This window comes from Pseudorca crassidens, chromosome 6 (genome assembly GCF_039906515.1).
Source record: "Pseudorca crassidens isolate mPseCra1 chromosome 6, mPseCra1.hap1, whole genome shotgun sequence".
NCBI lineage: Eukaryota > Metazoa > Chordata > Mammalia > Artiodactyla > Delphinidae > Pseudorca > Pseudorca crassidens.
Window position 1 is genome coordinate 105,954,578 of NC_090301.1, and position 72,089 is coordinate 106,026,666.

Sequence of the window (72,089 nt, forward strand, 5' to 3'; positions counted from 1 at the left end):
TTGGGGTGGCTGTGTCTTTTTGATTTTAATTTCCCTAAGCTATAGGACCATAAGTGGAAGTGCCCTAGGCTCTGTTGCTTTGTTTTTTAGATGTTTCAGGAAACACCATACACTTCTCCCGAGTGTCTGTTGGCAATTTACATCCCACCCATCAGCATAACAAGGCTCCCAGTTCTCCATGGCCTGTCCTGCCTTTCTGGATTTTACACTTTTTTCAGATGGCCCTTTTGACCGAGGGGAAGTGAGATTTCATTGTACTGCAGATTTCCTTTGCAAGTTTGCTTGGTTGGCCAAAAAGGGCGTATGCGTTTTTTCCTGAATATATTCAGGAAAAAACGCATACGCCCTTTTTGGCCAAGTGCATCATTGAGGACGTTCTGCCTCTTTTCCTATGCTTTCAATGCAATTCCAGTCTACCTCCTGAAATCGGTTTCCTGCAATTCTGCCCCGCTTTCAAGTCCTCTTGGCAGCCTTACTTCAGTATATTTTTGGACGATAGCTGTCATTTATAACTCTGCAGGTTTGTGAATTACAGTGCCCCTGAGCTCCTTTCTTCAACTCGCTTTCTTGTGAGCTGTCCGCAACACTGCAGGATGACTTCAGGCCCTAATCTGGTTCCGGCACGGCACGCTGAGCCTTTGGTTATTTCCTCTTCCTGGTGGGAAATGAGAGTTAAATTTGCCCGTCCAGACACCTCCAGCTAGTCTCTCATTGGTTCTCCCTATTCCTGTTCATCTTCCACAGAAATTGCAAACTGGGCGAAACAGGAGGTTAAAGGGACTGACTCTCCAAGTTGGGAGAGTGTTAGTAAAGCGTCTGGAATGTTGCACCCGAGTACCAGGGTACGAAAACTGAGACATATTTGAACACGTCTCCCGTTCACACGGTTGATCATACTCTGGGTTCCACATGCATGTTTTAGCTGAAGGAAGAATACCTTAAACCTGGGTAGTTGAAACCCGTGGAATGGGTACCATGCAATATGACTTCAAAGGGTCTTCATTTGCTCACCGAACCTCTCCAATCCTATCACTGCTGCGTTTATGCCCCTGTACACATGCTTGATTCTCTTTTGGAGACATAGCAATCCATAGGTTTTAAGATACTTACTAGTCAGGTACATTCTTAGGCGTTTAATATGGGGTGTTGAGTCCATTTCATTGAGCAAGGAGTAGCTCTTGTCTATTCCATATTTGGCTTAAGGAACTTTATCTGTGCTCATTTCAATCTCTGGTTTTATGCAGCACCCCAACTCACCTTTACCCTTAAGCAAGCATAAGTTGGTTTTCTAAATTTGAGACCCTGTTCTGTTCTGTAATTCAGTTCCTGTGTAGCCAAGTTTACATTCCGTGTATTACTGATATCTTATGATGTTTCTTTTTCTGTGTGACTTATTTCACTTAGAATCATCATACCTGAATCCACTCATTGTGCTGCTAAGGGCCTGATGACATAGATTTCATTGCTGAGTGATATTGCTTTGTAAGTAAATACCACAACTTCTTTATCCATTTTTCACTTTCTGCGATGTTGAACTTGTACTGTAAACGAGGTTCTTGTAAACAGAGCCGTACCATATTTTGGGGTGGCTGTGTCTTTTTGATTTTAATTTCCCTAAGCTTTAGGACCATAAGTGGAAGTGCCCTAGGCTCTGTTGCTTTGTTTTTTAGATGTTTCAGGAAACACCATACACTTCTCCCGAGTGTCTGTTGGCAATTTACATCCCGCCCATCAGCATAACAAGGCTCCCAGTTCTCCATGGCCTGTCCTGCCTTTCTGGATTTTACACTTTTTTCAGATGGTCCTTTTGACTGGGGGGAAGTGAGACTTCATTGTAGTGCAGATTTCCTTTGCAAGCTTGCTTGGTTGGCCAAAAAGGGCGTATGCGTTTTTTCCTGAATATATTCAGGAAAAAACGCATACGCCCTTTTTGGCAAGGGGCATTATTGTGGACGCTCTGCCTCTTTTCCTATGCTTTCAATGCAATTCCACTCTACCTCCTGAAATCGGTTTCCTGCAATTCTGCCCCGCTTTCAAGTCCTCTTGGCTGCCTTACTTCAGTATATTTTTGGACGATAGCTGTCATTTATAACTCTGCAGGTTTGTGAATTACAGTGACCCTGAGCTCCTTTCTTCAACTCGCTTTCTTGTGAGCTGGCCGCAACACCGCAGGATGGCTTCAGGCCCTAATCTGGTTCCGGCATGGCACGCTGAGCCTTTGGTTAATTCCTCTTCCTGGTGGGAAATGAGAGTTAAATTTGCCCGTCCAGACACCTCCAGCTAGTCTCTCATTGGTTCTCGCTATTCCTGTTCATCTTCCGCAGAAATTGCAAACTGGGCCAAACAGGAGGTTAAAGGCCCTGACTCTCCAAGTGGGGAGAGTGTTAGTAAAGCGTCTGGAATGTTGCACCCGAGTATCAGGGGAGGAAAACTGAGACATATTTGAACACGTCTCCCGTTCACACGGTTGATCATACTCTGGGTTCCACATGCATGTTTTAGCTGAAGGAAGAATACCTTAAACCTGGGTAGTTGAAACCCGTGGAATGGGTACCATGCAATATGACTTCAAAGGGTCTTCATTTGCTCACCGAACCTCTCCAATCCTATCACTGCTGCGTTTATGCCCCTGTACACATGCTTGATTCTCTTTCGGAGACATAGCAATCCATAGGTTTTAAGATACTTACTAGTCAGGTACATTCTTAGGCGTTTAATATGGGGTGTTGAGTCCATTTCGTTGAGCAAGGAGTAGCTCTTGTCTATTCCATATTTGGCTTAAGGAACTTTATCTGTGCTCATTTCAATCTCTGGTTTTATGCAGCACCCCAACTCACCTTTCCCCTTAAGCAAGCATAAGTTGGTTTTCTAAATTTGAGACCCTGTTCTGTTCTGTAATTCAGTTCCTGTGTAGCCAAGTTTACATTCCGTGTATTACTGATATCTTATGATGTTTCTTTTTCTGTGTGACTTATTTCAGTTAGAATCATCATACCTGAATCCACTCATTGTGCTGCTAAGGGCCTGATGACATAGATTTCATTGCTGAGTGATATTGCTTTGTAAGTAAATACCACAACTTCTTTATCCATTTTTCACTTTCTGCGATGTTGAATTTGTACTGTAAACGAGGTTCTTGTAAACAGTGCCGTTCCATACTTTGGGGTGGCTGTGTCTTTTTGATTTTCATTTCCCTAAGCTATAGGACCATAAGTGGAAGTGCCCTAGGCTCTGTTGCTTTGTTTTTTAGATGTTTCAGGAAACACCATACACTTCTCCCCAGTGTCTGTTGGCAATTTACATCCCGCCCATCAGCATAACAATGCTCCCAGTTCTCCATGGCCTGTCCTGCCTTTCTGGATTTTACACTTTTTTCAGATGGCCCTTTTGACCGGGGGGAATTGAGACTTCATTGTAGTGCAGATTTCCTTTGCAAGCTTGCTTGGTTGGCCAAAAAGGGCGTATGCGTTTTTTCCTGAATATATTCAGGAAAAAACGCATACGCCCTTTTTGGCCAAGTGCATCATTGTGGACGTTCTGCCTCTTTTCCTATGCTTTCAATGCAATTCCAGTCTACCTCCTGAAATCGGTTTCCTGCAATTCTGCCCCGCTTTCAAGTCCTCTTGGCAGCCTTACTTCAGTATATTTTTGGACGATAGCTGTCATTTATAACTCTGCATGTTTGTGAATTACAGTGCCCCTGAGCTCCTTTCTTCAACTCGCTTTCTTGTGAGCTGTCCGCAACACTGCAGGATGACTTCAGGCCCTAATCTGGTTCCGGCACGGCACGCTGAGCCTTTGGTTATTTCCTCTTCCTGGTGGGAAATGAGAGTTAAATTTGCCCGTCCAGACACCTCCAGCTAGTCTCTCATTGGTTCTCGCAATTCCTGTTCATCTTCCGCAGAAATTGCAAACTGGGCCAAACAGGAGGTTAAAGGCCCTGACTCTCCAAGTGGGGAGAGTGTTAGTAAAGCGTCTGGAATGTTACACCCGAGTATCAGGGGAGGAAAACTGAGACATATTTGAACACGTCTCCCGTTCACACGGTTGATCATACTCTGGGTTCCACATGCATGTTTTAGCTGAAGGAAGAATACCTTAAACCTGGGTAGTTGAAACCCGTGGAATGGGTACCATGCAATATGACTTCAAAGGGTCTTCATTTGCTCACCGAACCTCTCCAATCCTATCACTGCTGCCTTTATGCCCCTGTACACACGCTTGATTCTATTTTGGAGACATAGCAATCCATAGGTTTAAAGATACTTACTAGTCAGGTACATTCTTAGGCGTTTAATATGAGGTGTTGAGTCCATTTCGTTGAGCAAGGAGTAGCTCTTGTCTATTCCATATTTGGCTTAAGGAACTTTATCTGTGCTCATTTCAATCTCTGGTTTTATGCAGCACCCCAACTCACCTTTCCCCTTAAGCAAGCATAAGTTGGTTTTCTAAATTTGAGACCCTGTTCTGTTTTGGAATTCAGTTCCTGTGTAGCCAAGTTTACATTCTGTGTATTAGTGATATCTTATGATGTTTCTTTTTCTGTGTGACTTATTTCAGTTAGAATCATCGTACCTGAATCCACTCTTTGTGCTGCTAAGGGCCTGTTGACATAGATTTCATTGCTGAGTGATATTGCTTTGTAAGTAAATACCACAAGTTCTTTATCCATTTTTCACTTTCTGTGATACTGAACTTGTACGGTAAACGAGGTTCTTGTAAACAGAGGCGTCCCAAACTTTGGGGTCGCTGTGTCTTTTTGATTTTAATTTCCCTAAGCTATAGGACCATAAGTGGAAGTGCCCTAGGCTCTGTTCCTTTGTTTTTTAGATGTTTCAGGAAACACCATACACTTCTCCCGAGTGTCTGTTGGCAATTTACATCCTGCCCATCAGCATAACAAGGCTCCCAGTTCTCCATGGCCTGTCCTGCCTTTCTGGATTTTACACTTTTTTCAGATGGCCCTTTTGACCGGGGGGAAGTGAGACTTCATTGTAGTGCAGATTTCCTTTGCAAGTTTGCTTGGTTGGCCAAAAAGGGCGTATGCGTTTTTTCCTGAATATATTCAGGAAAAAACGCATACGCCCTTTTTGGCCAAGTGCATCATTGAGGACGTTCTGCCTCTTTTCCTATGCTTTCAATGCAATTCCAGTCTACCTCCTGAAATCGGTTTCCTGCAATTCTGCCCCGCTTTCAAGTCCTCTTGGCAGCCTTACTTCAGTATATTTTTGGACGATAGCTGTCATTTATAACTCTGCAGGTTTGTGAATTACAGTGCCCCTGAGCTCCTTTCTTCAACTCGCTTTCTTGTGAGCTGGCCGCAACACCGCAGGATGGCTTCAGGCCCTAATCTGGTTCCGGCACGGCACGCTGAGCCTTTGGTTAATTCCTCTTCCTGGTGGGAAATGAGAGTTAAATTTGCCCGTCCAGACACCTCCAGCTAGTCTCTCATTGGTTCTCCCTATTCCTGTTCATCTTCCACAGAAATTGCAAACTGGGCCAAACAGGAGGTTAAAGGGACTGACTCTCCAAGTCGGGAGAGTGTTAGTAAAGCGTCTGGAATGTTGCACCCGAGTACCAGGGTACGAAAACTGAGACATATTTGAACACGTCTCCCGATCACATGGTTGATCATACTCTAGGTTCCACATGCATGTTTTAGCTGAAGGAAGAATACCTTAAACCTGGGTAGTTGAAACCCGTGGAATGGGTACCATGCAATATGACTTCAAAGGGTCTTCATTTGCTCACCGAACCTCTCCAATCCTATCACTGCTGCGTTTATGCCCCTGTACACATGCTTGATTCTCTTTCGGAGACATAGCAATCCATAGGTTTTAAGATACTTACTAGTCAGGTACATTCTTAGGCGTTTAATATGCGGTGTTGAGTCCATTTCGTTGAGCAAGGAGTAGCTCTTGTCTATTCCATATTTGGCTTAAGGAACTTTATCTGTGCTCATTTCAATCTCTGGTTTTATGCAGCACCCCAACTCACCTTTCCCCTTAAGCAAGCATAAGTTGGTTTTCTAAATTTGACACCCAGTTCTGTTCTGTAATTCAGTTCCTGTGTAGCCAAGTTTACATTCCGTGTATTACTGATATCTTATGATGTTTCTTTTTCTGTGTGACTTATTTCAGTTAGAATCATCGTACCTGAATCCACTCTTTGTGCTGCTAAGGGCCTGTTGACATAGATTTCATTGCTGAGTGATATTGCTTTGTAAGTAAATACCACAACTTCTTTATCCATTTTTCACTTTTTGCGATGTTGAACTTGTACTGTAAACGAGGTTCTTGTAAACAGAGCCGTTCCATACTTTGGGGTGGCTGTGTCTTTTTGATTTTAATTTCCCTAAGCTATAGGACCATAAGTGGAAGTGCCCTAGGCTCTGTTGCTTTGTTTTTTAGATGTTTCAGGAAACACCATACACTTCTCCCGAGTGTCTGTTGGCAATTTACATCCCGCCCATCAGCATAACAAGGCTCCCAGTTCTCCATGGCCTGTCCTGCCTTTCTGGATTTTATTCTTTTTTCAGATGGCCCTTTTGACCTGGGGGAAGTGAGACTTCATTGTAGTGCAGATTTCCTTTGCAAGTTTGCTTGGTTGGCCAAAAAGGGCGTATGCGTTTTTTCCTGAATATATTCAGGAAAAAACGCATACGCCCTTTTTGGCCAAGTGCATCATTGTGGACGTTATGCCTCTTTTCCTATGCTTTCAATGCAATTCCAGTCTACCTCCTGAAATCGGTTTCCTGCAATTCTGCCCCGCTTTCAAGTCCTCTTGGCAGCCTTACTTCAGTATATTTTTGGACGATAACTGTCATTTATAACTCTGCAGGTTTGTGAATTACAGTGCCCCTGAGCTCCTTTCTTCAACTCGCTTTCTTGTGAGCTGGCCGCAACACCGCAGGATGGCTTCAGGCCCTAATCTGGTTCCGGCACGGCACGCTGAGCCTTTGCTTATTTCCTCTTCCTGGTGGGAAATGAGAGTTAAATTTGCCCGTCCAGACACCTCCAGCTAGTCTCTCATTGGTTCTCCCTATTCCTGTTCATCTTCCACAGAAATTGCAAACTGGGCCAAACAGGAGGTTAAAGGGACTGACTCTCCAAGTTGGGAGAGTGTTAGTAAAGCGTCTGAAATGTTGCACCCGAGTACCAGGGTACGAAAACTGAGACATATTTGAACACGTCTCCCGTTCACACGGTTGATCATACTCTAGGTTCCACATGCATGTTTTAGCTGAAGGAAGAATACCTTAAACCTGGGTAGTTGAAACCCGTGGAATGGGTACCATGCAATATGACTTCAAAGGGTCTTCATTTGCTCACCGAACCTCTCCAATCCTATCACTGCTGCGTTTATGCCCCTGTACACATGCTTGATTCTCTTTTGGAGACATAGCAATCCATAGGTTTTAAGATACTTACTAGTCAGGTACATTCTTAGGCGTTTAATATGGGGTGTTGAGTCCATTTCATTGAGCAAGGAGTAGCTCTTGTCTATTCCATATTTGGCTTAAGGAACTTTATCTGTGCTCATTTCAATCTCTGGTTTTATGCAGCACCCCAACTCACCATTTCTCTTAAGCAAACATAAGTTGGTTTTCTAAATTTGAGACCCTGTTCTGTTTTGGAGTTCAGTTCCTGTGTAGCCAAGTTTACATTCCGTGTATTAGTGAAAAAGAAACATCATAGATCTTATGATGTTTCTTTTTCTGTGTGACTTATTTCAGTTAGAATCATCGTACCTGAATCCACTCATTATGCTGCTACGGGCCTGATGACATAGATTTCATTGCTGAGTGATACTGCATTGTACGTAAGTACCACAAGTTCTTTATCCATTTTTCACTTTCTGTGATACTGAACTTGTACGGTAAATGAGGTTCTTGTAAACAGAGGCGTCCCAAACTTTGGGGTGGCTGTGTCTTTTTGATTTTAATTTCCCTAAGCTATAGGACCATAAGTGGAAGTGCCCTAGGCTCTGTTCCTTTGTTTTTTAGATGTTTCAGGAAACACCATACACTTCTCCCGAGTGTCTGTTGGCAATTTACATCCCGCCCATCAGCATAACAAGGCTCCCAGTTCTCCATGGCCTGTCCTGCCTTTCTGGATTTTACACTTTTTTCAGATGGCCCTTTTGACCGGGGGGAAGTGAGACTTCATTGTAGTGCAGATTTCCTTTGCAAGTTTGCTTGGTTGGCCAAAAAGGGCGTATGCGTTTTTTCCTGAATATATTCAGGAAAAAATGCATACGCCCTTTTTGGCCAAGTGCATCATTGAGGACGTTCTGCCTCTTTTCCTATGCTTTCAATGCAATTCCAGTCTACCTCCTGAAATCGGTTTCCTGCAATTCTGCCCCGCTTTCAAGTCCTCTTGGCAGCCTTACTTCGGTATATTTTTGGACGATAGCTGTCATTTATAACTCTGCAGGTTTGTGAATTACAGTGCCCCTGAGCTCCTTTCTTCAACTCGCTTTCTTGTGAGCTGGCCGCAACACCGCAGGATGGCTTCAGGCCCTAATCTGGTTCCGGCACGGCACGCTGAGCCTTTGGTTAATTCCTCTTCCTGGTGGGAAATGAGAGTTAAATTTGCCCGTCCAGACACCTCCAGCTAGTCTCTCATTGGTTCTCCCTATTCCTGTTCATCTTCCGCAGAAATTACAAACTGGGCCAAACAGGAGGTTAAAGGGACTGACTCTCCAAGTCGGGAGAATGTTAGTAAAGCGTCTGGAATGTTGCACCCGAGTACCAGGGTACGAAAACTGAGACATATTTGAACACGTCTCCCGATCACATGGTTGATCATACTCTAGGTTCCACATGCATGTTTTAGCTGAAGGAAGAATACCTTAAACCTGGGTAGTTGAAACCCGTGGAATGGGTACCATGCAATATGACTTCAAAGGGTCTTCATTTGCTCCCCGAACCTCTCCAATCCTATCACTGCTGCGTTTATGCCCCTGTACACATGCTTGATTCTCTTTCGGAGACATAGCAATCCATAGGTTTTAAGATACTTACTAGTCAGGTACATTCTTAGGCGTTTAATATGCGGTGTTGAGTCCATTTCGTTGAGCAAGGAGTAGCTCTTGTCTATTCCATATTTGGCTTAAGGAACTTTATCTGTGCTCATTTCAATCTCTGGTTTTATGCAGCACCCCAACTCACCTTTCCCCTTAAGCAAGCATAAGTTGGTTTTCTAAATTTGACACCCTGTTCTGTTGTGTAATTCAGTTCCTGTGTAGCCAAGTTTACATTCCGTGTATTACTGATATCTTATGATGTTTCTTTTTCTGTGTGACTTATTTCAGTTAGAATCATCGTACCTGAATCCACTCTTTGTGCTGCTAAGGGCCTGTTGACATAGATTTCATTGCTGAGTGATATTGCTTTGTAAGTAAATACCACAACTTCTTTATCCATTTTTCACTTTTTGCGATGTTGAACTTGTACTGTAAACGAGGTTCTTGTAAACAGAGCCGTTCCATACTTTGGGGTGGCTGTGTCTTTTTGATTTTAATTTCCCTAAGCTATAGGACCATAAGTGGAAGTGCCCTAGGCTCTGTTGCTTTGTTTTTTAGATGTTTCAGGAAACACCATACACTTCTCCCCAGAGTCTGTTGGCAATTTACATCCCGCCCATCAGCATAACAATGCTCCCAGTTCTCCATGGCCTGTCCTGCCTTTCTGGATTTTACACTTTTTTCAGATGGCCCTTTTGACCGGGGGGAAGTGAGACTTCATTGTAGTGCAGATTTCCTTTGCAAGCTTGCTTGGTTGGCCAAAAAGGGCGTATGCGTTTTTTCCTGAATATATTCAGGAAAAAACGCATACGCCCTTTTTGGCCAAGTGCATCATTGTGGACGTTCTGCCTCTTTTCCTATGCTTTCAATGCAATTCCAGTCTACCTCCTGAAATCGGTTTCCTGCAATTCTGCCCCGCTTTCAAGTCCTCTTGGCAGCCTTACTTCAGTATATTTTTGGACGATAGCTGTCATTTATAACTCTGCAGGTTTGTGAATTACAGTGCCCCTGAGCTCCTTTCTTCAACTCGCTTTCTTGTGAGCTGTCCGCAACACTGCATGATGACTTCAGGCCCTAATCTGGTTCCGGCACGGCACGCTGAGCCTTTGGTTATTTCCTCTTCCTGGTGGGAAATGAGAGTTAAATTTGCCCGTCCAGACACCTCCAGCTAGTCTCTCATTGGTTCTCCCTATTCCTGTTCATCTTCCACAGAAATTGCAAACTGGGCCAAACAGGAGGTTAAAGGGACTGACTCTCCAAGTCGGGAGAGTGTTAGTAAAGCGTCTGGAATGTTGCACCCGAGTACCAGGGTACGAAAACTGAGACATATTTGAACACGTCTCCCGATCACATGGTTGATCATACTCTAGGTTCCACATGCATGTTTTAGCTGAAGGAAGAATACCTTAAACCTGGGTAGTTGAAACCCGTGGAATGGGTACCATGCAATATGACTTCAAAGGGTCTTCATTTGCTCACCGAACCTCTCCAATCCTATCACTGCTGCGTTTATGCCCCTGTACACATGCTTGATTCTCTTTCGGAGACATAGCAATCCATAGGTTTTAAGATACTTACTAGTCAGGTACATTCTTAGGCGTTTAATATGCGGTGTTGAGTCCATTTCGTTGAGCAAGGAGTAGCTCTTGTCTATTCCATATTTGGCTTAAGGAACTTTATCTGTGCTCATTTCAATCTCTGGTTTTATGCAGCACCCTAACTCACCTTTTCTCTTAAGCAAACATAAGTTGGTTTTCTAAATTTGAGACCCTGTTCTGTTTTGGAGTTCAGTTCCTGTGTAGCCAAGCTTACATCCCGTGTATTAGTGATATCTTATGATGTTTCTTTTTCTGTGTGACTTATTTCCGTTAGAATCATCGTACCTGAATACACTCATTATGCTGCTACGGGCCTGATGACATAGATTTCATTGCTGAGTGATACTGCATTGTACGTAAGTACCACAAGTTCTTTATCCATTTTTCACTTTCTGTGATACTGAACTTGTACTGTAAATGAGGTTCTTGTAAACAGAGGCGTCCCAAACTTTGGGGTGGCTGTGTCTTTTTGATTTTAATTTCCCTAAGCTATAGGACCATAAGTGGAAGTGCCCTAGGCTCTGTTCCTTTGTTTTTTAGATGTTTCAGGAAATACCATACACTTCTCCCGAGTGTCTGTTGGCAATTTACATCCCGCCCATCAGCATAACAAGGCTCCCAGTTCTCCATGGCCTGTCCTGCCTTTCTGGATTTTACACTTTTTTCAGATGGCCCTTTTGACCGAGGGGAAGTGAGACTTCATTGTTGTGCAGATTTCCTTTGCAAGCTTGCTTGGTTGGCCAAAAAGGGCGTATGCGTTTTTTCCTGAATATATTCGGGAAAAAACGCATATGCCCTTTTTGGCAAGGGGCATTATTGTGGACGATCTGCCTCTTTTCCTATGCTTTCAATGCAATTCCAGTCTACCTCCTGAAATCGGTTTCCTGCAATTCTGCCCCGCTTTCAAGTCCTCTTGGCAGCCTTACTTCAGTATATTTTTGGACGATAGCTGTCATTTATAACTCTGCAGGTTTGTGAATTACAGTGCCCCTGAGCTCCTTTCTTCAACTCGCTTTCTTGTGAGCTGGCCGCAACACCGCAGGATGGCTTCAGGCCCTAATCTGGTTCCGGCACGGCACGCTGAGCCTTTGGTTAATTCCTCTTCCTGGTGGGAAATGAGAGTTAAATTTGCCCGTCCAGACACCTCCAGCTAGTCTCTCATTGGTTCTCGCTATTCCTGTTCATCTTCCACAGAAATTACAAACTGGGCCAAACAGGAGGTTAAAGGGACTGACTCTCCAAGTCGGGAGAGTGTTAGTAAAGCGTCTGGAATGTTGCACCCGAGTACCAGGGTACGAAAACTGAGACATATTTGAACACGTCTCCCGATCACATGGTTGATCATACTCTAGGTTCCACATGCATGTTTTAGCTGAAGGAAGAATACCTTAAACCTGGGTAGTTGAAACCCGTGGAATGGGTACCATGCAATATGACTTCAAAGGGTCTTCATTTGCTCACCGAACCTCTCCAATCCTATCACTGCTGCGTTTATGCCCCTGTACACATGCTTGATTCTCTTTCGGAGACATAGCAATCCATAGGTTTTAAGATACTTACTAGTCAGGTACATTCTTAGGCGTTTAATATGCGGTGTTGAGTCCATTTCGTTGAGCAAGGAGTAGCTCTTGTCTATTCCATATTTGGCTTAAGGAACTTTATCTGTGCTCATTTCAATCTCTGGTTTTATGCAGCACCCCAACTCACCTTTCCCCTTAAGCAAGCATAAGTTGGTTTTCTAAATTTGACACCCTGTTCTGTTCTGTAATTCAGTTCCTGTGTAGCCAAGTTTACATTCCGTGTATTACTGATATCTTATGATGTTTCTTTTTCTGTGTGACTTATTTCAGTTAGAATCATCGTACCTGAATCCACTCTTTGTGCTGCTAAGGGCCTGTTGACATACATTTCATTGCTGAGTGATATTGCTTTGTAAGTAAATACCACAACTTCTTTATCCATTTTTCACTTTTTGCGATGTTGAACTTGTACTGTAAACGAGGTTCTTGTAAACAGAGCCATTCCATACTTTGGGGTGGCTGTGTCTTTTTGATTTTAATTTCCCTAAGCTATAGGACCATAAGTGGAAGTGCCCTAGGCTCTGTTGCTTTGTTTTTTACATGTTTCAGGAAACACCATACACTTCTCCCGAGTGTCTGTTGGCAATTTACATCCCGCCCATCAGCATAACAAGGCTCCCAGTTCTCCATGGCCTGTCCTGCCTTTCTGGATTTTACACTTTTTTCAGATGGCCCTTTTGACCGGGGGGAAGTGAGACTTCATTGTAGTGCAGATTTCCTTTGCAAGTTTGCTTGGTTGGCCAAAAAGGGCGTATGCGTTTTTTACTGAATATATTCAGGAAAAAACGCATACGCCCTTTTTGGCCAAGTGCATCATTGAGGACGTTCTGCCTCTTTTCCTATGCTTTCAATGCAATTCCAGTCTACCTCCTGAAATCGGTTTCCTGCAATTCTGCCCCGCTTTCAAGTCCTCTTGGCAGCCTTACTTCGGTATATTTTTGGACGATAGCTGTCATTTATAACTCTGCAGGTTTGTGAATTACAGTGCCCCTGAGCTCCTTTCTTCAACTCGCTTTCTTGTGAGCTGGCCGCAACACCGCAGGATGGCTTCAGGCCCTAATCTGGTTCCGGCACGGCACGCTGAGCCTTTGGTTAATTCCTCTTCCTGGTGGGAAATGAGAGTTAAATTTGCCCGTCCAGACACCTCCAGCTAGTCTCTCATTGGTTCTCGCTATTCCTGTTCATCTTCCGCAGAAATTGCAAACTGGGCCAAACAGGAGGTTAAAGGCCCTGACTCTCCAAGTGGGGAGAGTGTTAGTAAAGCGTCTGGAATGTTGCACCCGAGTATCAGGGGAGGAAAACTGAGACATATTTGAACACGTCTCCCGTTCACACGGTTGATCATACTCTGGGTTCCACATGCATGTTTTAGCTGAAGGAAGAATACCTTAAACCTGGGTAGTTGAAACCCGTGGAATGGGTACCATGCAATATGACTTCAAAGGGTCTTCATTTGCTCACCGAACCTCTCCAATCCTATCACTGCTGCGTTTATGCCCCTGTACACATGATTGATTCTCTTTCGGAGACATAGCAATCCATAGGTTTTAAGATACTTACTAGTCAGGTACATTCTTAGGCGTTTAATATGGGGTGTTGAGTCCATTTCGTTGAGCAAGGAGTAGCTCTTGTCTATTCCATATTTGGCTTAAGGAACTTTATCTGTGCTCATTTCAATCTCTGGTTTTATGCAGCACCCCAACTCACCTTTCCCCTTAAGCAAGCATAAGTTGGTTTTCTAAATTTGAGACCCTGTTCTGTTCTGTAATTCAGTTCCTGTGTAGCCAAGTTTACATTCCGTGTATTACTGATATCTTATGATGTTTCTTTTTCTGTGTGACTTATTTCAGTTAGAATCATCATACCTGAATCCACTCATTGTGCTGCTAAGGGCCTGATGACATAGATTTCATTGCTGAGTGATATTGCTTTGTAAGTAAATACCACAACTTCTTTATCCATTTTTCACTTTCTGCGATGTTGAACTTGTACTGTAAACGAGGTTCTTGTAAACAGAGCCGTACCATACTTTGGGGTGGCTGTGTCTTTTTGATTTTAATTTCCCTAAGCTTTAGGACCATAAGTGGAAGTGCCCTAGGCTCTGTTGCTTTGTTTTTTAGATGTTTCAGGAAACACCATACACTTCTCCCGAGTGTCTGTTGGCAATTTACATCCCGTCCATCAGCATAACAAGGCTCCCAGTTCTCCATGGCCTGTCCTGCCTTTCTGGATTTTACACTTTTTTCAGATGGTCCTTTTGACTGGGGGGAAGTGAGACTTCATTGTAGTGCAGATTTCCTTTGCAAGCTTGCTTGGTTGGCCAAAAAGGGCGTATGCGTTTTTTCCTGAATATATTCAGGAAAAAACGCATATGCCCTTTTTGGCAAGGGGCATTATTGTGGACGCTCTGCCTCTTTTCCTATGCTTTCAATGCAATTCCACTCTACCTCCTGAAATCGGTTTCCTGCAATTCTGCCCCGCTTTCAAGTCCTCTTGGCTGCCTTACTTCAGTATATTTTTGGACGATAGCTGTCATTTATAACTCTGCAGGTTTCTGAATTACAGTGACCCTGAGCTCCTTTCTTCAACTCGCTTTCTTGTGAGCTGGCCGCAACACCGCAGGATGGCTTCAGGCCCTAATCTGGTTCCGGCATGGCACGCTGAGCCTTTGGTTAATTCCTCTTCCTGGTGGGAAATGAGAGTTAAATTTGCCCGTCCAGACACGTCCAGCTAGTCTCTCATTGGTTCTCGCTATTCCTGTTCATCTTCCGCAGAAATTGCAAACTGGGCCAAACAGGAGGTTAAGGGGACTGAATCTCCAAGTCGGGAGAGTGTTAGTAAAGCGTCTGGAATGTTGCACCCGAGTACCAGGGTACGAAAACTGAGACATATTTGAACACGTCTCCCGATCACATGGTAGATCATACTCTAGGTTCCACATGCATGTTTTAGCTGAAGGAAGAATACCTTAAACCTGGGTAGTTGAAACCCGTGGAATGGGTACCATGCTATATGACTTCAAAGGGGCTTCATTTGACCACCGAACCTCTCCAATCCTATCACTGCTGCATTTATGCCCCTTTACACATGCTTGATTCTCTTTCGGAGACATAGCAATCCATAGGTTTTAAGATACTTACTAGTCAGGTACATTCTTAGGCGTTTAATATGCGGTGTTGAGTCCATTTCGTTGAGCAAGGAGTAGCTCTTGTCTATTCCATATTTGGCTTAAGGAACTTTATCTGTGCTCATTTCAATCTCTGGTTTTATGCAGCACCCCAACTCACCTTTCCCCTTAAGCAAGCATAAGTTGGTTTTCTAAATTTGAGACCCTGTTCTGTTCTGTAATTCAGTTCCTGTGTAGCCAAGTTTACATTCCGTGTATTACTGATATCTTATGATGTTTCTTTTTCTGTGTGACTTATTTCACTTAGAATCATCATACCTGAATCCACTCATTGTGCTGCTAAGGGCCTGATGACATAGATTTCATTGCTGAGTGATATTGCTTTGTAAGTAAATACCACAACTTCTTTATCCATTTTTCACTTTCTGCGATGTTGAACTTGTACTGTAAACGAGGTTCTTGTAAACAGAGCCGTTCCATACTTTGGGGTGGCTGTGTCTTTTTGATTTTAATTTCCCTAAGCTATAGGACCATAAGTGGAAGTGCCCTAGGCTCTGTTGCTTTGTTTTTTAGATGTGTCAGGAAACACCATACACTTCTCCCGAGTGTCTGTTGGCAATTTACATCCCGCCCATCAGCATAACAAGGCTCCCAGTTCTCCATGGCCTGTCCTGCCTTTCTGGATTTTATTCTTTTTTCAGATGGCCCTTTTGACCGGGGGGAAGTGAGACTTCATTGTAGTGCAGATTTCCTTTGCAAGCTTGCTTGGTTGGCCAAAAAGGGCGTATGCGTTTTTTCCTGAATATATTCAGGAAAAAACGCATACGCCCTTTTTGACCAAGTGCATCATTGTGGACGTTCTGCCTCTTTTCCTATGCTTTCAATGCAATTCCAGTCTACCTCCTGAAATCGGTTTCCTGCAATTCTGCCCTGCTTTCAAGTCCTCTTGGCAGCCTTACTTCAGTATATTTTTGGACGATAACTGTCATTTATAACTCTGAAGTTTTGTGAATTACAGTGCCCCTGAGCTCCTTTCTTCAACTCGCTTTCTTGTGAGCTGGCCGCAACACCGCAGGATGGCTTCAGGCCCTAATCTTGTTCCGGCACGGCACGCTGAGCCTTTGGTTATTTCCTCTTCCTGGTGGGAAATGAGAGTTAAATTTGCCCGTCCAGACACCTCCAGCTAGTCTCTCATTGGTTCTCCCTATTCCTGTTCATCTTCCACAGAAATTGCAAACTGGGCCAAACAGGAGGTTAAAGGGACTGACTCTCCAAGTCGGGAGAGTGTTAGTAAAGCGTCTGGAATGTTGCACCCGAGTACCAGGGTACGAAAACTGAGACATATTTGAACACGTCTCCCGTTCACACGGTTGATCATACTCTGGGTTCCACATGCATGTTTTAGCTGAAGGAAGAATACCTTAAACCTGGGTAGTTGAAACCCGTGGAATGGGTACCATGCAATATGACTTCAAAGGGTCTTCATTTGCTCACCGAACCTCTCCAATCCTATCACTGCTGCGTTTATGCCCCTGTACACATGCTTGATTCTCTTTTGGAGACATAGCAATCCATAGGTTTTAAGATACTTACTAGTCAGGTACATTCTTAGGCGTTTAATATGGGGTGTTGAGTCCATTTCATTGAGCAAGGAGTAGCTCTTGTCTCTTCCATATTTGGCTTAAGGAACTTTATCTGTGCTCATTTCAATCTCTGGTTTTATGCAGCACCCCAACTCACCTTTTCTCTTAAGCAAACATAAGTTGGTTTTCTAAATTTGAGACCCTGTTCTGTTTTGGAGTTCAGTTCCTGTGTAGCCAAGTTTACATTCCGTGTATTACTGATATCTTATGATGTTTCTTTTTCTGTGTGACTTATTTCAGTTAGAATCATCGTACCTGAATCCACTCTTTGTGCTGCTAAGGGCCTGTTGACATAGATTTCATTGCTGAGTGATATTGCTTTGTAAGTAAATACCACAACTTCTTTATCCATTTTTCACTTTTTGCGATGTTGAACTTGTACTGTAAACGAGGTTCTTGTAAACAGAGCCGTTCCATACATTGGGGTGGCTGTGTCTTTTTGATTTTAATTTCCCTAAGCTATAGGACCATAAGTGGAAGTGCCCTAGGCTCTGTTGCTTTGTTTTTTAGATGTTTCAGGAAACACCATACACTTCTCCCGAGTGTCTGTTGGCAATTTACATCCCGCCCATCAGCATAACAAGGCTCCCAGTTCTCCATGGCCTGTCCTGCCTTTCTGGATTTTATTCTTTTTTCAGATGGCCCTTTTGACCGGGGGGAAGTGAGACTTCATTGTAGTGCAGATTTCCTTTGCAAGTTTGCTTGGTTGGCCAAAAAGGGCGTATGCGTTTTTTCCTGAATATATTCAGGAAAAAACGCATACGCCCTTTTTGGCTAAGTGCATCATTGTGGACGTTATGCCTCTTTTCCTATGCTTTCAATGCAATTCCAGTCTACCTCCTGAAATCGGTTTCCTGCAATTCTGCCCCGCTTTCAAGTCCTCTTGGCAGCCTTACTTCAGTATATTTTTGGACGATAGCTGTCATTTATAACTCTGCAGGTTTGTGAATTACAGTGCCCCTGAGCTCCTTTCTTCAACTCGCTTTCTTGTGAGCTGGCCGCAACACCGCAGGATGGCTTCAGGCCCTAATCTGGTTCCGGCACGGCACGCTGAGCCTTTGGTTATTTCCTCTTCCTGGTGGGAAATGAGAGTTAAATTTGCCCGTCCAGACACCTCCAGCTAGTCTCTCATTGGTTCTCCCTATTCCTGTTCATCTTCCACAGAAATTGCAAACTGGGCCAAACAGGAGGTTAAAGGGACTGACTCTCCAAGTTGGGAGAGTGTTAGTAAAGCGTCTGGAATGTTGCACCCGAGTACCAGGGTACGAAAACTGAGACATATTTGAACACGTCTCCCGTTCACACGGTTGATCATACTCTGGGTTCCACATGCATGTTTTAGCTGAAGGAAGAATACCTTAAACCTGGGTAGTTGAAACCCGTGGAATGGGTACCATGCAATATGACTTCAAAGGGTCTTCATTTGCTCACCGAACCTCTCCAATCCTATCACTGCTGCGTTTATGCCCCTGTACACATGCTTGATTCTCTTTTGGAGACATAGCAATCCATAGGTTTTAAGATACTTACTAGTCAGGTACATTCTTAGGCGTTTAATATGGGGTGTTGAGTCCATTTCATTGAGCAAGGAGTAGCTCTTGTCTATTCCATATTTGGCTTAAGTAACTTTATCTGTGCTCATTTCAATCTCTGGTTTTATGCAGCACCCCAACTCACCTTTCCCCTTAAGCAAGCATAAGTTGGTTTTCTAAATTTGAGACCCTGTTCTGTTTTGGAATTCAGTTCCTGTGTAGCCAAGTTTACATTCCGTGTATTACTGATATCTTATGATGTTTCTTTTTCTGTGTGACTTATTTCAGTTAGAATCATCATACCTGAATCCGCTCATTATGCTGCTACGGGCCTGATGACATAGATTTCATTGCTGAGTGATACTGCATTGTACGTAAGTACCACAAGTTCTTTATCCATTTTTCACTTTCTGTGATATTGAACTTGTACGGTAAACGAGGTTCTTGTAAACAGAGGCATCCCAAACTTTGGGGTGGCTGTGTCTTTTTGATTTTAATTTCCCTAAGCTATAGGACCATAAGTGGAAGTGCCCTAGGCTCTGTTGCTTTGTTTTTTAGATGTTTCAGGAAACACCATACACTTCTCCCGAGTGTCTGTTGGCAATTTACATCCCGCCCATCAGCATAACAAGGCTCCCAGTTCTCCATGGCCTGTCCTGCCTTTCTGGATTTTACACTTTTTTCAGATGGCCCTTTTGACCGGGGGGAAGTGAGACTTCATTGTAGTGCAGATTTCCTTTGCAAGCTTGCTTGGTTGGCCAAAAAGGGCGTATGCGTTTTTTCCTGAATATATTCAGGAAAAAACGCATACGCCCTTTTTGACCAAGTGCATCATTGTGGACGTTCTGCCTCTTTTCCTATGCTTTCAATGCAATTCCAGTCTACCTCCTGAAATCGGTTTCCTGCAATTCTGCCCCGCTTTCAAGTCCTCTTGGCAGCCTTACTTCAGTATATTTTTGGACGATAGCTGTCATTTATAACTCTGCAGGTTTGTGAATTACAGTGCCCCTGAGCTCCTTTCTTCAACTCGCTTTCTTGTGAGCTGGCCGCAACACCACAGGATGGCTTCAGGCCCTAATCTGGTTCCGGCACGGCACGCTGAGCCTTTGGTTAATTCCTCTTCCTGGTGGGAAATGAGAGTTAAATTTGCCCGTCCAGACACCTCTAGCTAGTCTCTCATTGGTTCTCCTTATTCCTGTTCATCTTCCGCAGAAATTGCAAACTGGGCCAAACAGGAGGTTAAAGGGACTGACTCTCCAAGTCGGGAGAGTGTTAGTAAAGCGTCTGGAATGTTGCACCCGAGTACCAGGGGAGGAAAACTGAGACATATTTGAACACGTCTCCCGTTCACATGGTTGATCATACTCTGGGTTACACATGCATGTTTTAGCTGAAGGAAGAATACCTTAAACCTGGAGAGTTGAGACCCGTGGAATGGGTACCATGCAATATGACTTCAAAGGGTCTTCATTTGCTCACCGAACCTCTCCAATCCTATCACTGCTGCGTTTTATGCCCCTGTACACATGCTTGATTCTCTTTCGGAGACATAGCAATCCATAGGTTTTAAGATACTTACTAGTCAGGTACATTCTTAGGCGTTTAATATGGGGTGTTGAGTCCATTTCGTTGAGCAAGGAGTAGCTCTTGTCTATTCCATATTTGGCTTAAGGAACTTTATCTGTGCTCATTTCAATCTCTGGTTTTATGCAGCACCCCAACTCACCTTTCCCCTTAAGCAAGCATAAGTTGGTTTTCTAAATTTGAGACCCTGTTCTGTTCTGTAATTCAGTTCCTGTGTAGCCAAGTTTACATTCCGTGTATTACTGATATCTTATGATGTTTCTTTTTCTGTGTGACTTATTTCAGTTAGAATCATCATACCTGAATCCACTCATTGTGCTGCTATGGGCCAGATGACACAGATTTCATTGCTGAGTGATACTGCATTGTACGTAAGTACCACAAGTTCTTTATCCATTTTTCACTTTCTGCGATGTTGAACTTGTACTGTAAACGAGGTTCTTGTAAACAGAGCAGTCCCAAACTTTGGGGTGGCTGTGTCTTTTTGATTTTAATTTCCCTAAACTATAGGACCATAAGTGGAAGTGCCCTAGGCTCTGTTGCTTTGTTTTTTAGATTTTTCAGGAAACACCATACACTTCTCCTGAGTGTCTGTTGGCAATTTACATCCCGCCCATCAGCATAACAAGGCTCCCAGTTCTCCATGGCCTGTCCTGCCTTTCTGGATTTTACACTTTTTTCAGATGGCCCTTTTGACCGGGGGGAAGTGAGACTTCATTGTAGTGCAGATTTCCTTTGCAAGCTTGCTTGGTTGGCCAAAAAGGGCGTATGCGTTTTTTCCTGAATATATTCAGGAAAAAACGCATACGCCCTTTTTGGCCAAGTGCATCATTGTGGACGTTCTGCCTCTTTTCCTATGCTTTCAATGCAATTCCAGTCTACCTCCTGAACTCGGTTTCCTGCAATTCTGCCCCGCTTTCAAGTCCTCTTGGCAGCCTTACTTCAGTATATTTTTGGACGATAGCTGTCATTTATAACTCTGCAGGTTTGTGAATTACAGTGCCCCTGAGCTCCTTTCTTCAACTCGCTTTCTTGTGACCTGGCCGCAACACCGCAGCATGGCTTCAGGCCCTAATCTGGTTCCGGCACGGCACGCTGAGCCTTTGGTTATTTCCTCTTCCTGGTGGGAAATGAGAGTTAAATTTGCCCGTCCAGACACCTCCAGCTAGTCTCTCATTGGTTCTCGCTATTCCTGTTCATCTTCCGCAGAAATTGCAAACTGGGCCAAACAGGAGGTTAAAGGCGCTGACTCTCCTAGTGGGGAGAGTGTTAGTAAAGCGTCTGGAATGTTGCACCCGAGTACCAGGGGAGGAAAACTGAGACATATTTGAACACGTCTCCCGTTCACACGGTTGATCATACTCTGGGTTCCACATACATGTTTTAGCTGAAGGAAGAATACCTTAAACCTGGGTAGTTGAAACCCGTGGAATGGGTACCATGCAATATGACTTCAAAGGGTCTTCATTTGCTCACCGAACCTCTCCAATCCTATCACTGCTGCGTTTATGCCCCTGTACACATGCTTGATTCTCTTTCGGAGACATAGCAATCCATAGGTTTTAAGATACTTACTAGTCAGGTACATTCTTAGGCGTTTAATATGGGGTGTTGAGTCCATTTCATTGAGCAAGGAGTAGCTCTTGTCTATTCCATATTTGGCTTAAGGAACTTTATCTGTGCTCATTTCAATCTCTGGTTTTATGCAGCACCCCAACTCACCTTTCCCCTTAAGCAAGCATAAGTTGGTTTTCTAAATTTGAGACCCTGTTCTGTTGTGTAATTCAGTTCCTGTGTAGCCAAGTTTACATTCCGTGTATTACTGATATCTTATGATGTTTCTTTTTCTGTGTGACTTATTTCAGTTAGAATCATCATACCTGAATCCACTCATTGTGCTGATAAGGGCCTGATGACATAGATTTCATTGCTGAGTGATATTGCTTTGTAAGTAAATACCACAACTTCTTTATCCATTTTTCACTTTCTGCGATGTTGAACTTGTACTGTAAACGAGGTTCTTGTAAACAAAGCCGTCCCAAACTTTGGGGTGGCTGTGTCTTTTTGATTTTAATTTCCCTAAGCTATAGGACCATAAGTGGAAGTGCCCTAGGCTCTGTTGCTTTGTTTTTTAGATGTTTCAGGAAACACCATACACTTCTCCCGAGTGTCTGTTGGCAATTTACATCCCGCCCATCAGCATAACAAGGCTCCCAGTTCTCCATGGCCTGTCCTGCCTTTCTGGATTTTACACTTTTTTCAGATGGCCCTTTTGACCGGGGGGAAGTGAGACTTCATTGTAGTGCAGATTTCCTTTGCAAGCTTGCTTGGTTGGCCAAAAAGGGCGTATGCGTTTTTTCCTGAATATATTCAGGAAAAAACGCATACGCCCTTTTTGGCCAAGTGCATCATTGTGGACGTTCTGCCTCTTTTCCTATGCTTTCAATGCAATTCCAGTCTACCTCCTGAAATCGGTTTCCTGCAATTCTGCCCCGCTTTCAAGTCCTCTTGGCAGCCTTACTTCAGTATATTTTTGGACGGTAGCTGTCATTTATAACTCTGCAGGTTTGTGAATTACAGTGCCCCTGAGGTCCTTTCTTCAACTCGATTTCTTGTGAGCTGGCCGCAACACCGCAGGATGGCTTCAGGCCCTAATCTGTTTCCGGCACGGCACGCTGAGCCTTTGGTTAATTCCTCTCTCTGGTGGGAAATGAGAGTTAAATTTGCCCGTCCAGACACCTCCAGCTAGTCTCTCATTGGTTCTCCCTATTCCTGTTCATCTTCCGCAGAAATTGCAAACTGGGCCAAACAGGAGGTTAAAGGGACTGACTCTCCAAGTGGGGAGAGTGTTAGTAAAGCGTCTGGAATGTTGCACCCGAGTACCAGGGTACGAAAACTGAGACATATTTGAACACGTCTCCCGATCACATGGTTGATCATACTCTAGGTTCCACATGCATGTTTTAGTTGAAGGAAGAATACCTTAAACCTGGAGAGTTGAGACCCGTGGAATGGGTACCATGCAATATGACTTCAAAGGGTCTACATTTGCTCACCGAACCTCTCCAATCCTATCACTGCTGCGTTTATGCCCCTGTACACACGCTTGATTCTCTTTTGGAGACATAGCAATCCATAGGTTTTAAGATACTTATTAGTCAGGTACATTCTTAGGCGTTTAATATGGGGTGTTGAGTCCATTTCGTTGAGCAAGGAGTAGCTCTTGTCTATTCCATATTTGGCTTAAGGAACTTTATCTGTGCTCATTTCAATCTCTGGTTTTATGCAGCACCCCAACTCACCTTTCCCCTTAAGCAAGCATAAGTTGGTTTTCTAAATTTGAGACCCTGTTCTGTTCTGTAATTCAGTTCCTGTGTAGCCAAGTTTACATTCCGTGTATTATTGATATCTTATGATGTTTCTTTTTCTGTGTGACTTATTTCAGTTAGAATCATCATACCTGAATCCACTCATTGTGCTGCTAAGGGCCTGATGACATAGATTTCATTGCTGAGTGATATTGCTTTGTAAGTAAATACCACAAGTTCTTTATCCATTTTTCACTTTCTGCGATGTTGAACTTGTATTGCAAACGAGGTTCTTGTAAACAGAGCCCTTCCAAACTTTGGGGTGGCTGTGTCTTTTTGATTTTAATTTCCCTAAGCTATAGGACCATAAGTGGAAGTGCCCTAGGCTCTGTTGCTTTGTTTTTTAGATGTTTCAGGAAACACCATACACTTCTCCAGAGTGTCTGTTGGCAATTTACATCCCACCCATCAGCATAACAAGGCTCCCAGTTCTCCATGGCCTGTCCTGCCTTTCTGGATTTTACACTTTTTTCAGATGGCCCTTTTGACCGGGGGGAAGTGAGACTTCATTGTAGTGCAGATTTCCTTTGCAAGCTTGCTTGGTTGGCCAAAAAGGGCGTATGCGTTTTTTCCTGAATATATTCAGGAAAAAACGCATACGCAATTTTTGGCCAAGTGCATCATTGTGGACGTTCTGCCTCTTTTCCTATGCTTTCAATGCAATTCCAGTCTACCTCCTGAAATCGGTTTCCTGCAATTCTGCCCCGCTTTCAAGTCCTCTTGGCAGCCTTACTTCAGTATATTTTTGGACGATAGCTGTCATTTACAACTCTGCAGGTTTGTGAATTACAGTGCCCCTGAGCTCCTTTCTTCAACTCGCTTTCTTGTGAGCTGGCCGCAACACCGGAGGATGGCTTCAGGCCCTCATCTGGTTCCGGCACGGCACGCTGAGCCTTTGGTTAATTCCTCTTCTTGGTGGGAAATGAGAGTTAAATTTGCCCGTCCGGACACCTCCAGCTAGTCTCTCATTGGTTCTCCCTATTCCTGTTCATCTTCCGCAGAAATTGCAAACTGGGCCAAACAGGAGGTTAAAGGCGCTGACTCTCCAAGTGGGGAGAGTGTTAGTAAAGCGTCTGGAATGTTGCACCCGAGTACCAGGGGAGGAAAACTGAGACATATTTGAACACGTCTCCCGTTCACACGGTTGATCATACTCTGGGTTCCACATGCATGTTTTAGCTGAAGGAAGAATACCTTAAACCTGGGTAGTTGAAACCCGTGGAATGGGTACCATGCAATATGACTTCAAAGGGTCTTCATTTGCTCACCGAACCTCTCCAATCCTATCACTGCTGCGTTTATGCCCCTGTACACATGCTTGATTCTCTTTCGGAGACATAGCAATCCATAGGTTTTAAGATACTTACAAGTCAGGTACATTCTTAGGCGTTTAATATGGGGTGTTGAGTCCATTTCGTTGAGCATGGAGTAGCTCTTGTCTATTCCATATTTGGCTTAAGGAACTTTATCTGTGCTCATTTCAATCTCTGGTTTTATGCAGCACCCCAACTCACCTTTCCCCTTAAGCAAGCATAAGTTGGTTTTCTAAATTTGAGACCCTGTTCTGTTGTGTAATTCAGTTCCTGTGTAGCCAAGATTACATTCCGTGTATTACTGATATCTTATGATGTTTCATTTTCTGTGTGACTTATTTCAGTTAGAATCATCGTACCTGAATCCACTCATTGTGCTGTTAAGGGCCTGATGACATAGATTGCATTGCTGAGTGATATTGCTTTGTAAGTAAATACCACAACTTCTTTATCCATTTTTCACTTTCTGCTATGTTGAACTTGTACTGTAAATGAGGTTCTTGTAAACAGAGGCGTCCCAAACTATGGGGTGGCTGTGTCTTTTTGATTTTAATTTCCCTAAGCTATAGGACCATAAGTGGAAGTGCCCTAGGCTCTGTTGCTGTGTTTTTTAGATGTTTCAGGAAACACCATACACTTCTCCCGAGTGTCTGTTGGCAATTTACATCCCGCCCATCAGCATAACAAGGCTCCCAGTTCTCCATGGCCTGTCCTGCCTTTCTGGATTTTACACTTTTTTCAGATGGCCCTTTTGACCGGGGGGAAGTGAGACTTCATTGTAGTGCAGATTTCCTTTGCAAGCTTGCTTGGTTGGCCAAAAAGGGCGTATGCGTTTTTTCCTGAATATATTCAGGAAAAAACGCATACGCCCTTTTTGGCCAAGTGCATCATTGTGGACGTTCTGCCTCTTTTCCTATGCTTTCAATGCAATTCCAGTCTACCTCCTGAAATCAGTTTCCTGCAGTTCTGCCCCGCTTTCAAGTCCTCTTGGCGGCCTTACTTCAGTATATTTTTGGACGGTAGCTGTCATTTATAACTCTGCAGGTTTGTGAATTACAGTGCCCCTGAGCTCCTTTCTTCAACTCGCTTTCTTGTGACCTTGCCGCAACACCGCAGGATGGCTTCAGGCCCTAATCTGGTTCCGGCACGGCACGCTGAGCCTTTGGTTAATTCCTCTTCCTGGTGGGAAATGAGAGGTAAATTTGCCCGTCCAGACACCTCCAGCTAGTCTCTCATTGGTTTTCGCTATTCCTGTTCATCTTCCGCAGAAATTGCAAACTGGGCCAAACAGGAGGTTAAAGGCGCTGACTCTCCAAGTGGGGAGAGTGTTAGTAAACCGTCTGGAATGTTGCACCCGAGTACCAGGGTACGAAAACTGAGACATATTTGAACACGTCTCCCGATCACATGGTTGATCATACTCTGGGTTCCACATGCATGTTTTAGCTGAAGGAAGAATACCTTAAACCTGGGTAGTTGAAACCCGTGGAATGGGTACCATGCAATATGACTTCAAAGGGTCTTCATTTGCTCACCGAACCTCTCCAATCCTATCACTGCTGCGTTTATGCCCCTGTACACATGCTTGATTCTCTTTCGGAGACATAGCAATCCATAGGTTTTAAGATACTTACAAGTCAGGTACATTCTTAGGCGTTTAATATGGGGTGTTGAGTCCATTTCGTTGAGCAAGGAGTAGCTCTTGTCTATTCCATATTTGGCTTCAGGAACTTTATCTGTGCTCATTTCAATCTCTGGTTTTATGCAGCACCCCAACTCACCTTTCCCCTTAAGCAAGCATAAGTTGGTTTTCTAAATTTGAGACCCTGTTCTGTTTTGGAATTCATTTCCTGTGTAGCCAAGTTTACATTCCGTGTATTAGTGATATCTTATGATGTTTCTTTTTCTGTGTGACTTATTTCAGGTAGAATCATCGTACCTGAACCCACTCATTATGCTGCTACGGGCCTGATGACATAGATTTCATTGCTGAGTGATACTGCATTGTACGTAAGTACCACAAGTTCTTTATCCATTTTTCACTTTCTGTGATATTGAACTTGTACGGTAAACGAGGTTCTTGTAAACAGAGGCGTCCCAAACTTTTGGGTGGCTGGGTCTTTTTGATTTTAATTTCACTAAGCTATAGGACCATAAGTGGAAGTGCCCTAGGCTCTGTTGCTTTGTTTTTTAGATGTTTCAGAAAACACCATACACTTCTCCCGAGTGTCTGTTGGCAATTTACATCCCGCCCATCAGCATAACAAGGCTCCCAGTTCTCCATGGCCTGTCCTGCCTTTCTGGATTTTACACTTTTTTCAGATGGCCATTTTGACCGGGGGGAAGTGAGACTTCATTGTAGTGCAGATTTCCTTTGCAAGCTTGCTTGGTTGGCCAAAAAGGGCGTATGCGTTTTTTCCTGAATATATTCAGGAAAAAACGCATACGCCCTTTTTGGCCAAGTGCATCATTGTGGACGTTCTGCCTCTTTTCCTATGCTTTCAATGCAATTCCAGTCTACCTCCTGAAATCGGATAACTGCAATTCTGCCCCGCTTTCAACTCCTCTTGGCAGCCTTACTTCAGTATATTTTTGGATGGGAGCTGTCATTTATAACTCTGCAGGTTTGTGAATTACAGTGCCCCTGAGCTCCTTTCTTCAACTCGCTTTCTTGTGACATGGCCGCAACACCGCAGGATGGCTTCAGGCCCTAATCTGTTTCCGGCACGGCACGCTGAGCCTTTGGTTAATTCCTCTTCCTGGTGGGAAATGAGAGTTAAATTTGCCCGTCCAGACACCTCCAGCTAGTCTCTCATTGGTTTTCGCTATTCCTGTTCATCTTCCGCAGAAATTGCAAACTGGGCCAAACAGGAGGTTAAAGGCGCTGACTCTCCAAGTGGGGAGAGTGTTAGTAAAGCGTCTGGAATGTTGCACCCGAGTACCAGGGTACAAAAACTGAGACATATTTGAACACGTCTCCCGATCACATGGTTGATCATACTCTAGGTTCCACATGCATGTTTTAGCTGAAGGAAGAATACCTTAAACCTGGGTAGTTGAAACCCGTGGAATGGGTACCATGCAATATGACTTCAAAGGGTCTTCATTTGCTCACTGAACCTCTCCAATCCTATCACTGCTGCGTTTATGCCCCTGTACACATGCTTGATTCTCTTTCGGAGACATAGGAATCCATAGGTTTTAAGATACTTACTAGTCAGGTACATTCTTAGGCGTTTAATATGCGGTGTTGAGTCCATTTCGTTGAGCAAGGAGTAGCTCTTGTCTATTCCATATTTGGCTTAAGGAAATTTATCTGTGCTCATTTCAATCTCTTGTTTTATGCAGCACCCCAACTCACCTTTCCCCTTAAGCAAGCATAAGTTGGTTTTCTAAATTTGAGACCGTGTTCTGTTTTGGAATTCAGTTCCTGTGTAGCCAAGTTTACATTCCGTGTATTAGTGATATCTTATGATGTTTCTTTTTCTGTGTGACTTATATCAGGTAGAATCATCGTACCTGAATCCACTCATTATGCTGCTACGGGCCTGATGACATAGATTTCATTGCTGAGTGATACTGCATTGTACGTAAGTACCACAAGTTCTTTATCCATTTTTCACTTTCTGTGATATTGAACTTGTACGGTAAACGAGGTTCTTGTAAACAGAGGCGTCCCAAACTTTGGGGTGGCTGTGTCTTTTTGATTTTAATTTCCCTAAGCTATAGGACCATAAGTGGAAGTGCCCTAGGCTCTGTTGCTTTGTTTTTTAGATATTTCAGGAAACACCATACACTTCTCCCGAGTGTCTGTTGGCAATTTACATCCCGCCCATAAGAATAACAAGGCTCCCAGTTCTCCATGGCCTGTCCTGCCTTTCTGGATTTTACACTTTTTTCAGATGGCCCTTTTGACCGGGGGGAAGTGAGACTTCATTGTAGTGCAGATTTCCTTTGCAAGCTTGCTTGGTTGTCCAAAAAGGGCGTATGCGTTTTTTCCTGAATATATTCAGGAAAAAACGCATACGCCCTTTTTGGCCAAGTGCATCACTGTGGACGCTCTGCCTCTTTTCCTATGCTTTCAATGCAATTCCAGTCTACCTCCTGAAATCGGTTTCCTGCAATTCTGCCCCAGTTTCAAGTCCTCTTGGCGGCCTTACTTCAGTATATTTTTGGACGGTAGCTGTCATTTATAACTCTGCAGGTTTGTGAATTACAGTGCCCCTGAGCTCCTTTCTTCAACTCGCTTTCTTGTGACCTTGCCGCAACACCGCAGGATGGCTTCAGGCCCTAATCTGGTTCCGGCACGGCACGCTGAGCCTTTGGTTAATTCCTCTCTCTGGAGGGAAATGAGAGTTAAATTTGCCCGTCCAGACACCTCCAGCTAGTCTCTCATTGGTTCTCCCTATTCCTGTTCATCTTCCGCAGAAATTGCAAACTGGGCCAAACAGGAGGTTAAAGGGACTGACTCTCCAAGTGGGGAGAGTGTTAGTAAAGCGTCTGGAATGTTGCACCCGAGTACCAGGGTACGAAAACTGAGACATATTTGAACACGTCTCCCGATCACATGGTTGATCATACTCTAGGTTCCACATGCATGTTTTAGCTGAAGGAAGAATACCTTAAACCTGGGTAGTTGAAACCCGTGGAATGGGTACCATGCAATATGACTTCAAAGGGTCTTCATTTGCTCACTGAACCTCTCCAATCTTATCACTGCTGCGTTTATGCCCCTGTACACATGCTTGATTCTCTTTCGGAGACATAGCAATCCATAGGTTTTAAGATACTTACTAGTCAGGTACATTCTTAGGCGTTTAATATGCGGTGTTGAGTCCATTTCGTTGAGCAAGGAGTAGCTCTTGTCTATTCCATATTTAGCTTAAGGAACTTTATCTGTGCTCATTTCAATCTCTGGTTTTATGCAGCACCCCAACTCACCTTTCCCCTTAAGCAAGCATAAGTTGGTTTTCTAAATTTGAGACCCTGTTCTGTTTTGGAATTCAGTTCCTGTGTAGCCAAGTTTACATTCCGTGTATTAGTGATATCTTATGATGTTTCTTTTTCTGTGTGACTTATTTCAGGTAGAATCATCGTACCTGAATCCACTCATTATGCTGCTACGGGCCTGATGACATAGATTTCATTGCTGAGTGATACTGCATTGTACGTAAGTACCACAAGTTCTTTATCCATTTTTCACTTTCTGTGATATTGAACTTGTACGGTAAATGAGGTTCTTGTAAACAGAGGCGTCCCAAACTTCGGGGTGGCTGTGTCTTTTTGATTTTAATTTCCCTAAGCTATAGGACCATAAGTGGAAGTGCCCTAGGCTCTGTTGCTTTGTTTTTTAGATATTTCAGGAAACACCATACACTTCTCCCGAGTGTCTGTTGGCAATTTACATCCCGCCCATCAGCATAACAAGGCTCCCAGTTCTCCATGGCCTGTCCTGCCTTTCTGGATTTTACACTTTTTTCAGATGGCCCTTTTGACCGGGGGGAAGTGAGACTTCATTATAGTGCAGATTTCCTTTGCAAGCTTGCTTGGTTGTCCAAAAAGGGCGTATGCGTTTTTTCCTGAATATATTCAGGAAAAAACGCATACGCCCTTTTTGGCCAAGTGCATCATTGTGGACGTTCTGCCTCTTTTCCTATGCTTTCAATGCAATTCCAGTCTACCTCCTGAAATCGGTTTCCTGCAATTCTGCCCCGCTTTCAAGTCCTCTTGGCAGCCTTACTTCAGTATATTTTTGGACGATAGCTGTCATTTATAACTCTGCAGGTTTGTGAATTACAGTGCCCCTGAGCTCCTTTCTTCAACTCTCTTTCTTTTGAGCTGGCCGCAACACTGCAGGATGGCTTCAGGCCCTAATCTGGTTCTGGCACGGCACGCTGAGCCTTTGGTTATTTCCTCTTCCTGGTGGGAAATGAGAGTTAAATTTGCCCGTCCAGACACCTCCAGCTAGTCTCTCATTGGTTCTCCCTATTCCTGTTCATCTTCCGCAGAAATTGCAAACTGGGCCAAACAGGAGGTTAAAGGCGCTGACTCTCCAAGTGGGGAGAGTGTTAGTAAAGCGTCTGGAATGTTGCACCCGAGTACCAGGGGAGGAAAACTGAGACATATTTGAACACGTCTCCCGTTCACACGGTTGATCATACTCTGGGTTCCACATGCATGTTTTAGCTGAAGGAAGAATACCTTAAACCTGGAGAGTTGAGACCCGTGGAATGGGTACCATGCAATATGACTTCAAAGGGTCTTCATTTGCTCACCGAACCTCTCCAATCCTATCACTGCTGCGTTTATGCCCCTGTACACACGCTTGATTCTCTTTTGGAGACATAGCAATCCATAGGTTTTAAGATACTTATTAGTCAGGTACATTCTTAGGCGTAATATGGGGTGTTGAGTCCATTTCGTTGAGCAAGGAGTAGCTCTTGTCTATTCCATATTTGGCTTCAGGAACTTTATCTGTGCTCATTTCAATCTCTGGTTTTATGCAGCACACCAACTCACCTTTCCCCTTAAGCAAGCATAAGTTGGTTTTCTAAATTTGAGACCCTGTTCTGTTCTGTAATTCAGTTCCTGTGTAGCCAAGTTTACATTCCGTGTATTACTGATATCTTATGATGTTTCTTTTTCTGTGTGACTTATTTCAGTTAGAATCATCATACCTGAATCCACTCATTGTGCTGCTAAGGGCCTGATGACATAGATTTCATTGCTGAGTGATATTGCTTTGTAAGTAAATACCACAAGTTCTTTATCCATTTTTCACTTTCTGCGATGTTGAACTTGTATTGCAAATGAGGTTCTTGTCAACAGAGCCCTTCCAAACTTTGGGGTGGCTGTGTCTTTTTGATTTTAATTTCCCTAAGCTATAGGACCATAAGTGGAAGTGCCCTAGGCTCTGTTGCTTTGTTTTTTAGATGTTTCAGGAAACACCATACACTTCTCCCTAGTGTCTGTTGGCAATTTACATCCCACCCATCAGCATAACAAGGCTCCCAGTTCTCCATGGCCTGTCCTGCCTTTCTGGATTTTACACTTTTTTCAGATGGCCCTTTTGACCGGGGGGAAGTGAGACTTCATTGTAGTGCAGATTTCCTTTGCAACTTGCTTGGTTGGCCAAAAAGGGCGTATGCGTTTTTTCCTGAATATATTCAGGAAAAAACGCATACGCCCTTTTTGGCCAAGTGCATCATTGTGGACGTTCTGCCTCTTTTCCTATGCTTTCAATGCAATTCCAGTCTACCTCCTGAAATCGGTTTCCTGCAATTCTGCCCCGCTTTCAAGTCCTCTTGACAGCATTACTTCAGTATATTTTTGGACGATAGCTGTCATTTATAACTCTGCAGGTTTGTGAATTACAGTGCCCCTGAGCTCCTTTCTTCAACTCGCTTTCTTGTGAGCTGGCCGCAACACCGCAGGATGGCTTCAGGCCCTAATCTGGTTCCGGCACGGCACGCTGAGCCTTTGTTTAATTCCTCTTCCTGGTGGGAAATGAGAGTTAAATTTGCCCGTCCAGACACCTCCAGCTAGTCTCTCATTGGTTCTCGCTATTCCTGTTCATCTTCCGCAGAAATTGCAAACTGGGCCAAACAGGAGGTTAAAGGCCCTGACTCTCCAAGTTGGGAGAGTGTTAGTAAAGCGTCTGGAATGTTGCACCCGAGTATCAGGGGAGGAAAACTGAGACATATTTGAACACGTCTCCCGTTCACACGGTTGATCATACTCTGGGTTCCACATGCATGTTTTAGCTGAAGGAAGAATACCTTAAACCTGGGTAGTTGAAACCCGTGGAATGGGTACCATGCAATATGACTTCAAAGGGTCTTCATTTGCTCACCGAACCTCTCCAATCCTATCACTGCTGCGTTTATGCCCCTGTACACATGCTTGATTCTCTTTCGGAGACATAGCAATCCATAGGTTTTAAGATACTTACTAGTCAGGTACATTCTTAGGCGTTTAATATGGGGTGTTGAGTCCATTTCATTGAGCAAGGAGTAGCTCTTGTCTATTGCATATTTGGCTTAAGGAACTTTATCTGTGCTCATTTCAATCTCTGGTTTTATGCAGCACCCCAACTCACCTTTCCCCTTAAGCAAGCATAAGTTGGTTTTCTAAATTTGAGACCCTGTTCTGTTTTGGAATTCAGTTCCTGTGTAGCCAAGTTTACATTCCGTGTATTACTGATATCTTATGATGTTTCTTTTTCTTTGTGACTTACTTCAGTTAGAATCATCATACCTGAATCCACTCATTGTGCTGATAAGGGCCTGATGAAATAGATTTCATTGCTGAGTGATATTGCTTTGTAAGTAAATACCACAACTTCTTTATCCATTTTTCAGTTTCTGCGATGTTGAACTTGTACTGTAAACGAGGTTCTTGTAAACAAAGCCGTCCCAAACTTTGGGGTGGCTGTGTCTTTTTGATTTTAATTTCCCTAAGCTATAGGACCATAAGTGGAAGTGCCCTAGGCTCTGTTGCTTTGTTTTTTAGATGTTTCAGGAAACACCATACACTTCTCCCCAGTGTCTGTTGGCAATTTACATCCCGCCCATCAGCATAACAAGGCTCCCAGTTCTCCATGGCCTGTCCTGCCTTTCTGGATTTTACACTTTTTTCAGATGGCCCTTTTGACCGGGGGGAAGTGAGACTTCATTGTAGTGCAGATTTCCTTTGCAAGCTTGCTTGGTTGGCCAAAAAGGGCGTATGCGTTTTTTCCTGAATATATTCAGGAAAAAACGCATACGCCCTTTTTGGCCAAGTGCATCATTGTGGACGTTCTGCCTCTTTTCCTATGCTTTCAATGCAATTCCAGTCTACCTCCTGAAATCGGTTTCCTGCAATTCTGCCCCGCTTTCAAGTCCTCTTGGCAGCCTTACTTCAGTATATTTTTGGACGATAGCTGTCATTTATAACTCTGCAGGTTTGTGAATTACAGTGCCCCTGAGCTCCTTTCTTCAACTCGCTTTCTTGTGAGCTGGCCGCAACACCACAGGATGGCTTCAGGCCCTAATCTGGTTCCGGCACGGCACGCTGAGCCTTTGGTTAATTCCTCTTCCTGGTGGGAAATGAGAGTTAAATTTGCCCGTCCAGACACCTCTAGCTAGTCTCTCATTGGTTCTCCTTATTCCTATTCATCTTCCGCAGAAATTGCAAACTGGGCCAAACAGGAGGTTAAAGGGACTGACTCTCCAAGTCGGGAGAGTGTTAGTAAAGCATCTGGAATGTTGCACCCGAGTACCAGGGGAGGAAAACTGAGACATATTTGTACACGTCTCCCGTTCACACGGTTGATCATACTCTGGGTTCCACATGCATGTTTTAGCTGAAGGAAGAATACCTTAAACCTGGGTAGTTGAAACCCGTGGAATGGGTACCATGCAATATGAATTCAAAGGGTCTTCATTTGCTCACCGAACCTCTCCAATCCTATCACTGCTGCGTTTATGCCCCTGTACACATGCTTGATTCTCTTTCGGAGACATAGCAATCCATAGGTTTTAAGATACTTACAAGTCAGGTACATTCTTAGGCGTTTAATATGGGGTGTTGAGTCCATTTCGTTGAGCAAGGAGTAGCTCTTGTCTATTCCATATTTGGCTTCAGGAACTTTATCTGTGCTCATTTCAATCTCTGGTTTTATGCAGCACCCCAACTCACCTTTCCCCTTAAGCAAGCATAAGTTGGTTTTCTAAATTTGAGAACCTGTTCTGTTTTGGAATTCATTTCCTGTGTAGCCAAGTTTACATTCCGTGTATTAGTGATATCTTATGATGTTTCTTTTTCTGTGTGACTTATTTCAGGTAGAATCATCGTACCTGAACCCACTCATTATGCTGCTACGGCCCTGATGACATAGATTTCATTGCTGAGTGATACTGCATTGTACGTAAGTACCACAAGTTCTTTATCCATTTTTCACTTTCTGTGATATTGAACTTGTACGGTAAATGAGGTTCTTGTAAACAGAGGCGTCCCAAACTTTTGGGTGGCTGGGTCTTTTTGATTTTAATTTCCCTAAGCTATAGGACCATAAGTGGAAGTGCCCTAGGCTCTGTTGCTGTGTTTTTTAGATGTTTCAGGAAACACCATACACTTCTCCCGAGTGTCTGTTGGCAATTTACATCCCGCCCATCAGCATAACAAGGCTCCCAGTTCTCCATGGCCTGTCCTGCCTTTCTGGATTTTACACTTTTTTCAGATGGCCCTTTTGACCGGGGGGAAGTGAGACTTCATTGTAGTGCAGATTTCCTTTGCAAGCTTGCTTGGTTGGCCAAAAAGGGCGTATGCGTTTTTTCCTGAATATATTCAGGAAAAAACGCATACGCCCTTTTTGGCCAAGTGCATCATTGTGGACGCTCTGCCTCTTTTCCTATGCTTTCAATGCAATTCCAGTCTACCTCCTGAAATCAGTTTCCTGCAGTTCTGCCCCAGTTTCAAGTCCTCTTGGCGGCCTTACTTCAGTATATTTTTGGACGGTAGCTGTCATTTATAACTCTGCAGGTTTGTGAATTACAGTGCCCCTGAGCTCCTTTCTTCAACTCGCTTTCTTGTGACCTTGCCGCAACACTGCAGGATGGCTTCAGGCCCTAATCTGGTTCCGGCACGGCACGCTGAGCCTTTGGTTAATTCCTCTCTCTGGTGGGAAATGAGAGTTAAATTTGCCCGTCCAGACACCTCCAGCTAGTCTCTCATTGGTTCTCCCTATTCCTGTTCATCTTCCGCAGAAATTGCAAACTGGGCCAAACAGGAGGTTAAAGGGACTGACTCTCCAAGTGGGGAGAGTGTTAGTAAAGCGTCTGGAATGTTGCACCCGAGTACCAGGGTACGAAAACTGAGACATATTTGAACACGTCTCCCGATCACATGGTTGATCATACTCTAGGTTCCACATGCATGTTTTAGTTGAAGGAAGAATACCTTAAACCTGGAGAGTTGAGACCCGTGGAATGGGTACCATGCAATATGACTTCAAAGGGTCTACATTTGCTCACCGAACCTCTCCAATCCTATCACTGCTGCGTTTATGCCCCTGTACACACGCTTGATTCTCTTTTGGAGACATAGCAATCCATAGGTTTTAAGATACTTATTAGTCAGGTACATTCTTAGGCGTTTAATATGGGGTGTTGAGTCCATTTCGTTGAGCAAGGAGTAGCTCTTGTCTATTCCATATTTGGCTTAAGGAACTTTATCTGTGCTCATTTCAATCTCTGGTTTTATGCAGCACCCCAACTCACCTTTCCCCTTAAGCAAGCATAAGTTGGTTTTCTAAATTTGAGACCCTGTTCTGTTCTGTAATTCAGTTCCTGTGTAGCCAAGTTTACATTCCGTGTATTATTGATATCTTATGATGTTTCTTTTTCTGTGTGACTTATTTCAGTTAGAATCATCATACCTGAATCCACTCATTGTGCTGCTAAGGGCCTGATGACATAGATTTCATTGCTGAGTGATATTGCTTTGTAAGTAAATACCACAAGTTCTTTATCCATTTTTCACTTTCTGCGATGTTGAACTTGTATTGCAAACGAGGTTCTTGTAAACAGAGCCCTTCCAAACTTTGGGGTGGCTGTGTCTTTTTGATTTTAATTTCCCTAAGCTATAGGACCATAAGTGGAAGTGCCCTAGGCTCTGTTGCTTTGTTTTTTAGATGTTTCAGGAAACACCATACACTTCTCCAGAGTGTCTGTTGGCAATTTACATCCCACCCATCAGCATAACAAGGCTCCCAGTTCTCCATGGCCTGTCCTGCCTTTCTGGATTTTACACTTTTTTCAGATGGCCCTTTTGACCGGGGGGAAGTGAGACTTCATTGTAGTGCAGATTTCCTTTGCAAGCTTGCTTGGTTGGCCAAAAAGGGCGTATGCGTTTTTTCCTGAATATATTCAGGAAAAAACGCATACGCAATTTTTGGCCAAGTGCATCATTGTGGACGTTCTGCCTCTTTTCCTATGCTTTCAATGCAATTCCAGTCTACCTCCTGAAATCGGTTTCCTGCAATTCTGCCCCGCTTTCAAGTCCTCTTGGCAGCCTTACTTCAGTATATTTTTGGACGATAGCTGTCATTTACAACTCTGCAGGTTTGTGAATTACAGTGCCCCTGAGCTCCTTTCTTCAACTCGCTTTCTTGTGAGCTGGCCGCAACACCGGAGGATGGCTTCAGGCCCTCATCTGGTTCCGGCACGGCACGCTGAGCCTTTGGTTAATTCCTCTTCTTGGTGGGAAATGAGAGTTAAATTTGCCCGTCCGGACACCTCCAGCTAGTCTCTCATTGGTTCTCCCTATTCCTGTTCATCTTCCGCAGAAATTGCAAACTGGGCCAAACAGGAGGTTAAAGGCGCTGACTCTCCAAGTGGGGAGAGTGTTAGTAAAGCGTCTGGAATGTTGCACCCGAGTACCAGGGGAGGAAAACTGAGACATATTTGAACACGTCTCCCGTTCACACGGTTGATCATACTCTGGGTTCCACATGCATGTTTTAGCTGAAGGAAGAATACCTTAAACCTGGGTAGTTGAAACCCGTGGAATGGGTACCATGCAATATGACTTCAAAGGGTCTTCATTTGCTCACCGAACCTCTCCAATCCTATCACTGCTGCGTTTATGCCCCTGTACACATGCTTGATTCTCTTTCGGAGACATAGCAATCCATAGGTTTTAAGATACTTACAAGTCAGGTACATTCTTAGGCGTTTAATATGGGGTGTTGAGTCCATTTCGTTGAGCATGGAGTAGCTCTTGTCTATTCCATATTTGGCTTAAGGAACTTTATCTGTGCTCATTTCAATCTCTGGTTTTATGCAGCACCCCAACTCACCTTTCCCCTTAAGCAAGCATAAGTTGGTTTTCTAAATTTGAGACCCTGTTCTGTTGTGTAATTCAGTTCCTGTGTAGCCAAGATTACATTCCGTGTATTACTGATATCTTATGATGTTTCATTTTCTGTGTGACTTATTTCAGTTAGAATCATCGTACCTGAATCCACTCATTGTGCTGTTAAGGGCCTGATGACATAGATTGCATTGCTGAGTGATATTGCTTTGTAAGTAAATACCACAACTTCTTTATCCATTTTTCACTTTCTGCTATGTTGAACTTGTACTGTAAATGAGGTTCTTGTAAACAGAGGCGTCCCAAACTATGGGGTGGCTGTGTCTTTTTGATTTTAATTTCCCTAAGCTATAGGACCATAAGTGGAAGTGCCCTAGGCTCTGTTGCTGTGTTTTTTAGATGTTTCAGGAAACACCATACACTTCTCCCGAGTGTCTGTTGGCAATTTACATCCCGCCCATCAGCATAACAAGGCTCCCAGTTCTCCATGGCCTGTCCTGCCTTTCTGGATTTTACACTTTTTTCAGATGGCCCTTTTGACCGGGGGGAAGTGAGACTTCATTGTAGTGCAGATTTCCTTTGCAAGCTTGCTTGGTTGGCCAAAAAGGGCGTATGCGTTTTTTCCTGAATATATTCAGGAAAAAACGCATACGCCCTTTTTGGCCAAGTGCATCATTGTGGACGTTCTGCCTCTTTTCCTATGCTTTCAATGCAATTCCAGTCTACCTCCTGAAATCAGTTTCCTGCAGTTCTGCCCCGCTTTCAAGTCCTCTTGGCGGCCTTACTTCAGTATATTTTTGGACGGTAGCTGTCATTTATAACTCTGCAGGTTTGTGAATTACAGTGCCCCTGAGCTCCTTTCTTCAACTCGCTTTCTTGTGACCTTGCCGCAACACCGCAGGATGGCTTCAGGCCCTAATCTGGTTCCGGCACGGCACGCTGAGCCTTTGGTTAATTCCTCTTCCTGGTGGGAAATGAGAGGTAAATTTGCCCGTCCAGACACCTCCAGCTAGTCTCTCATTGGTTTTCGCTATTCCTGTTCATCTTCCGCAGAAATTGCAAACTGGGCCAAACAGGAGGTTAAAGGCGCTGACTCTCCAAGTGGGGAGAGTGTTAGTAAACCGTCTGGAATGTTGCACCCGAGTACCAGGGTACGAAAACTGAGACATATTTGAACACGTCTCCCGATCACATGGTTGATCATACTCTGGGTTCCACATGCATGTTTTAGCTGAAGGAAGAATACCTTAAACCTGGGTAGTTGAAACCCGTGGAATGGGTACCATGCAATATGACTTCAAAGGGTCTTCATTTGCTCACCGAACCTCTCCAATCCTATCACTGCTGCGTTTATGCCCCTGTACACATGCTTGATTCTCTTTCGGAGACATAGCAATCCATAGGTTTTAAGATACTTACAAGTCAGGTACATTCTTAGGCGTTTAATATGGGGTGTTGAGTCCATTTCGTTGAGCAAGGAGTAGCTCTTGTCTATTCCATATTTGGCTTCAGGAACTTTATCTGTGCTCATTTCAATCTCTGGTTTTATGCAGCACCCCAACTCACCTTTCCCCTTAAGCAAGCATAAGTTGGTTTTCTAAATTTGAGACCCTGTTCTGTTTTGGAATTCATTTCCTGTGTAGCCAAGTTTACATTCCGTGTATTAGTGATATCTTATGATGTTTCTTTTTCTGTGTGACTTATTTCAGGTAGAATCATCGTACCTGAACCCACTCATTATGCTGCTACGGGCCTGATGACATAGATTTCATTGCTGAGTGATACTGCATTGTACGTAAGTACCACAAGTTCTTTATCCATTTTTCACTTTCTGTGATATTGAACTTGTACGGTAAACGAGGTTCTTGTAAACAGAGGCGTCCCAAACTTTTGGGTGGCTGGGTCTTTTTGATTTTAATTTCACTAAGCTATAGGACCATAAGTGGAAGTGCCCTAGGCTCTGTTGCTTTGTTTTTTAGATGTTTCAGAAAACACCATACACTTCTCCCGAGTGTCTGTTGGCAATTTACATCCCGCCCATCAGCATAACAAGGCTCCCAGTTCTCCATGGCCTGTCCTGCCTTTCTGGATTTTACACTTTTTTCAGATGGCCATTTTGACCGGGGGGAAGTGAGACTTCATTGTAGTGCAGATTTCCTTTGCAAGCTTGCTTGGTTGGCCAAAAAGGGCGTATGCGTTTTTTCCTGAATATATTCAGGAAAAAACGCATACGCCCTTTTTGGCCAAGTGCATCATTGTGGACGTTCTGCCTCTTTTCCTATGCTTTCAATGCAATTCCAGTCTACCTCCTGAAATCGGATAACTGCAATTCTGCCCCGCTTTCAACTCCTCTTGGCAGCCTTACTTCAGTATATTTTTGGATGGGAGCTGTCATTTATAACTCTGCAGGTTTGTGAATTACAGTGCCCCTGAGCTCCTTTCTTCAACTCGCTTTCTTGTGACATGGCCGCAACACCGCAGGATGGCTTCAGGCCCTAATCTGTTTCCGGCACGGCACGCTGAGCCTTTGGTTAATTCCTCTTCCTGGTGGGAAATGAGAGTTAAATTTGCCCGTCCAGACACCTCCAGCTAGTCTCTCATTGGTTTTCGCTATTCCTGTTCATCTTCCGCAGAAATTGCAAACTGGGCCAAACAGGAGGTTAAAGGCGCTGACTCTCCAAGTGGGGAGAGTGTTAGTAAAGCGTCTGGAATGTTGCACCCGAGTACCAGGGTACAAAAACTGAGACATATTTGAACACGTCTCCCGATCACATGGTTGATCATACTCTAGGTTCCACATGCATGTTTTAGCTGAAGGAAGAATACCTTAAACCTGGGTAGTTGAAACCCGTGGAATGGGTACCATGCAATATGACTTCAAAGGGTCTTCATTTGCTCACTGAACCTCTCCAATCCTATCACTGCTGCGTTTATGCCCCTGTACACATGCTTGATTCTCTTTCGGAGACATAGGAATCCATAGGTTTTAAGATACTTACTAGTCAGGTACATTCTTAGGCGTTTAATATGCGGTGTTGAGTCCATTTCGTTGAGCAAGGAGTAGCTCTTGTCTATTCCATATTTGGCTTAAGGAAATTTATCTGTGCTCATTTCAATCTCTTGTTTTATGCAGCACCCCAACTCACCTTTCCCCTTAAGCAAGCATAAGTTGGTTTTCTAAATTTGAGACCGTGTTCTGTTTTGGAATTCAGTTCCTGTGTAGCCAAGTTTACATTCCGTGTATTAGTGATATCTTATGATGTTTCTTTTTCTGTGTGACTTATATCAGGTAGAATCATCGTACCTGAATCCACTCATTATGCTGCTACGGGCCTGATGACATAGATTTCATTGCTGAGTGATACTGCATTGTACGTAAGTACCACAAGTTCTTTATCCATTTTTCACTTTCTGTGATATTGAACTTGTACGGTAAACGAGGTTCTTGTAAACAGAGGCGTCCCAAACTTTGGGGTGGCTGTGTCTTTTTGATTTTAATTTCCCTAAGCTATAGGACCATAAGTGGAAGTGCCCTAGGCTCTGTTGCTTTGTTTTTTAGATATTTCAGGAAACACCATACACTTCTCCCGAGTGTCTGTTGGCAATTTACATCCCGCCCATAAGAATAACAAGGCTCCCAGTTCTCCATGGCCTGTCCTGCCTTTCTGGATTTTACACTTTTTTCAGATGGCCCTTTTGACCGGGGGGAAGTGAGACTTCATTGTAGTGCAGATTTCCTTTGCAAGCTTGCTTGGTTGTCCAAAAAGGGCGTATGCGTTTTTTCCTGAATATATTCAGGAAAAAACGCATACGCCCTTTTTGGCCAAGTGCATCACTGTGGACGCTCTGCCTCTTTTCCTATGCTTTCAATGCAATTCCAGTCTACCTCCTGAAATCGGTTTCCTGCAATTCTGCCCCAGTTTCAAGTCCTCTTGGCGGCCTTACTTCAGTATATTTTTGGACGGTAGCTGTCATTTATAACTCTGCAGGTTTGTGAATTACAGTGCCCCTGAGCTCCTTTCTTCAACTCGCTTTCTTGTGACCTTGCCGCAACACCGCAGGATGGCTTCAGGCCCTAATCTGGTTCCGGCACGGCACGCTGAGCCTTTGGTTAATTCCTCTCTCTGGAGGGAAATGAGAGTTAAATTTGCCCGTCCAGACACCTCCAGCTAGTCTCTCATTGGTTCTCCCTATTCCTGTTCATCTTCCGCAGAAATTGCAAACTGGGCCAAACAGGAGGTTAAAGGGACTGACTCTCCAAGTGGGGAGAGTGTTAGTAAAGCGTCTGGAATGTTGCACCCGAGTACCAGGGTACGAAAACTGAGACATATTTGAACACGTCTCCCGATCACATGGTTGATCATACTCTAGGTTCCACATGCATGTTTTAGCTGAAGGAAGAATACCTTAAACCTGGGTAGTTGAAACCCGTGGAATGGGTACCATGCAATATGACTTCAAAGGGTCTTCATTTGCTCACTGAACCTCTCCAATCTTATCACTGCTGCGTTTATGCCCCTGTACACATGCTTGATTCTCTTTCGGAGACATAGCAATCCATAGGTTTTAAGATACTTACTAGTCAGGTACATTCTTAGGCGTTTAATATGCGGTGTTGAGTCCATTTCGTTGAGCAAGGAGTAGCTCTTGTCTATTCCATATTTAGCTTAAGGAACTTTATCTGTGCTCATTTCAATCTCTGGTTTTATGCAGCACCCCAACTCACCTTTCCCCTTAAGCAAGCATAAGTTGGTTTTCTAAATTTGAGACCCTGTTCTGTTTTGGAATTCAGTTCCTGTGTAGCCAAGTTTACATTCCGTGTATTAGTGATATCTTATGATGTTTCTTTTTCTGTGTGACTTATTTCAGGTAGAATCATCGTACCTGAATCCACTCATTATGCTGCTACGGGCCTGATGACATAGATTTCATTGCTGAGTGATACTGCATTGTACGTAAGTACCACAAGTTCTTTATCCATTTTTCACTTTCTGTGATATTGAACTTGTACGGTAAATGAGGTTCTTGTAAACAGAGGCGTCCCAAACTTCGGGGTGGCTGTGTCTTTTTGATTTTAATTTCCCTAAGCTATAGGACCATAAGTGGAAGTGCCCTAGGCTCTGTTGCTTTGTTTTTTAGATATTTCAGGAAACACCATACACTTCTCCCGAGTGTCTGTTGGCAATTTACATCCCGCCCATCAGGATAACAAGGCTCCCAGTTCTCCATGGCCTGTCCTGCCTTTCTGGATTTTACACTTTTTTCAGATGGCCCTTTTGACCGGGGGGATGTGAGACTTCATTGTAGTGCAGATTTCCTTTGCAAGTTTGCTTGGTTGGCCAAAAAGGGCGTATGCGTTTTTTCCTGAATATATTCAGGAAAAAACGCATACGCCCTTTTTGGCCAAGTGCATCATTGTGGACGTTCTGCCTCTTTTCCTATGCTTTCAATGCAATTCCAGTCTACCTCCTGAAATCGGTTTCCTGCAATTCTGCCCCGCTTTCAAGTCCTCTTGGCAGCCTTACTTCAGTATATTTTTGGACGATAGCTGTCATTTATAACTCTGCAGGTTTGTGAATTACAGTGCCCCTGAGCTCCTTTCTTCAACTCTCTTTCTTTTGAGCTGGCCGCAACACTGCAGGATGGCTTCAGGCCCTAATCTGGTTCTGGCACGGCACGCTGAGCCTTTGGTTATTTCCTCTTCCTGGTGGGAAATGAGAGTTAAATTTGCCCGTCCAGACACCTCCAGCTAGTCTCTCATTGGTTCTCCCTATTCCTGTTCATCTTCCGCAGAAATTGCAAACTGGGCCAAACAGGAGGTTAAAGGCGCTGACTCTCCAAGTGGGGAGAGTGTTAGTAAAGCGTCTGGAATGTTGCACCCGAGTACCAGGGGAGGAAAACTGAGACATATTTGAACACGTCTCCCGTTCACACGGTTGATCATACTCTGGGTTCCACATGCATGTTTTAGCTGAAGGAAGAATACCTTAAACCTGGAGAGTTGAGACCCGTGGAATGGGTACCATGCAATATGACTTCAAAGGGTCTTCATTTGCTCACCGAACCTCTCCAATCCTATCACTGCTGCGTTTATGCCCCTGTACACACGCTTGATTCTCTTTTGGAGACATAGCAATCCATAGGTTTTAAGATACTTATTAGTCAGGTACATTCTTAGGCGTAATATGGGGTGTTGAGTCCATTTCGTTGAGCAAGGAGTAGCTCTTGTCTATTCCATATTTGGCTTCAGGAACTTTATCTGTGCTCATTTCAATCTCTGGTTTTATGCAGCACACCAACTCACCTTTCCCCTTAAGCAAGCATAAGTTGGTTTTCTAAATTTGAGACCCTGTTCTGTTCTGTAATTCAGTTCCTGTGTAGCCAAGTTTACATTCCGTGTATTACTGATATCTTATGATGTTTCTTTTTCTGTGTGACTTATTTCAGTTAGAATCATCATACCTGAATCCACTCATTGTGCTGCTAAGGGCCTGATGACATAGATTTCATTGCTGAGTGATATTGCTTTGTAAGTAAATACCACAAGTTCTTTATCCATTTTTCACTTTCTGCGATGTTGAACTTGTATTGCAAATGAGGTTCTTGTCAACAGAGCCCTTCCAAACTTTGGGGTGGCTGTGTCTTTTTGATTTTAATTTCCCTAAGCTATAGGACCATAAGTGGAAGTGCCCTAGGCTCTGTTGCTTTGTTTTTTAGATGTTTCAGGAAACACCATACACTTCTCCCTAGTGTCTGTTGGCAATTTACATCCCACCCATCAGCATAACAAGGCTCCCAGTTCTCCATGGCCTGTCCTGCCTTTCTGGATTTTACACTTTTTTCAGATGGCCCTTTTGACCGGGGGGAAGTGAGACTTCATTGTAGTGCAGATTTCCTTTGCAACTTGCTTGGTTGGCCAAAAAGGGCGTATGCGTTTTTTCCTGAATATATTCAGGAAAAAACGCATACGCCCTTTTTGGCCAAGTGCATCATTGTGGACGTTCTGCCTCTTTTCCTATGCTTTCAATGCAATTCCAGTCTACCTCCTGAAATCGGTTTCCTGCAATTCTGCCCCGCTTTCAAGTCCTCTTGACAGCATTACTTCAGTATATTTTTGGACGATAGCTGTCATTTATAACTCTGCAGGTTTGTGAATTACAGTGCCCCTGAGCTCCTTTCTTCAACTCGCTTTCTTGTGAGCTGGCCGCAACACCGCAGGATGGCTTCAGGCCCTAATCTGGTTCCGGCACGGCACGCTGAGCCTTTGTTTAATTCCTCTTCCTGGTGGGAAATGAGAGTTAAATTTGCCCGTCCAGACACCTCCAGCTAGTCTCTCATTGGTTCTCGCTATTCCTGTTCATCTTCCGCAGAAATTGCAAACTGGGCCAAACAGGAGGTTAAAGGCCCTGACTCTCCAAGTTGGGAGAGTGTTAGTAAAGCGTCTGGAATGTTGCACCCGAGTATCAGGGGAGGAAAACTGAGACATATTTGAACACGTCTCCCGTTCACACGGTTGATCATACTCTGGGTTCCACATGCATGTTTTAGCTGAAGGAAGAATACCTTAAACCTGGGTAGTTGAAACCCGTGGAATGGGTACCATGCAATATGACTTCAAAGGGTCTTCATTTGCTCACCGAACCTCTCCAATCCTATCACTGCTGCGTTTATGCCCCTGTACACATGCTTGATTCTCTTTCGGAGACATAGCAATCCATAGGTTTTAAGATACTTACTAGTCAGGTACATTCTTAGGCGTTTAATATGGGGTGTTGAGTCCATTTCATTGAGCAAGGAGTAGCTCTTGTCTATTGCATATTTGGCTTAAGGAACTTTATCTGTGCTCATTTCAATCTCTGGTTTTATGCAGCACCCCAACTCACCTTTCCCCTTAAGCAAGCATAAGTTGGTTTTCTAAATTTGAGACCCTGTTCTGTTTTGGAATTCAGTTCCTGTGTAGCCAAGTTTACATTCCGTGTATTACTGATATCTTATGATGTTTCTTTTTCTTTGTGACTTACTTCAGTTAGAATCATCATACCTGAATCCACTCATTGTGCTGATAAGGGCCTGATGAAATAGATTTCATTGCTGAGTGATATTGCTTTGTAAGTAAATACCACAACTTCTTTATCCATTTTTCAGTTTCTGCGATGTTGAACTTGTACTGTAAACGAGGTTCTTGTAAACAAAGCCGTCCCAAACTTTGGGGTGGCTGTGTCTTTTTGATTTTAATTTCCCTAAGCTATAGGACCATAAGTGGAAGTGCCCTAGGCTCTGTTGCTTTGTTTTTTAGATGTTTCAGGAAACACCATACACTTCTCCCCAGTGTCTGTTGGCAATTTACATCCCGCCCATCAGCATAACAAGGCTCCCAGTTCTCCATGGCCTGTCCTGCCTTTCTGGATTTTACACTTTTTTCAGATGGCCCTTTTGACCGGGGGGAAGTGAGACTTCATTGTAGTGCAGATTTCCTTTGCAAGCTTGCTTGGTTGGCCAAAAAGGGCGTATGCGTTTTTTCCTGAATATATTCAGGAAAAAACGCATACGCCCTTTTTGGCCAAGTGCATCATTGTGGACGTTCTGCCTCTTTTCCTATGCTTTCAATGCAATTCCAGTCTACCTCCTGAAATCGGTTTCCTGCAATTCTGCCCCGCTTTCAAGTCCTCTTGGCAGCCTTACTTCAGTATATTTTTGGACGATAGCTGTCATTTATAACTCTGCAGGTTTGTGAATTACAGTGCCCCTGAGCTCCTTTCTTCAACTCGCTTTCTTGTGAGCTGGCCGCAACACCACAGGATGGCTTCAGGCCCTAATCTGGTTCCGGCACGGCACGCTGAGCCTTTGGTTAATTCCTCTTCCTGGTGGGAAATGAGAGTTAAATTTGCCCGTCCAGACACCTCTAGCTAGTCTCTCATTGGTTCTCCTTATTCCTATTCATCTTCCGCAGAAATTGCAAACTGGGCCAAACAGGAGGTTAAAGGGACTGACTCTCCAAGTCGGGAGAGTGTTAGTAAAGCATCTGGAATGTTGCACCCGAGTACCAGGGGAGGAAAACTGAGACATATTTGTACACGTCTCCCGTTCACACGGTTGATCATACTCTGGGTTCCACATGCATGTTTTAGCTGAAGGAAGAATACCTTAAACCTGGGTAGTTGAAACCCGTGGAATGGGTACCATGCAATATGAATTCAAAGGGTCTTCATTTGCTCACCGAACCTCTCCAATCCTATCACTGCTGCGTTTATGCCCCTGTACACATGCTTGATTCTCTTTCGGAGACATAGCAATCCATAGGTTTTAAGATACTTACAAGTCAGGTACATTCTTAGGCGTTTAATATGGGGTGTTGAGTCCATTTCGTTGAGCAAGGAGTAGCTCTTGTCTATTCCATATTTGGCTTCAGGAACTTTATCTGTGCTCATTTCAATCTCTGGTTTTATGCAGCACCCCAACTCACCTTTCCCCTTAAGCAAGCATAAGTTGGTTTTCTAAATTTGAGAACCTGTTCTGTTTTGGAATTCATTTCCTGTGTAGCCAAGTTTACATTCCGTGTATTAGTGATATCTTATGATGTTTCTTTTTCTGTGTGACTTATTTCAGGTAGAATCATCGTACCTGAACCCACTCATTATGCTGCTACGGCCCTGATGACATAGATTTCATTGCTGAGTGATACTGCATTGTACGTAAGTACCACAAGTTCTTTATCCATTTTTCACTTTCTGTGATATTGAACTTGTACGGTAAATGAGGTTCTTGTAAACAGAGGCGTCCCAAACTTTTGGGTGGCTGGGTCTTTTTGATTTTAATTTCCCTAAGCTATAGGACCATAAGTGGAAGTGCCCTAGGCTCTGTTGCTGTGTTTTTTAGATGTTTCAGGAAACACCATACACTTCTCCCGAGTGTCTGTTGGCAATTTACATCCCGCCCATCAGCATAACAAGGCTCCCAGTTCTCCATGGCCTGTCCTGCCTTTCTGGATTTTACACTTTTTTCAGATGGCCCTTTTGACCGGGGGGAAGTGAGACTTCATTGTAGTGCAGATTTCCTTTGCAAGCTTGCTTGGTTGGCCAAAAAGGGCGTATGCGTTTTTTCCTGAATATATTCAGGAAAAAACGCATACGCCCTTTTTGGCCAAGTGCATCATTGTGGACGCTCTGCCTCTTTTCCTATGCTTTCAATGCAATTCCAGTCTACCTCCTGAAATCAGTTTCCTGCAGTTCTGCCCCAGTTTCAAGTCCTCTTGGCGGCCTTACTTCAGTATATTTTTGGACGGTAGCTGTCATTTATAACTCTGCAGGTTTGTGAATTACAGTGCCCCTGAGCTCCTTTCTTCAACTCGCTTTCTTGTGACCTTGCCGCAACACTGCAGGATGGCTTCAGGCCCTAATCTGGTTCCGGCACGGCACGCTGAGCCTTTGGTTAATTCCTCTCTCTGGTGGGAAATGAGAGTTAAATTTGCCCGTCCAGACACCTCCAGCTAGTCTCTCATTGGTTCTCCCTATTCCTGTTCATCTTCCGCAGAAATTGCAAACTGGGCCAAACAGGAGGTTAAAGGGACTGACTCTCCAAGTGGGGAGAGTGTTAGTAAAGCGTCTGGAATGTTGCACCCGAGTACCAGGGTACGAAAACTGAGACATATTTGAACACGTCTCCCGATCACATGGTTGATCATACTCTAGGTTCCACATGCATGTTTTAGCTGAAGGAAGAATACCTTAAACCTGGGTAGTTGAAACCCGTGGAATGGGTACCATGCAATATGACTTCAAAGGGTCTTCATTTGCTCACTGAACCTCTCCAATCTTATCACTGCTGCGTTTATGCCCCTGTACACATGCTTGATTCTCTTTCGGAGACATAGCAATCCATAGGTTTTAAGATACTTACTAGTCAGGTACATTCTTAGGCGTTTAATATGCGGTGTTGAGTCCATTTCGTTGAGCAAGGAGTAGCTCTTGTCTATTCCATATTTAGCTTAAGGAACTTTATCTGTGCTCATTTCAATCTCTGGTTTTATGCAGCACCCCAACTCACCTTTCCCCTTAAGCAAGCATAAGTTGGTTTTCTAAATTTGAGACCCTGTTCTGTTTTGGAATTCAGTTCCTGTGTAGCCAAGTTTACATTCCGTGTATTAGTGATATCTTATGATGTTTCTTTTTCTGTGTGACTTATTTCAGGTAGAATCATCGTACCTGAATCCACTCATTATGCTGCTACGGGCCTGATGACATAGATTTCATTGCTGAGTGATACTGCATTGTACGTAAGTACCACAAGTTCTTTATCCATTTTTCACTTTCTGTGATATTGAACTTGTACGGTAAACGAGGTTCTTGTAAACAGAGGCGTCCCAAACTTCGGGGTGGCTGTGTCTTTTTGATTTTAATTTCCCTAAGCTATAGGACCATAAGTGGAAGTGCCCTAGGCTCTGTTGCTTTGTTTTTTAGATATTTCAGGAAACACCATACACTTCTCCCGAGTGTCTGTTGGCAATTTACATCCCGCCCATAAGAATAACAAGGCTCCCAGTTCTCCATGGCCTGTCCTGCCTTTCTGGATTTTACACTTTTTTCAGATGGCCCTTTTGACCGGGGGGAAGTGAGACTTCATTGTAGTGCAGATTTCCTTTGCAAGCTTGCTTGGTTGTCCAAAAAGGGCGTATGCGTTTTTTCCTGAATATATTCAGGAAAAAACGCATACGCCCTTTTTGGCCAAGTGCATCATTGTGGACGTTCTGCCTCTTTTCCTATGCTTTCAATGCAATTCCAGTCTACCTCCTGAAATCGGTTTCCTGCAATTCTGCCCCGCTTTCAAGTCCTCTTGGCAGCCTTACTTCAGTATATTTTTGGACGATAGCTGTCATTTATAACTCTGCAGGTTTGTGAATTACAGTGCCCCTGAGCTCCTTTCTTCAACTCTCTTTCTTTTGAGCTGGCCGCAACACTGCAGGATGGCTTCAGGCCCTAATCTGGTTCTGGCACGGCACGCTGAGCCTTTGGTTATTTCCTCTTCCTGGTGGGAAATGAGAGTTAAATTTGCCCGTCCAGACACCTCCAGCTAGTCTCTCATTGGTTCTCCCTATTCCTGTTCATCTTCCGCAGAAATTGCAAACTGGGCCAAACAGGAGGTTAAAGGCGCTGACTCTCCAAGTGGGGAGAGTGTTAGTAAAGCGTCTGGAATGTTGCACCCGAGTACCAGGGGAGGAAAACTGAGACATATTTGAACACGTCTCCCGTTCACACGGTTGATCATACTCTGGGTTCCACATGCATGTTTTAGCTGAAGGAAGAATACCTTAAACCTGGAGAGTTGAGACCCGTGGAATGGGTACCATGCAATATGACTTCAAAGGGTCTTCATTTGCTCACCGAACCTCTCCAATCCTATCACTGCTGCGTTTATGCCCCTGTACACACGCTTGATTCTCTTTTGGAGACATAGCAATCCATAGGTTTTAAGATACTTATTAGTCAGGTACATTCTTAGGCGTAATATGGGGTGTTGAGTCCATTTCGTTGAGCAAGGAGTAGCTCTTGTCTATTCCATATTTGGCTTCAGGAACTTTATCTGTGCTCATTTCAATCTCTGGTTTTATGCAGCACACCAACTCACCTTTCCCCTTAAGCAAGCATAAGTTGGTTTTCTAAATTTGAGACCCTGTTCTGTTCTGTAATTCAGTTCCTGTGTAGCCAAGTTTACATTCCGTGTATTACTGATATCTTATGATGTTTCTTTTTCTGTGTGACTTATTTCAGTTAGAATCATCATACCTGAATCCACTCATTGTGCTGCTAAGGGCCTGATGACATAGATTTCATTGCTGAGTGATATTGCTTTGTAAGTAAATACCACAAGTTCTTTATCCATTTTTCACTTTCTGCGATGTTGAACTTGTATTGCAAATGAGGTTCTTGTCAACAGAGCCCTTCCAAACTTTGGGGTGGCTGTGTCTTTTTGATTTTAATTTCCCTAAGCTATAGGACCATAAGTGGAAGTGCCCTAGGCTCTGTTGCTTTGTTTTTTAGATGTTTCAGGAAACACCATACACTTCTCCCTAGTGTCTGTTGGCAATTTACATCCCACCCATCAGCATAACAAGGCTCCCAGTTCTCCATGGCCTGTCCTGCCTTTCTGGATTTTACACTTTTTTCAGATGGCCCTTTTGACCGGGGGGAAGTGAGATTTCATTGTAGTGCAGATTTCCTTTGCAAGCTTGCTTGGTTGGCCAAAAAGGGCGTATGCGTTTTTTCCTGAATATATTCAGGAAAAAACGCATACGCCCTTTTTGGCCAAGTGCATCATTGTGGATGTTCTGCCTCTTTTCCTATGCTTTCAATGCAATTCCAGTCTACCTCCTGAAATCGGTTTCCTGCAATTCTGCCCCGCTTTCAAGTCCTCTTGGCAGCATTACTTCAGTATATTTTTGGACGATAGCTGTCATTTATAACTCTGCAGGTTTGTGAATTACAGTGCCCCTGAGCTCCTTTCTTCAACTCGCTTTCTTGTGAGCTGGCCGCAACACCGCAGGATGGCTTCAGGCCCTAATCTGGTTCCGGCACGGCACGCTGAGCCTTTGTTTAATTCCTCTTCCTGGTGGGAAATGAGAGTTAAATTTGCCCGTCCAGACACCTCCAGCTAGTCTCTCATTGGTTCTCGCTATTCCTGTTCATCTTCCGCAGAAATTGCAAACTGGGCCAAACAGGAGGTTAAAGGCCCTGACTCTCCAAGTTGGGAGAGTGTTAGTAAAGCGTCTGGAATGTTGCACCCGAGTATCAGGGGAGGAAAACTGAGACATATTTGAACACGTCTCCCGTTCACACGGTTGATCATACTCTGGGTTCCACATGCATGTTTTAGCTGAAGGAAGAATACCTTAAACCTGGGTAGTTGAAACCCGTGGAATGGGTACCATGCAATATGACTTCAAAGGGTCTTCATTTGCTCACCGAACCTCTCCAATCCTATCACTGCTGCGTTTATGCCCCTGTACACATGCTTGATTCTCTTTCGGAGACATAGCAATCCATAGGTTTTAAGATACTTACTAGTCAGGTACATTCTTAGGCGTTTAATATGGGGTGTTGAGTCCATTTCATTGAGCAAGGAGTAGCTCTTGTCTATTGCATATTTGGCTTAAGGAACTTTATCTGTGCTCATTTCAATCTCTGGTTTTATGCAGCACCCCAACTCACCTTTCCCCTTAAGCAAGCATAAGTTGGTTTTCTAAATTTGAGACCCTGTTCTGTTTTGGAATTCAGTTCCTGTGTAGCCAAGTTTACATTCCGTGTATTACTGATATCTTATGATGTTTCTTTTTCTTTGTGACTTACTTCAGTTAGAATCATCATACCTGAATCCACTCATTGTGCTGATAAGGGCCTGATGAAATAGATTTCATTGCTGAGTGATATTGCTTTGTAAGTAAATACCACAACTTCTTTATCCATTTTTCAGTTTCTGCGATGTTGAACTTGTACTGTAAACGAGGTTCTTGTAAACAAAGCCGTCCCAAACTTTGGGGTGGCTGTGTCTTTTTGATTTTAATTTCCCTAAGCTATAGGACCATAAGTGGAAGTGCCCTAGGCTCTGTTGCTTTGTTTTTTAGATGTTTCAGGAAACACCATACACTTCTCCCCAGTGTCTGTTGGCAATTTACATCCCGCCCATCAGCATAACAAGGCTCCCAGTTCTCCATGGCCTGTCCTGCCTTTCTGGATTTTACACTTTTTTCAGATGGCCCTTTTGACCGGGGGGAAGTGAGACTTCATTGTAGTGCAGATTTCCTTTGCAAGCTTGCTTGGTTGGCCAAAAAGGGCGTATGCGTTTTTTCCTGAATATATTCAGGAAAAAACGCATACGCCCTTTTTGGCCAAGTGCATCATTGTGGACGTTCTGCCTCTTTTCCTATGCTTTCAATGCAATTCCAGTCTACCTCCTGAACTCGGTTTCCTGCAATTCTGCCCCGCTTTCAAGTCCTCTTGGCAGCCTTACTTCAGTATATTTTTGGACGATAGCTGTCATTTATAACTCTGCAGGTTTGTGAATTACAGTGCCCCTGAGCTCCTTTCTTCAACTCGCTTTCTTGTGACCTTGCCGCAACACCGCAGGATGGCTTCAGGCCCTAATCTGGTTCCGGCACGGCACGCTGAGCCTTTGGTTAATTCCTCTCTCTGGTGGGAAATGAGAGTTAAATTTGCCCGTCCAGACACCTCCAGCTAGTCTCTCATTGGTTCTCCCTATTCCTGTTCATCTTCCGCAGAAATTGCAAACTGGGCCAAACAGGAGGTTAAAGGCCCTGACTCTCCAAGTGGGGAGAGTGTTAGTAAAGCGTCTGGAATGTTGCACCCGAGTACCAGGGTACGAAAACTGAGACATATTTGAACACGTCTCCCGATCACATGGTTGATCATACTCTAGGTTCCACATGCATGTTTTAGCTGAAGGAAGAATACCTTAAACCTGGGTAGTTGAAACCCGTGGAATGGGTACCATGCAATATGACTTCAAAGGGTCTTCATTTGCTCACTGAACCTCTCCAATCTTATCACTGCTGCGTTTATGCCCCTGTACACATGCTTGATTCTCTTTTGGAGACATAGCAATCCATAGGTTTTAAGATACTTACTAGTCAGGTACATTCTTAGGCGTTTAATATGCGGTGTTGAGTCCATTTCGTTGAGCAAGGAGTAGCTCTTGTCTATTCCATATTTAGCTTAAGGAACTTTATCTGTGCTCATTTCAATCTCTGGTTTTATGCAGCACCCCAACTCACCTTTCCCCTTAAGCAAGCATAAGTTGGTTTTCTAAATTTGAGACCCTGTTCTGTTTTGGAATTCAGTTCCTGTGTAGCCAAGTTTACATTCCGTGTATTAGTGATATCTTATGATGTTTCTTTTTCTGTGTGACTTATTTCAGGTAGAATCTTCGTACCTGAATCCACTCATTATGCTGCTACGGGCCTGATGACATAGATTTCATTGCTGAGTGATACTGCATTGTACGTAAGTACCACAAGTTCTTTATCCATTTTTCACTTTCTGTGATATTGAACTTGTACGGTAAATGAGGTTCTTGTAAACAGAGGCGTCCCAAACTTCGGGCTGGCTGTGTCTTTTTGATTTTAATTTCCCTAAGCTATAGGACCATAAGTGGAAGTGCCCTAGGCTCTGTTGCTTTGTTTTTTAGATATTTCAGGAAACACCATACACTTCTCCCTAGTGTCTGTTGGCAATTTACATCCCGCCCATAAGAATAACAAGGCTCCCAGTTCTCCATGGCCTGTCCTGCCTTTCTGGATTTTACACTTTTTTCAGATGGCCCTTTTGACCGGGGGGAAGTGAGACTTCATTATAGTGCAGATTTCCTTTGCAAGCTTGCTTGGTTGTCCAAAAAGGGCGTATGCGTTTTTTCCTGAATATATTCAGGAAAAAACGCATACGCCCTTTTTGGCCAAGTGCATCATTGTGGACGTTCTGCCTCTTTTCCTATGCTTTCAATGCAATTCCAGTCTACCTCCTGAAATCGGTTTCCTGCAATTCTGCCCCGCTTTCAAGTCCTCTTGGCAGCCTTACTTCAGTATATTTTTGGACGATAGCTGTCATTTATAACTCTGCAGGTTTGTGAATTACAGTGCCCCTGAGCTCCTTTCTTCAACTCTCTTTCTTTTGAGCTGGCCGCAACACTGCAGGATGGCTTCAGGCCCTAATCTGGTTCTGGCACGGCACGCTGAGCCTTTGGTTATTTCCTCTTCCTGGTGGGAAATGAGAGTTAAATTTGCCCGTCCAGACACCTCCAGCTAGTCTCTCATTGGTTCTCCCTATTCCTGTTCATCTTCCGCAGAAATTGCAAACTGGGCCAAACAGGAGGTTAAAGGCCCTGACTCTCCAAGTGGGGAGAGTGTTAGTAAAGCGTCTGGAATGTTGCACCCGAGTACCAGGGTACGAAAACTGAGACATATTTGAACACGTCTCCCGATCACATGGTTGATCATACTCTAGGTTCCACATGCATGTTTTAGCTGAAGGAAGAATACCTTAAACCTGGGTAGTTGAAACCCGTGGAACGGGTACCATGCAATATGACTTCAAAGGGTCTTCATTTGCTCACTGAACCTCTCCAATCTTATCACTGCTGCGTTTATGCCCCTGTACACATGCTTGATTCTCTTTTGGAGACATAGCAATCCATAGGTTTTAAGATACTTACTAGTCAGGTACATTCTTAGGCGTTTAATATGCGGTGTTGAGTCCATTTCGTTGAGCAAGGAGTAGCTCTTGTCTATTCCATATTTAGCTTAAGGAACTTTATCTGTGCTCATTTCAATCTCTGGTTTTATGCAGCACCCCAACTCACCTTTCCCCTTAAGCAAGCATAAGTTGGTTTTCTAAATTTGAGACCCTGTTCTGTTTTGGAATTCAGTTCCTGTGTAGCCAAGTTTACATTCCGTGTATTAGTGATATCTTATGATGTTTCTTTTTCTGTGTGACTTATTTCAGGTAGAATCTTTGTACCTGAATCCACTCATTATGCTGCTACGGGCCTGATGACATAGATTTCATTGCTGAGTGATACTGCATTGTACGTAAGTACCACAAGTTCTTTATCCATTTTTCACTTTCTGTGATATTGAACTTGTACGGTAAATGAGGTTCTTGTAAACAGAGGCGTCCCAAACTTCGGGCTGGCTGTGTCTTTTTGATTTTAATTTCCCTAAGCTATAGGACCATAAGTGGAAGTGCCCTAGGCTCTGTTGCTTTGTTTTTTAGATATTTCAGGAAACACCATACACTTCTCCCTAGTGTCTGTTGGCAATTTACATCCCGCCCATAAGAATAACAAGGCTCCCAGTTCTCCATGGCCTGTCCTGCCTTTCTGGATTTTACACTTTTTTCAGATGGCCCTTTTGACCGGGGGGAAGTGAGACTTCATTATAGTGCAGATTTCCTTTGCAAGCTTGCTTGGTTGTCCAAAAAGGGCGTATGCGTTTTTTCCTGAATATATTCAGGAAAAAACGCATACGCCCTTTTTGGCCAAGTGCATCATTGTGGACGTTCTGCCTCTTTTCCTATGCTTTCAATGCAATTCCAGTCTACCTCCTGAAATCGGTTTCCTGCAATTCTGCCCCGCTTTCAAGTCCTCTTGGCAGCCTTACTTCAGTATATTTTTGGACGATAGCTGTCATTTATAACTCTGCAGGTTTGTGAATTACAGTGCCCCTGAGCTCCTTTCTTCAACTCTCTTTCTTTTGAGCTGGCCGCAACACTGCAGGATGGCTTCAGGCCCTAATCTGGTTCTGGCACGGCACGCTGAGCCTTTGGTTATTTCCTCTTCCTGGTGGGAAATGAGAGTTAAATTTGCCCGTCCAGACACCTCCAGCTAGTCTCTCATTGGTTCTCCCTATTCCTGTTCATCTTCCGCAGAAATTGCAAACTGGGCCAAACAGGAGGTTAAAGGCGCTGACTCTCCAAGTGGGGAGAGTGTTAGTAAAGCGTCTGGAATGTTGCACCCGAGTACCAGGGGAGGAAAACTGAGACATATTTGAACACGTCTCCCGTTCACACGGTTGATCATACTCTGGGTTCCACATGCATGTTTTAGCTGAAGGAAGAATACCTTAAACCTGGAGAGTTGAGACCCGTGGAATGGGTACCATGCAATATGACTTCAAAGGGTCTTCATTTGCTCACCGAACCTCTCCAATCCTATCACTGCTGCGTTTATGCCCCTGTACACACGCTTGATTCTCTTTTGGAGACATAGCAATCCATAGGTTTTAAGATACTTATTAGTCAGGTACATTCTTAGGCGTAATATGGGGTGTTGAGTCCATTTCGTTGAGCAAGGAGTAGCTCTTGTCTATTCCATATTTGGCTTAAGGAACTTTATCTGTGCTCATTTCAATCTCTGGTTTTATGCAGCACACCAACTCACCTTTCCCCTTAAGCAAGCATAAGTTGGTTTTCTAAATTTGAGACCCTGTTCTGTTCTGTAATTCAGTTCCTGTGTAGCCAAGTTTACATTCCGTGTATTACTGATATCTTATGATGTTTCTTTTTCTGTGTGACTTATTTCAGTTAGAATCATCATACCTGAATCCACTCATTGTGCTGCTAAGGGCCTGATGACATAGATTTCATTGCTGAGTGATATTGCTTTGTAAGTAAATACCACAAGTTCTTTATCCATTTTTCACTTTCTGCGATGTTGAACTTGTATTGCAAATGAGGTTCTTGTAAAAGGAGCCCTTCCAAACTTTGGGGTGGCTGTGTCTTTTTGATTTTAATTTCCCTAAGCTATAGGACCATAAGTGGAAGTTCCCTAGGCTCTGTTGCTTTGTTTTTTAGATGTTTCAGGAAACACCATACACTTCTCCCGAGTGTCTGTTGGCAATTTACATCCCACCCATCAGCATAACAAGGCTCCCAGTTCTCCATGGCCTGTCCTGCCTTTCTGGATTTTACACTTTTTTCAGATGGCCCTTTTGACCGGGGGGAAGTGAGATTTCATTGTAGTGCAGATTTCCTTTGCAAGCTTGCTTGGTTGGCCAAAAAGGGCGTATGCGTTTTTTCCTGAATATATTCAGGAAAAAACGCATACGCCCTTTTTGGCCAAGTGCATCATTGTGGACGTTCTGCCTCTTTTCCTATGCTTTCAATGCAATTCCAGTCTACCTCCTGAAATCGGTTTCCTGCAATTCTGCCCCGCTTTCAAGTCCTCTTGGCAGCCTTACTTCAGTATATTTTTGGACGATAGCTGTCATTTATAACTCTGCAGGTTTGTGAATTACAGTGCCCCTGAGCTCCTTTCTTCAACTCGCTTTCTTGTGAGCTGGCCGCAACACCGCAGGATGGCTTCAGGCCCTAATCTGGTTCCGGCACGGCACGCTGAGCCTTTGTTTAATTCCTCTTCCTGGTGGGAAATGAGAGTTAAATTTGCCCGTCCAGACACCTCCAGCTAGTCTCTCATTGGTTCTCGCTATTCCTGTTCATCTTCCGCAGAAATTGCAAACTGGGCCAAACAGGAGGTTAAAGGCCCTGACTCTCCAAGTTGGGAGAGTGTTAGTAAAGCGTCTGGAATGTTGCACCCGAGTATCAGGGGAGGAAAACTGAGACATATTTGAACACGTCTCCCGTTCACACGGTTGATCATACTCTGGGTTCCACATGCATGTTTTAGCTGAAGGAAGAATACCTTAAACCTGGGTAGTTGAAACCCGTGGAATGGGTACCATGCAATATGACTTCAAAGGGTCTTCATTTGCTCACCGAACCTCTCCAATCCTATCACTGCTGCGTTTATGCCCCTGTACACATGCTTGATTCTCTTTCGGAGACATAGCAATCCATAGGTTTTAAGATACTTACTAGTCAGGTACATTCTTAGGCGTTTAATATGGGGTGTTGAGTCCATTTCATTGAGCAAGGAGTAGCTCTTGTCTATTGCATATTTGGCTTAAGGAACTTTATCTGTGCTCATTTCAATCTCTGGTTTTATGCAGCACCCCAACTCACCTTTCCCCTTAAGCAAGCATAAGTTGGTTTTCTAAATTTGAGACCCTGTTCTGTTTTGGAATTCAGTTCCTGTGTAGCCAAGTTTACATTCCGTGTATTACTGATATCTTATGATGTTTCTTTTTCTTTGTGACTTACTTCAGTTAGAATCATCATACCTGAATCCACTCATTGTGCTGATAAGGGCCTGATGAAATAGATTTCATTGCTGAGTGATATTGCTTTGTAAGTAAATACCACAACTTCTTTATCCATTTTTCAGTTTCTGCGATGTTGAACTTGTACTGTAAACGAGGTTCTTGTAAACAAAGCCGTCCCAAACTTTGGGGTGGCTGTGTCTTTTTGATTTTAATTTCCCTAAGCTATAGGACCATAAGTGGAAGTGCCCTAGGCTCTGTTGCTTTGTTTTTTAGATGTTTCAGGAAACACCATACACTTCTCCCCAGTGTCTGTTGGCAATTTACATCCCGCCCATCAGCATAACAAGGCTCCCAGTTCTCCATGGCCTGTCCTGCCTTTCTGGATTTTACACTTTTTTCAGATGGCCCTTTTGACCGGGGGGAAGTGAGACTTCATTGTAGTGCAGATTTCCTTTGCAAGCTTGCTTGGTTGGCCAAAAAGGGCGTATGCGTTTTTTCCTGAATATATTCAGGAAAAAACGCATACGCCCTTTTTGGCCAAGTGCATCATTGTGGACGTTCTGCCTCTTTTCCTATGCTTTCAATGCAATTCCAGTCTACCTCCTGAACTCGGTTTCCTGCAATTCTGCCCCGCTTTCAAGTCCTCTTGGCAGCCTTACTTCAGTATATTTTTGGACGATAGCTGTCATTTATAACTCTGCAGGTTTGTGAATTACAGTGCCCCTGAGCTCCTTTCTTCAACTCGCTTTCTTGTGACCTTGCCGCAACACCGCAGGATGGCTTCAGGCCCTAATCTGGTTCCGGCACGGCACGCTGAGCCTTTGGTTAATTCCTCTCTCTGGTGGGAAATGAGAGTTAAATTTGCCCGTCCAGACACCTCCAGCTAGTCTCTCATTGGTTCTCCCTATTCCTGTTCATCTTCCGCAGAAATTGCAAACTGGGCCAAACAGGAGGTTAAAGGCCCTGACTCTCCAAGTGGGGAGAGTGTTAGTAAAGCGTCTGGAATGTTGCACCCGAGTACCAGGGTACGAAAACTGAGACATATTTGAACACGTCTCCCGATCACATGGTTGATCATACTCTAGGTTCCACATGCATGTTTTAGCTGAAGGAAGAATACCTTAAACCTGGGTAGTTGAAACCCGTGGAATGGGTACCATGCAATATGACTTCAAAGGGTCTTCATTTGCTCACTGAACCTCTCCAATCTTATCACTGCTGCGTTTATGCCCCTGTACACATGCTTGATTCTCTTTCGGAGACATAGCAATCCATAGGTTTTAAGATACTTACTAGTCAGGTACATTCTTAGGCGTTTAATATGCGGTGTTGAGTCCATTTCGTTGAGCAAGGAGTAGCTCTTGTCTATTCCATATTTAGCTTAAGGAACTTTATCTGTGCTCATTTCAATCTCTGGTTTTATGCAGCACCCCAACTCACCTTTCCCCTTAAGCAAGCATAAGTTGGTTTTCTAAATTTGAGACCCTGTTCTGTTTTGGAATTCAGTTCCTGTGTAGCCAAGTTTACATTCCGTGTATTAGTGATATCTTATGATGTTTCTTTTTCTGTGTGACTTATTTCAGGTAGAATCATCGTACCTGAATCCACTCATTATGCTGCTACGGGCCTGATGACATAGATTTCATTGCTGAGTGATACTGCATTGTACGTAAGTACCACAAGTTCTTTATCCATTTTTCACTTTCTGTGATATTGAACTTGTACGGTAAATGAGGTTCTTGTAAACAGAGGCGTCCCAAACTTCGGGGTGGCTGTGTCTTTTTGATTTTAATTTCCCTAAGCTATAGGACCATAAGTGGAAGTGCCCTAGGCTCTGTTGCTTTGTTTTTTAGATATTTCAGGAAACACCATACACTTCTCCCTAGTGTCTGTTGGCAATTTACATCCCGCCCATAAGAATAACAAGGCTCCCAGTTCTCCATGGCCTGTCCTGCCTTTCTGGATTTTACACTTTTTTCAGATGGCCCTTTTGACCGGGGGGAAGTGAGACTTCATTATAGTGCAGATTTCCTTTGCAAGCTTGCTTGGTTGTCCAAAAAGGGCGTATGCGTTTTTTCCTGAATATATTCAGGAAAAAACGCATACGCCCTTTTTGGCCAAGTGCATCATTGTGGACGTTCTGCCTCTTTTCCTATGCTTTCAATGCAATTCCAGTCTACCTCCTGAAATCGGTTTCCTGCAATTCTGCCCCGCTTTCAAGTCCTCTTGGCAGCCTTACTTCAGTATATTTTTGGACGATAGCTGTCATTTATAACTCTGCAGGTTTGTGAATTACAGTGCCCCTGAGCTCCTTTCTTCAACTCTCTTTCTTTTGAGCTGGCCGCAACACTGCAGGATGGCTTCAGGCCCTAATCTGGTTCTGGCACGGCACGCTGAGCCTTTGGTTATTTCCTCTTCCTGGTGGGAAATGAGAGTTAAATTTGCCCGTCCAGACACCTCCAGCTAGTCTCTCATTGGTTCTCCCTATTCCTGTTCATCTTCCGCAGAAATTGCAAACTGGGCCAAACAGGAGGTTAAAGGCGCTGACTCTCCAAGTGGGGAGAGTGTTAGTAAAGCGTCTGGAATGTTGCACCCGAGTACCAGGGGAGGAAAACTGAGACATATTTGAACACGTCTCCCGTTCACACGGTTGATCATACTCTGGGTTCCACATGCATGTTTTAGCTGAAGGAAGAATACCTTAAACCTGGAGAGTTGAGACCCGTGGAATGGGTACCATGCAATATGACTTCAAAGGGTCTTCATTTGCTCACCGAACCTCTCCAATCCTATCACTGCTGCGTTTATGCCCCTGTACACACGCTTGATTCTCTTTTGGAGACATAGCAATCCATAGGTTTTAAGATACTTATTAGTCAGGTACATTCTTAGGCGTAATATGGGGTGTTGAGTCCATTTCGTTGAGCAAGGAGTAGCTCTTGTCTATTCCATATTTGGCTTAAGGAACTTTATCTGTGCTCATTTCAATCTCTGGTTTTATGCAGCACACCAACTCACCTTTCCCCTTAAGCAAGCATAAGTTGGTTTTCTAAATTTGAGACCCTGTTCTGTTCTGTAATTCAGTTCCTGTGTAGCCAAGTTTACATTCCGTGTATTACTGATATCTTATGATGTTTCTTTTTCTGTGTGACTTATTTCAGTTAGAATCATCATACCTGAATCCACTCATTGTGCTGCTAAGGGCCTGATGACATAGATTTCATTGCTGAGTGATATTGCTTTGTAAGTAAATACCACAAGTTCTTTATCCATTTTTCACTTTCTGCGATGTTGAACTTGTATTGCAAATGAGGTTCTTGTAAAAGGAGCCCTTCCAAACTTTGGGGTGGCTGTGTCTTTTTGATTTTAATTTCCCTAAGCTATAGGACCATAAGTGGAAGTTCCCTAGGCTCTGTTGCTTTGTTTTTTAGATGTTTCAGGAAACACCATACACTTCTCCCGAGTGTCTGTTGGCAATTTACATCCCACCCATCAGCATAACAAGGCTCCCAGTTCTCCATGGCCTGTCCTGCCTTTCTGGATTTTACACTTTTTTCAGATGGCCCTTTTGACCGGGGGGAAGTGAGATTTCATTGTAGTGCAGATTTCCTTTGCAAGCTTGCTTGGTTGGCCAAAAAGGGCGTATGCGTTTTTTCCTGAATATATTCAGGAAAAAACGCATACGCCCTTTTTGGCCAAGTGCATCATTGTGGACGTTCTGCCTCTTTTCCTATGCTTTCAATGCAATTCCAGTCTACCTCCTGAAATCGGTTTCCTGCAATTCTGCCCCGCTTTCAAGTCCTCTTGGCAGCCTTACTTCAGTATATTTTTGGACGATAGCTGTCATTTATAACTCTGCAGGTTTGTGAATTACAGTGCCCCTGAGCTCCTTTCTTCAACTCGCTTTCTTGTGAGCTGGCCGCAACACCGCAGGATGGCTTCAGGCCCTAATCTGGTTCCGGCACGGCACGCTGAGCCTTTGATTAATTCCTCTTCCTGGTGGGAAATGAGAGTTAAATTTGCCCGTCCAGACACCTCCAGCTAGTCTCTCATTGGTTCTCCCTATTCCTGTTCATCTTCCGCAGAAATTGCAAACTGGGCCAAACAGGAGGTTAAAGGCGCTGACTCTCCAAGTGGGGAGAGTGTTAGTAAAGCGTCTGGAATGTTGCACCCGAGTACCAGGGGAGGAAAACTGAGACATATTTGAACACGTCTCCCGTTCACACGGTTGATCATACTCTGGGTTCCACATGCATGTTTTAGCTGAAGGAAGAATACCTTAAACCTGGGTAGTTGAAACCCGTGGAATGGGTACCATGCAATATGACTTCAAAGGGTCTTCATTTGCTCACCGAACCTCTCCAATCCTATCACTGCTGCGTTTATGCCCCTGTACACATGCTTGATTCTCTTTCGGAGACATAGCAATCCATAGGTTTTAAGATACTTACTAGTCAGGTACATTCTTAGGCGTTTAATATGGGGTGTTGAGTCCATTTCATTGAGCAAGGAGTAGCTCTTGTCTATTGCATATTTGGCTTAAGGAACTTTATCTGTGCTCATTTCAATCTCTGGTTTTATGCAGCACCCCAACTCACCTTTCCCCTTAAGCAAGCATAAGTTGGTTTTCTAAATTTGAGACCCTGTTCTGTTCTGTAATTCAGTTCCTGTGTAGCCAAGTTTACATTCCGTGTATTACTGATATCTTATGATGTTTCTTTTTCTGTGTGACTTATTTCAGTTAGAATCATCGTACCTGAATCCACTCATTGTGCTGTGAAGGGCCTGATGACATAGATTTCATTGCTGAGTGATATTGCTTTGTAAGTAAATACCACAACTTCTTTATCCATTTTTCACTTTCTGCGATGTTGAACTTGTACTGTAAACGAGGTTCTTGTAAACAGAGCAGTCCCAAACTTTGGGGTGGCTGTGTCTTTTTGATTTTAATTTCCCTAAGCTATAGGACCATAAGTGGAAGTGCCCTAGGCTCTGTTGCTTTGTTTTTTAGATGTTTCAGGAAACACCATACACTTCTCCCGAGTGTCTGTTGGCAATTTACATCCCGCCCATCAGCATAACAAGGCTCCCAGTTCTCCATGGCCTGTCCTGCCTTTCTGGATTTTACACTTTTTTCAGATGGCCCTTTTGACCGGGGGGAAGTGAGATTTCATTGTAGTGCAGATTTCCTTTGCAAGCTTGCTTGGTTGGCCAAAAAGGGCGTATGCGTTTTTTCCTGAATATATTCAGGAAAAAACGCATACGCCCTTTTTGGCCAAGTGCATCATTGTGGACGTTCTGCCTCTTTTCCTATGCTTTCAATGCAATTCCAGTCTACCTCCTGAAATCGGTTTCCTGCAATTCTGCCCCGCTTTCAAGTCCTCTTGGCAGCCTTACTTCAGTATATTTTTGGACGATAGCTGTCATTTATAACTCTGCAGGTTTGTGAATTACAGTGCCCCTGAGCTCCTTTCTTCAACTCGCTTTCTTGTGAGCTGGCCGCAACACCGCAGGATGGCTTCAGGCCCTAATCTGGTTCCGGCACGGCACGCTGAGCCTTTGTTTAATTCCTCTTCCTGGTGGGAAATGAGAGTTAAATTTGCCCGTCCAGACACCTCCAGCTAGTCTCTCATTGGTTCTCGCTATTCCTGTTCATCTTCCGCAGAAATTGCAAACTGGGCCAAACAGGAGGTTAAAGGCCCTGACTCTCCAAGTTGGGAGAGTGTTAGTAAAGCGTCTGGAATGTTGCACCCGAGTATCAGGGGAGGAAAACTGAGACATATTTGAACACGTCTCCCGTTCACACGGTTGATCATACTCTGGGTTCCACATGCATGTTTTAGCTGAAGGAAGAATACCTTAAACCTGGGTAGTTGAAACCCGTGGAATGGGTACCATGCAATATGACTTCAAAGGGTCTTCATTTGCTCACCGAACCTCTCCAATCCTATCACTGCTGCGTTTATGCCCCTGTACACATGCTTGATTCTCTTTCGGAGACATAGCAATCCATAGGTTTTAAGATACTTACTAGTCAGGTACATTCTTAGGCGTTTAATATGGGGTGTTGAGTCCATTTCATTGAGCAAGGAGTAGCTCTTGTCTATTGCATATTTGGCTTAAGGAACTTTATCTGTGCTCATTTCAATCTCTGGTTTTATGCAGCACCCCAACTCACCTTTCCCCTTAAGCAAGCATAAGTTGGTTTTCTAAATTTGAGACCCTGTTCTGTTTTGGAATTCAGTTCCTGTGTAGCCAAGTTTACATTCCGTGTATTACTGATATCTTATGATGTTTCTTTTTCTTTGTGACTTACTTCAGTTAGAATCATCATACCTGAATCCACTCATTGTGCTGATAAGGGCCTGATGAAATAGATTTCATTGCTGAGTGATATTGCTTTGTAAGTAAATACCACAACTTCTTTATCCATTTTTCAGTTTCTGCGATGTTGAACTTGTACTGTAAAGGAGGTTCTTGTAAACAAAGCCGTCCCAAACTTTGGGGTGGCTGTGTCTTTTTGATTTTAATTTCCCTAAGCTATAGGACCATAAGTGGAAGTGCCCTAGGCTCTGTTGCTTTGTTTTTTAGATGTTTCAGGAAACACCATACACTTCTCCCCAGTGTCTGTTGGCAATTTACATCCCGCCCATCAGCATAACAAGGCTCCCAGTTCTCCATGGCCTGTCCTGCCTTTCTGGATTTTACACTTTTTTCAGATGGCCCTTTTGACCGGGGGGAAGTGAGACTTCATTGTAGTGCAGATTTCCTTTGCAAGCTTGCTTGGTTGGCCAAAAAGGGCGTATGCGTTTTTTCCTGAATATATTCAGGAAAAAACGCATACGCCCTTTTTGGCCAAGTGCATCATTGTGGACGTTCTGCCTCTTTTCCTATGCTTTCAATGCAATTCCAGTCTACCTCCTGAACTCGGTTTCCTGCAATTCTGCCCCGCTTTCAAGTCCTCTTGGCAGCCTTACTTCAGTATATTTTTGGACGATAGCTGTCATTTATAACTCTGCAGGTTTGTGAATTACAGTGCCCCTGAGCTCCTTTCTTCAACTCGCTTTCTTGTGACCTTGCCGCAACACCGCAGGATGGCTTCAGGCCCTAATCTGGTTCCGGCACGGCACGCTGAGCCTTTGGTTAATTCCTCTCTCTGGTGGGAAATGAGAGTTAAATTTGCCCGTCCAGACACCTCCAGCTAGTCTCTCATTGGTTCTCCCTATTCCTGTTCATCTTCCGCAGAAATTGCAAACTGGGCCAAACAGGAGGTTAAAGGCCTTGACTCTCCAAGTGGGGAGAGTGTTAGTAAAGCGTCTGGAATGTTGCACCCGAGTACCAGGGTACGAAAACTGAGACATATTTGAACACATCTCCCGATCACATGGTTGATCATACTCTAGGTTCCACATGCATGTTTTAGCTGAAGGAAGAATACCTTAAACCTGGGTAGTTGAAACCCGTGGAATGGGTACCATGCAATATGACTTCAAAGGGTCTTCATTTGCTCACTGAACCTCTCCAATCTTATCACTGCTGCGTTTATGCCCCTGTACACATGCTTGATTCTCTTTCGGAGACATAGCAATCCATAGGTTTTAAGATACTTACTAGTCAGGTACATTCTTAGGCGTTTAATATGCGGTGTTGAGTCCATTTCGTTGAGCAAGGAGTAGCTCTTGTCTTTTCCATATTTAGCTTAAGGAACTTTATCTGTGCTCATTTCAATCTCTGGTTTTATGCAGCACCCCAACTCACCTTTCCCCTTAAGCAAGCATAAGTTGGTTTTCTAAATTTGAGACCCTGTTCTGTTTTGGAATTCAGTTCCTGTGTAGCCAAGTTTACATTCCGTGTATTAGTGATATCTTATGATGTTTCTTTTTCTGTGTGACTTATTTCAGGTAGAATCATCGTACCTGAATCCACTCATTATGCTGCTACGGGCCTGATGACATAGATTTCATTGCTGAGTGATACTGCATTGTACGTAAGTACCACAAGTTCTTTATCCATTTTTCACTTTCTGTGATATTGAACTTGTACGGTAAATGAGGTTCTTGTAAACAGAGGCGTCCCAAACTTCGGGGTGGCTGTGTCTTTTTGATTTTAATTTCCCTAAGCTATAGGACCATAAGTGGAAGTGCCCTAGGCTCTGTTGCTTTGTTTTTTAGATATTTCAGGAAACACCATACACTTCTCCCTAGTGTCTGTTGGCAATTTACATCCCGCCCATAAGAATAACAAGGCTCCCAGTTCTCCATGGCCTGTCCTGCCTTTCTGGATTTTACACTTTTTTCAGATGGCCCTTTTGACCGGGGGGAAGTGAGACTTCATTGTAGTGCAGATTTCCTTTGCAAGCTTGCTTGGTTAGCCAAAAAGGGCGTATGCGTTTTTTCCTGAATATATTCAGGAAAAAACGCATACGCACTTTTTGGCCAAGTGCGTCATTGTGGACGTTCTGCCTCTTTTCCTATGCTTTCAATGCAATTCCCGTCTACCTCCTGAAATCGGTTTCCTGCAATTCTGCCCCGCATTCAAGTCCTCTTGGCTGCCTTACTTCAGTATATTTTTGGACGATAGCTGTCATTTATAACTCTGCAGGTTTGTGAATTACAGTGCTCCTGAGCTCCTTTCTTCAACTCGCTTTCTTGTGACCTGGCCGCAACACCGCAGGATGGCTTCAGGCCCTAATCTGGTTCCGGCACGGCACGCTGAGCCTTTGGTTATTTCCTCTTCCTGGTGGGAAATCAGAGTTAAATTTGCGTGTCCAGACACCTCCAGCTAGTCTCTCATTGGTTCTCCCTATTCCTGTTCATCTTCCGCAGAAATTGCAAACTGGGCCAAACAGGAGGTTAAAGGCGCTGACTCTCCAAGTGGGGAGAGTGTTAGTAAAGCGTCTGGAATGTTGCACCCGAGTACCAGGGGAGGAAAACTGAGACATATTTGAACACGTCTCCCGTTCACACGGTTGATCATACTCTGGGTTCCACATGCATGTTTTAGCTGAAGGAAGTATACCTTTAACCTGGAGAGTTGAGACCCGTGGAATGGGTACCATGCAATATGACTTCAAAGGGTCTTCATTTGCTCACTGAACCTCTCCAATCCTATCGCTGCTGCGTTTATGCCCCTGTACACACGCTTGATTCTCTTTTGGAGACATAGCAATCCATAGGTTTTAAGATACTTACTAGCCAGGTACATTCTTAGGCCTTTAATATGCGGTGTTGAGTCCATTTCGTTGAGCAAGGAGTAACTCTTGTCTATTCCATATTTGGCTTAAGGAACTTTATCTGTGCTCATTTCAATCTCTGGTTTTATGCAGCACCCCAACTCACCTTTCCCCTTAAGCAAGCATAAGTTGGTTTTCTAAATTTGAGACCCTGTTCTGTTCTGTAATTCAGTTCCTGTGTAGCCAAGTTTACATTCCGTGTATTAGTGACATCTTATGATGTTTCTTTTTCTGTGTGACTTATTTCAGTTAGAATCATCGTACCTGAATCCACTCATTATGCTGCTATGGGCCTGATGACATAGATTTCATTGCTGAGTGATACTGCATTGTACGTAAGTACCACAAGTTCTTTATCCATTTTTCACTTTCTGTGATATTGAACTTGTACGGTAAACGAGGTTCTTGTAAACAGAGGCGTCCCAAACTTTGGGGTGGCTGTGTCTTTTTGATTTTAATTTCCCTAAGTTATACGACCATAAGTGGAAGTGCCCTAGGCTCTGTTGCTTTGTTTTTTAGATGTTTCAGGAAACACCATACACTTCTCCCGAGTGTCTGTTGGCAATTTACATCCCGCCCATCAGCATAACAAGGCTCCCAGTTCTCCATGGCCTGTCCTGCCTTTCTGGATTTTACACTTTTTTCAGATGACCCTTTTGACCGGGGGGAAGTGAGACTTCATTGTAGTGCAGATTTCCTTTGCAAGCTTGCTTCGTTGGCCAAAAAGTGCGTATGCGTTTTTTCCTGAATATATTCAGGAAAAAACGCATACGCCCTTTTTGGCCAAGTGCATCATTGTGGACGTTCTGCCTCTTTTCCTATGCTTTCAATACAATTCCAGTCTACCTCCTGAAATCGGTTTCCTGCAATTCTGCCCCGTTTTCAAGTCCTCTTGCCAGCCTTACTTCAGTATATTTTCGGACGATAGCTGTCATTTATAACTCTGCAGGTTTGTGAATTACAGTGCCCCTGAGCTCCTTTCTTCAACTCGCTTTCTTGTGACCTGGTCGCAACACTGCAGGATGGCTTCAGGCCCTAATCTGGTTCCGGCACGGCACGCTGAGCCTTTGGTTAATTCCTCTTCCTGGTGGGAAATGAGAGTTAAATTTGCCCGTCCAGACACCTCCAGCTAGTCTCTCATTGGTTCTCGCTATTCCTGTTCATCTTCCGCAGAAATTGCAAACTGGGCCAAACAGGAGGTTAAAGGCGCTGACTGTCCAAGTGGGGAGGGTGTTAGTAAAGCATCTGGAATGTTGCACCCGAGTATCAGGGGAGGAAAACTGAGACATATTTGAACACGTCTCCCATTCACACGGTTGATCATACTCTGGGTTCCACATGCATGTTTTAGCTGAAGGAAGAATACCTTAAACCTGGGTAGTTGAAACCCGTGGAATGGGTACCATGCAATATGACTTCAAAGGGTCTTCATTTGCTCACCGAACCTCTCCAATCCTATCACTGCTGCGTTTATGCCCCTGTACACACGCTTGATTCTCTTTTGGAGACATAGCAATCCATAGCTTTTAATATAATTACTAGTCAGGTACATTCTTAGGCGTTTAATATGGGGTGTTGAGTCCATTTCGTTGAGCAAGGAGTAGCTCTTGTCTATTCCATATTTGGCTTAAGGAACTTTATCTGTGCTCATTTCAATCTCTGGTTTTATGCAGCACCCCAACTCACCTTTCCCCTTAAGCAAGCATAAGTTGGTTTTCTAAATTTGAGACCCTGTTCTGTTTTGGAATTCAGTTCCTGTGTAGCCAAGTTTACATTCCGTGTATTAGTGATATCTTATGATGTTTCTTTTTCTGTGTGACTTATTTCAGTTAGAATCATCGTACCTGAATCCACTCATTATGCTGCTACGGGCCTGATGACATAGATTTCATTGCTGAGTGGTACTGCATTGTACGTAAGTACCACAAGTTCTTTATCCATTTTTCACTTTCTGTGATACTGAACTTGTACGGTAAACGAGGTTCTTGTAAACAGAGGCGTCCCAAACTTTGGGGTGGCTGTGTCTTTTTGATTTTCATTTCCCTAAGCTATAGGACCATAAGTGGAAGTGCCCTAGGCTCTGTTGCTTTGTTTTTTACATGTTTCAGGAAACACCATACACTTCTCCCGAGTGTCTGTTGGCAATTTACATCCCGCCCATCAGCATAACAAGGCTCCCAGTTCTCCATGGCCTGTCCTGCCTTTCTGGATTTTACACTTTTTTCAGATGGCCCTTTTGACCGGGGGGAAGTGAGACTTCATTGTAGTGCAGATTTCCTTTGCAAGCTTGCTTTGTTGGCCAAGAAGTGCGTATGCGTTTTTTCCTGAATATATTCAGGAAAAAACGCATACGCCCTTTTTGGCCAAGTGCATCATTGTGGACGTTCTGCCTCTTTTCCTATGCTTTCAATACAATTCCAGTCTACCTCCTGAAATCGGTTTCCTGCAATTCTGCCCCGTTTTCAAGTCCTCTTGGCAGCCTTACTTCAGTATATTTTTGGACGATAGCTGTCATTTATAACTCTGCAGGTTTGTGAATTACAGTGCCCCTGAGCTCCTTTCTTCAACTCGCTTTATTTTGACCTGGCCGCAACACCGCAGGATGGCTTCAGGCCCTAATCTGGTTCCGGCACGGCACGCTGAGCCTTTGGTTATTTCCTCTTCCTGGTGGGAAATGAGAGTTAAATTTGCCCGTCCAGACACCTCCAGCTAGTCTCTCATTGGTTCTCGCTATTCCTGTTCATCTTCCGCAGAAATTGCAAACTGGGCCAAACAGGAGGTTAAAGGCGCTGACTGTCCAAGTGGGGAGAGTGTTAGTAAAGCATCTGGAATGTTGCACCCGAGTATCAGGGGAGGAAAACTGAGACATACTTGAACACGTCTCCCATTCACACGGTTGATCATACTCTGGGTTCCACATGCGTGTTTTAGCTGAAGGAAGAATACCTTAAACCTGGAGAGTTGAGACCCGTGGAATGGGTACCATGCAATATGACTTCAAAGGGTCTTCATTTGCTCACCGAACCTCTCCAATCCTATCACTGCTGCGTTTATGCCCCTGTACACACGCTTGATTCTCTTTTGGAGACATAGCAATCCATAGGTTTTAAGATACTTACTAGTCAGGTACATTCGTAGGCGTTTAATATGGGGTGTTGAGTCCATTTCGTTGAGCAAGGAGTAGCTCTTGTCTATTCCATATTTGGCTTAAGGAACTTTATCTGTGCTCATTTCAATCTCTGGTTTTATGCAGCACCCCAACTCACCTTTCCCCTTAAGCAAGCATAAGTTGGTTTTCTAAATTTGAGACCCTGTTCTATTCTGTAATTCAGTTCCTGTGTAGCCAAGTTTAAATTCCGTGTATTAGTGATATCTTATGATGTTTCTTTTTCTGTGTGACTTATTTCAGTTAGAATCATCGTACCTGAATCCACTCATTATGCTGCTACGGGCCTGATGACATAGATTTCATTGCTGAGTGATACTGCATTGTACATGAGTACCACAAGTTCTTTATCCATTTTTCACTTTCTGTGATATTGAACTTGTACGGTAAACGAGGTTCTTGTAAACAGAGGCATCCCAAACTTTGGGGTGGCTGTGCCTTTTTGATTTTAATTTCCCTAAGCTATAGGACCATAAGTGGAAGTGCCCTAGGCTCTGTTGCTTTGTTTCTTAGATGTTTCAGGAAACACCATACACTTTTCCCGAGTGTCTGTTGGTAATTTACATCCTGCCCATCAGCATAACAAGGCTCCCAGTTCTCCATGGCCTGTCCTGCCTTTCTGGATTTTACACTTTTTTCAGATGGCCCTTTTGACCAGGGGGAAGTGAGACTTCATTGTAGTGCAGATTTCCTTTGCAAGCTTGCTTGGTTAGCCAAAAAGGGCGTATGCGTTTTTTCCTGAATATATTCAGGAAAAAACGCATACGCCCTTTTTGGCCAAGTGCATCATTGTGGACGTTCTGCCTCTTTTCCTATGCTTTCAATTCAATTCCAGTCTACCTCCTGAAATCGGTTTCCTGCAATTCTGCCCCGCTTTCAAGTCCTCTTGGCAGCCTTACTTCAGTATATTTTTGGACGATAGCTGTCATTTATAACTCTGCAGGTTTGTGAATTACAGTGCCCCTGAGCTCCTTTCTTCAACTCGCTTTCTTGTGAGCTGGCCGCAACACCGCAGGATGGCTTCAGGCTCTAATCTGGTTCCGACACGGCACGCTGAGCCTTTGTTTAATTCCTCTTCCTGGTGGGAAATGAGAGTTAAATTTGCCCGTCCAGACACCTCCAGCTAGTCTCTCATTGGTTCTCGCTATTCCTGTTCATCTTCCGCAGAAATTGCAAACTGGGCCAAACAGGAGGTTAAAGGCGCTGACTCTCCAAGTGGGGAGAGTGTTAGTAACGCGTCTGGAATGTTGCACCCCAGTACCAGGGGAGGAAAACTGAGACATATTTGAACACGTCTCCCGTTCACATGGTTGATCATACTCTGGGTTCCACATGCATGTTTTAGCTGAAGGAAGAATACCTTAAACCTGGAGAGTTGAGACCCGTGGAATGGGTACCATGCAATATG